The sequence below is a fragment of the Molossus molossus genome, unplaced genomic scaffold, assembly GCF_014108415.1.
Source record: "Molossus molossus isolate mMolMol1 unplaced genomic scaffold, mMolMol1.p scaffold_m16_p_9, whole genome shotgun sequence".
Lineage (NCBI taxonomy): Eukaryota > Metazoa > Chordata > Mammalia > Chiroptera > Molossidae > Molossus > Molossus molossus.
In genome coordinates this window covers 35309655-35381743 of record NW_023425403.1, presented here as the reverse complement: position 1 = coordinate 35381743, position 72089 = coordinate 35309655, and positions in this window count along the sequence as shown.

Below are 72089 nucleotides of genomic sequence, written 5' to 3'. Positions count from 1 at the left end.
TATACAGTGGGTTCCCTTTTCATTGTGATGCTGGTTTCTTTTGCCGTGCAGAAGTTTTTAATTTGATGTAGTCCCATTTGTTTACTTTTTTTCCTCTGTTTCTCCAAATATGTGTATTTTTATTTGCAGAAATTTAGTTTAAAATAAGAAAAATTATCCCAAGAAATGTCTTAGCTAGGTAAGATACTAACTATTACAGTATCATAATTTGCACAATTTCAGTAAGTTACATAATGAGTGATGTAACAAAATCTACATTTGGACTATTTTACATGTAAATGTGTATCACATCAGCTCATTTTGGTATCTGATCTATGTTGGACATGGAAAAAGAGTTCTCTGTCCCTGGCCAGTTTGGCTCAGCGGTTAGAGCGTCCACCTGCGGTCCAGAGAGACCCGGGTTCGGTTCCCGCTAAGGGCATGTACCTCGGTTGCAGTTTGTCCCCGGCCCTGGTTGGTCGTGTGGGTGGCAGCCACTCGATGTGTCCCTTTCACGTTGATATTTCTCTCTCTCTCTGTCTCTCTCTCTGTCTCTCTCTCTCTCTCTCTCCCTCCCTCTCTCTCCATCCCACTCTATCTGAACAAAAAATGGAAAAATGTCCTTGGGTGAGGATAAAAAAAAAAAAAAAAAGTTCTCCCTTATAACTTCAGTAATAAATCTGGCCTTTATATATTAACTAATCAGCAGTTAGATTAACCATTTCTATTTGAAATATATAACAAATTCCTTTAAAAAATTCCCTTTGTGCTATGTCCACTGGCTTATTTGTATTCTAAAATGATACTTTGTTCCATAAATTGGCCTAATTTAGGACATTTTAGACATTTTTCCCCCCCTTGTTTTTTAATTGTATTATTTTTTTGGTTCCCATTCTCATATTTTTTATTTAATTTATTATGGCTCCATTGTTTGATAGAATGATACAGGTTTAAAGTGTACAATTCTATAATACGTCATGTGTATATTGTATTGTGTGTTCACCATTCAGAGTCTAGACATTACGGATGTTTTGATAAAGGAGACTTTGGTGCTGGCTACTTCCCTTTGGCACACCTAAATCCACACCATGTAGAGAAGGTTTGCAGGTATGTCCTCTCCATCTGCAGCATAAAGCAACAGGGAACATTCACTGATAAGTTTATTACTTTAGAACAGAAAGGGGTTGAAAAATATTTGTTTTATATATAAGATTGTTAGATTCTTCAAATTCAGCCTTGTATAAAATGCTGACACTGAATTTGTGCAAAATGCTAGTGCTGAAATATAAATGAGAAAATAATGATAAACTTACATTAGAAAAGATGACTTATTTTTGTATTTATTGTTTTATGAGGGATTCATTTCTTAAAGAAATTCTTTGCCATATTCTAAAAAATATTTTTATCATTTTCTTTGTAAAATGACATCTTACTTCCTTTAGGTTTCTTATTTTTATTTAAAATTTGACTTGTATGCTGAATATAAGAATCAGTAGTTATTTCTTGTGGGATAAACACTCCAGCAATTTCAGAATCATAGATAATACTAAGCGATGATTCTTTGTTATAATAATAAACAAACATGAATGAGAAAGAATTTGTATTGTCAAAGCAGATATTACATTTTTGCACATCGACTTCTCTTTATGTTTGTCACAATTACAGCTTTTTGGCTTACGATCCACAAACTGAAAATTGCTGAAATTGCCCTTGACAGGCCCAGTTAATTGGCTCCCAAGGAGCCGTTATGTTCTACCTGGCGAACAGTCCGTGAAGTACACAGCCACTTGTCCAAATCACGCACAAAGCTAATTATAAAGCTGCAGGAGATATCACATGGTAATAGACCATGCACTGTTATTAGTACCTAATAATTCCATACCCAAATCATCAATTATAGTACTCTTGCTACCTTGGAGAAAATAGTATCGTACAGGAATGATTACTTGGGGATGCTCTCTGTGTAGAAACCATGCTATTTTTATTGTCTTAAGTGACTAATTCTTCTGATTTTCCTTAAGAGATTTAGAAACCCTGTCTAGTCACCAAACACAAAACAAAATTAAGTCAAATAACTGAATAGAAACAAAGTGTCTCTTTATGCTCTGTAGTCAGAAAAAGAAATATGATTCAAATGATATTTATTTGAAAACTAGTGCTACTGCTTAATTTAATTCTTTATAATTTGTCACGTTCCAATATTTTATTTTATTATAAATAATTTCAGAAAATACTTAATGCATCGTTAATAATAAATTCATTTTAATAAATATTTATACACTTACTATATAATAATACACACGTATCAGAAATGCCATTGCTATCATTCTTTTGGATGATTAATTATATTCACACATAAGTGCTCTGCTTTAGCTTAGTAAGTATTTGAAAGTCATATAAAAACATATTTTTAAAAGCTTAATTTATTCCAGATTAAGCTTGAGAAGTTTCTCTGCTTACTTAAATATCTTCTTTTGACAATTTATTTTGTAATCAGGTTCACTTCTGTCCCAGACTTTTTTATTTTGGTTTGAGATCATTAACTCTGATCTTTTCTTGTCTTTAGATTAAAAAAAAATAAAAAAAAAACCAAATTCATATAATCAGGAACCCTTCTAAAGTGTTTCTTTCTCTTCTCACTGTTTTCTTAAAAATATATTTATATATATTTTTAATAATTTTACTTAATTATTATTTATACCACACATTTAAAGACATTATTTTTATGTCTGCCCATTAAAATGGAGTTTAATTCTTTAATTCTTAGCTATTTTATTGGTACCAGACTCTTTCCTTAGCTCAGTGCCTAGAGCTCAGTGGGGAATAGACATGAAGACAAAGTAAGAATTACTCTTCATAAAAAGGCCCAGCTCACAAATATTATTTATAATGAAATAGTCTATACTCAAAATGGAATTGAATCAGAACTTTCAGTCCTCTGTATCTCCTCAGAAAATTCAAAGTAAATAAAAAATTTAAGCAAGCCAGTCATATATCGGTTTGCTTTATGAATCATTTTACTGCGTAAGTGTAATTTTTGTTAAAAACATACCTTATTTTTTATTATTTATCTTAAATAATTTAGAATTTACCTATATAAAAAAATGAACCTATGACCTGAGATTTGAAGTTATATGTCTCCTTGTTAATCAAAAGACATTTAAAGAAAATTTAATTTTATGACATTATTTCTGATTGTTTTGTGTTCCTAAAATCCTTAGCACAGTTTCTATGACTTCTTAATTATTATGAATGTTTTATGACAGAAGACTATTCAACTTGAGACCACATTTCATAGACTTTAAATCATAATTTATAATTATTTATTATATTAGTATAAGTGGAGAGAAATTTCACCAGAGACTCAGGGAGATTTATGATTTAATGTTCAATCCCTCTTTCCATTTATTGAATGAATGGCAATTGGAAGTTTTCCAAACCCTCTAACTCTGAATCTCTTCAACTGTACCTAAGGATGGCATTTTAAATCAAAACCCAGCACCTAGTCCTTCATATAGATCTCATTTTGATAGAGGACTTTTGTATGGCCAGCTGACTACATCTAATTACTTTATCTCAAGCTGCTTGATTGCTACTACAGCTTATAAATAAAAATACAAACCATGAAATAGGAGAAAATGTTCGCAAAACATGTATCTGCTAAGGGGCTAATAAACAAAATAAAAAAAAACATTTAAAAAAATCTACAAAAGAGGGGAAAAACAGACATGGTTATAAAATGGGCAAAGAACTTGAGTAGATATTTCTCCAAAGACGACATACAGAAAGCCAACCAGCACATGAAAAGGTATACAACATCCTTCATCATCAGGGAAATGCACATCAAAACAATAATGAGATATCGCTTCACACCTGTTAGGATGGCTGGTCAAAGAAACAATGTCTACAGGTATTGGTGAGGATATGAACAATTTGTAATCACATATGCGTTGGGAATGACTAGTAGTGTAGCCACTGTGGAAAACAGTATGAAGGTGATTCACAATTTAAACATAGATTCAGCAATCCCACCTCTTAGCGTATATTCAAAAGGATTGAAGTCAGAATCTCTAAGAGATATCTGCACCCTCATATTCATTGTAGCATTGTTCACAATAGTCAAGATATGGAAACACCTCAAATATCCATCCGTAGATGACGGGGTAAAGGAAGAGTGGTCTATCGATACGACAGAGAATTATTCATCCTTAAAGAAAAAAAAGAAAATCCTGCCATTTGTGATGACATGAATAATCCTTGAGGATGATATACTACATGAAATAAGCCAGTCACAAGAAAGACAAATATTGTGATTCCACTTGAATTAGGTTACTAAAGTTGTTAAATTCATAGCACTGGAGAATAAAATACTGGTTGTTGGAGGATGGGGAAAAGGGAAACGATGAGTTTTTGCTTGGTGGGTATTAAATTCCAGTTATGCAAGATGAGCTAAGTTCTAGCGATCTGCTGTGAGCTCAGTGCCTTAGCTAACAATGCTGTGTCCTGCACCCTGAAATATTGTTAAGAGGGTAGAGCATATGTGTTCTTACAAAACAACCTCTGCCCACAAAAGAATCTCAAAGCAAAGTAAAACAAAAATAAAAAAGGACAAGAAAATGATTAAAAGTGATGGATATATCAATCCATGACCTTGATTATGGTGATGGTTTTATAGGCAGATACATATGTCCCAGCTCATCGATTGTATATATCAAACATGTGCAATTATTTGTATATCAATTTCACTTTATAAAAGATTTTTTGAAAGATTAAGTGACAAACATGGTTAACTAGTGGGCTAGCTAGAAATATGAAAAATCAGAATGTCTTTAGGCATTTTAATTTATGTAAAAATGTTTAATATGAAAATTTTAAAGCAACATTCATTTTTGCTTAAAATTTTAAGAATCCATTTGAGCCACATGCTTTTCGCTGATTTTATGTTCCCTTCCTGAATATTTGGATATTTGTTTGCTTTACAATGAATGGGATAAAATTGTCGTCATGCCATCATTTGCTTAAGAGTCTCAAATCTATACATGCACTTTAAATACTTATTATAATTGTGAGTCAGTAGATTCATTTTTAAAGCATATTTGAGGATCCCAGCCGGTGTGACTCCATAGTTGAGCGTCGACCCATGCACCAAGAGGTCACTAGTTTGATTCCCCATCAGGGCACATGCCCAGGTTGTAGGCCTGACCCCCAGTGGGAGGCATGCAAGAGGCGCCCAATCACTGTTCTTTCTCCTCGATGTTTCTATCTCTCCCTCTCCCTTCCTTTCTCTCTAAAAAGCAATAAAGAAAAAAAATTTTTTTAAAATTATATTTGAGAAGCCCAGCCAGTGTGGCTTGGTGCAGTGAGCATCATCCAATGGTCTGAGTGACCCCAATTTGATTCCCAGTCAGAGCACATGTTCAGGTTGAGGGCTCGATCCCTGGTGGGGTGCATGCAGGAGGCAGCCAGTTGATGTTTCTCTTACATCAATGTTTCTCTCTCTCCCTTCCTTTCTCTCTAAAAAATCAATAAAAAACCATATATTTTTAGAAAGCATATTTGAGGTTTCCTGAAGTAATTTAAATAATGCTTGAACTTTTATGTAATTACCTGAGGAATAGTAAAACAAATGTCATTTGGGTATAAATAGTAAAGACATTTTTTAAAGCTTCAGTTTCATGAAATCTAAGATCATACACCTGAAGGCACAGGAAAATTAAAAGTTACATTTTCTCCTCCAACTGGGATAGTGAGATAGTTTCTTTGATTTCTGGTTAATTTTCTTTCCAAATAAATAAAGACATCTAAATGACATTAATTTTTTAGTAATGCATTCCTGAGATGACATTTATGTACAGTAATGTCGATTTGAAAAGCGAGTTGAGAATTGCATAAGTCACAGAATAAATGATCATGAATGAGTATGTTATAATGTATTGTAGGAGAGGAGTATAGAAGGGGGGCAATACAGGAGAATTACACATATAATATTGTGAAAATAGGATACGTAAACTTTGATGCAAATTTTGCAGTTAAATTTTATTTTGAATTTCTGCATCACAGAAAATACTTTTTCAAGTTAATTTAAGTAAACATTTCTATATATTTAACATACATATTAAAAGTGCGTAGCATCGTTTGATGAAGATTTTCAATGAAAATGAATCCATGTAAAGATTAGCTAAAGAATGAAAGAGAAAAAGCCCACAAGAAACCTACTTTCTATTTCTTCCCACTCACTTATGTCCTTCTTCCCAGAGGTAACCACTATGTGAACTTTCATGATGAATAATTTCTACTATATAAGTAGTTAGCCTCTCTAATGTGATGTATGTGCAGATTATCTTCACTTCGTGATGATTAATTTATCCTGCAATAAATTTCTATGCATGACTGCAGAGCTATATCTGCATATGTACCAATTTCTCTTGAATATTTAACTTCAAGTGAAATACTTCAGAGTAGGATGAGGTATGCACATGTAAAGCTTTAGTAAAAAGTGTTAAACATTAGATCAAATCATTTGCATCAAATTAGATTCCAATCAGCAAGATATGAGTGTTCTAATTCATTTGTATCTTTGCTAACACTTGATATTGTGTGTGTGTGTGTGTGCATGTGCGCATGTCTTTTAAGCCATTCTGGGGAATATGTAGTGATATCTTATTTTAATTTTATTTATTTATTTTGTATTTTCTGATGACTAAGATAACGAACTAGTCACAAGAGTTCATTGCCTATTTGGACATTCACTTTTGTGAAGTGACTTGTACTAATTTTAATACGTGTTTCATCTTATTATAAATTATTTTTCCATATTATATGCATGTGCATGTACATACATGAATACATACATATGTGTGTGTCTATGTGTATGTATACATACATAAATATATCACTGATGCAGTTTTTTAATCAGTATTGATGCATCTTCTCCCACTCTGCCACTTGTCTTTTCATTTACTTGATAATATCTTGATAAACAGAAAATCTTAGTTTTAAAGTAATAGTTTATCTGTTTTCCTTCCTGTTCATCACTTTTTGTATCTTTTTAAAGAAATATTTGCCTACATCAGGGTCATGAAATTTTTAACAACGTTGTCTTCTAAAACGCTAATTTAACATTTACGTTCAGATCTGTATTCCACCTGCGATTTATTTTTGTAGATAGTATGAGGTAAGAGGTCAAAAAACCTTCTCATAGTCTATCTTATCGCCCCATCATTATTTATTGAAAATATCACACTTTTGCAATCGCTCTGCACTGTTATACATGCAATAATCCAAGTGACCATATAAATGAAGTTTTGTTCCAGTGGTGTATCTACCTGCCTGCCCGTTTACCATGTCACCCGCTCTCGTTTATTGTTGATCGTGATGTATAGAGCAAGACACAGGGCAGCACAGTTGGTCTTCCATATCTGAGGGCTCTACATTCATGGATTCAACCAGCCTCAGATAGAACATATTTGGGGGAAAGTGTTATATTGTTGTTGACTTGCATGTATTAAGCCTGTGGTGGTTGCATCTGTACTAAACATGTCCTCATTTTTTTCTTGTCATTCCTTAAATAATACAGTGTAACTGAGGAGATAGGGGCAGGCTAGGCAGTTAGGGATGAGACCATGGGAAGGGAAATAATCCGGAGGACCTTGTAAACACCTGCCTGCAGAGATTACCCTCTGAAAAACAAGATTTAGAGCTGAACGTAGCTCCATGGGAAAACACAAACCTTGAAATGTGTAGATGTTGCTGAGGCAAAATTCCTTGAAAGAACCAATCGGAGGCTAACATACACTCCTGGCCAACAAAACCCACAGGCAACCCACTGGGTCCCCTCCCCACTGCAGGGAGTCTGTCTGTCTTTCAAATAAACTTTACTTTTGCTTGCACTTTGTCCGTGAAATCATTCTTTGATTTTGCAAGACAACAAACCTGGACCCAAACACTGTCTCTTGGTTTCATATGAAGCGTGGAGGGGCTTGCCTGGGACCTATGTAACTGTGAGTGAAGCGGCTGTGTTGCTCTTGCTTCATTTACAAGAGAGAGAGAGAGAGAGAGAGAGAGAGAGAGAGAGAGAGAGAGAGAGAGAGAGAAAGCAGCAGGACCCTGTCATCCACTTAAAAGCGACTAGTGCAGCCGCGTTTCCAAAACCAGGACTTTGGGTCTCCCTCATGGGCCACCTTTTTTGGATACAGGTCAGCCATTTAAGAATCACAAGGGTGGCTGTCACTAGAAGACTCCTGTGACAGGATGACCCAGTCGAGGCAAAGGCAAGATTGTGTTAGGCAGCCTGCTGGTCTCAAGCAGACATCCCAGTGACACAGGCACAGTATGAAAGAGCAAACATCTGTCCCTCCCTGGTCCCAGTCACCCAGAGACATAGTCCTGTTTCTCCTCTCTATCACTTTCCTTTCCTGTCATTTTGCGTGAAACCCGGTGGAGGTTGAACCCCGAGTCCCTCGGGTCCTGACTCAGGTGGGTCAGTTGACTTGCTGGCTTCAGGGCCCCCCTCCCGCAGGCTCCCCACTAGAGCGACTTTCCCTTATGGCCAATGACTCCTCACTCTGACCCCACAGAATCGGACTTCTTCACCTCCCTCTTCAGACAGTGTTCAGGGGAAGAAGGTGCCCGGCTTCTACGTGGGTTGGCAGGCAGACCCCAGCCCTCTGCCCATGGTGTCCCCTTTACACTGTAGGCAGCGGTCACTGGTCCCTCTGCCTCCCGTTCCCTGTGGCGGTGGCCCTGGTCTGACTCGGACCAGCAGGCCTTTAAGGGCCACTTCTTGTCCTGGGGACCGGAGCCCTGGCACCTTGGACCCTCGCCACTAATAGATTTTCACTTCCCTCATGACCCCATGGACAGGCATAGTCCTTTCATGGATAATGTGGGCAGAGACAGCCACGGAGTTGGGGGATTTGTCCTTCCCTCCCAGCCCTTCGCCTGCAGACTCTCCTCATTCTCATCCTGAGAGGCCCTATGGCCCTGCAGAAATATTTGAACCGTCTAGGCCACTCTAGAACTCAAACAAGGGTTTGTTTCTGTCCTAGCAGGGGAGACCCACACAGACAGACACCCCCACCCCAGGTTGGATAGCGCAGGAGGTCCTGAGGGTAAGCGTGAATAGTCTGAGGGACGCGCACATATGGTCACGCACGTGTGAGCCCAGACACCAGGGGGCGGCACAGAAGAGACCGCACCGGTCAGCGCCATCCCCCAGCGCGTCAGTCCTGTTCGAGGACGTGCACTAGCGGCACCTTTTCTCCGCCCACACAGGGGATGCGCTGTACGGTCCAGGTCAGAAGGCGCTGGTCGCCTTCATTTTCTCTTTGTCTTTTTCAGATGGGGAACCTCTCAGGGGCCGTCAAGATTAACACCCCACCCCCCACCCCTAAATTGTATACTGAGGAACTGGGAATCGTTTGATCCACAAACCCTGAAGAAAAAACGTCTGATCTTCTTTTGTTTTCAATCTTGGCCTCTACATAAACTTGCAGATGGAGAGGTCTGGCCCCAGAGGGAAATATTAGCTATAATACTCTTCCCTTTCAGGGAAGCCCCAGGGCACGGGGGAATAAGAGATCGGGTTCCATTTAAGATGCACAATTTATTAAGCATAAAGGACAGGCTGAGAAGTTTTAGAGATGACCCTGGAGAATTTATCCAAGAAGGGAGGAAGCTCATTATCACCCAGATCCTAACAAGTTGTCCTAAGGCAAGTAATAAACAGGAAGCCTGTTGAAGGAGTTATTGGGGTATATGCTCCTTTTTCTATGTCTGACCTAGCTAGCCCTTTATACTTTCTGTTAAGGGCCCAGCACTTTGGGATACATTTTATCCAACAGACAGCCCCACACATAAGGGAAAAATTACAAAAACTAGCCTTAGGCCCGCAGACCCCCCACTGAGCAACTGGTAGAAATAACTTTAAGTGTTTTTAGCAACTGAGACAGGGCAGAGAAAGAGTGAGAAAGCCAGCCCTTAGAAACAAATGGCTCAGTTTTAAGCCATAGGTCACTTAACTCCCTGAACACAAAGAAGATCAAAGGGACAACGTTCTGTCTGCTGACAAGAGGGACACTGGAGAAAGAAGCGCACTGGGAAGGGCCATGCACACTCTCGAAAGTTCAGCCACTAGAAGAGAGACTGTCCAAGGGCTGGAAGGTCCCTGGACCAAAACCTACCCACACAATAGCCTTGAACTGACAGTGGCCAAACGCTCCAGTTGCCACTCCCCCCAAGAACATCATCATTGAAGGGACGGAGCCAAGGGTGACCCTTGACGTGGCAGAAACATTTTTACTGGACACAGGAGCTCTTTGCTCTGCTCTGAGTCCCTCACCAGGGCCTCTTCCTCCCCAAACCTGGTTGGTCCCTGAGGTGAGTGGGCATCCTTGACGCTACCATCTCGCTCCACCCCTAGGCTGCCGCCTCGGGAGTCGCACTTCTGGTCCTGCCTTGCCTACAAATCCGAGATGCCCCACTCCCTTTGAGGGAGGGACACCTTGCCTAGTCCACACTTCTGGGTAATTGAAAATGTAAACAAGGCTACGGCAATTAAGGAAAACAAATAGAAATGAATCTTTTAAATACTCCAAATTCTCCTCCTGGAGGGCAGGGAGCTACAGCAGTGTCCTTGCTCCAGCCGCACAAGCTGCAGGAGGGGGCACTGCCCCCTGGGAAGGAAAGAACGTGGCACTTTCAAAATCTCAGCGGCTGGAGGCCTGGGGGCTCCTGTAGTCCCGGGAACAGGCCACTTTAGGGGTTAACAAAGATGGGAAATAAAGCGGCCCTTACCCAGACAACAAATCCTCCCCTTGTAACAATAACAACAACAAAAAAGAGGTACTTTTAAACTGAAGCTGCTAAAATGCCCAAGCCAAATAGTTTACTGTACTAGATTTTAAAATTGTCCCCCAGTACTTACTTGCATTCTGAGGCATCTTTTAAAATGCAAGTTTCTGGGAGGTAGTCCTTGTAGAAAGGGAAAACCTTAGCTCTCTGGGCAGGTCAATGAGCTTACTTCAGCTGTTAAACACTGATTGCTACACAAGTCTTAACTAAACTTATTTTGGGCCTTTTGTTACAAAAAGCTAGAAAATAGATTTGAAGGTGTTACTTTTTTGTTGTCACACAATTAAGAGTTAAAAATTTTAATTAGTTGGAAAGAAAACTGAATAATTTCAGTGGTAGAAGGCATACGATATGGAGGTGTTTTTTAAAGGAAGTAGGGTGTTCTGAGAGGAATACTCACATAGGGAAATGGAAGTGGAAAGAAAACAAGACAATGACAGAAAGGCCCAGAAACAGACCCTGAAGTGGAGTAGTCCAGGAAGCTCCATTTGACTTCTAGAAACCAATTGTAATGTCCCACTGAAAACAACTGACAGTGGGCACCAGATTAATTCATCTCCTATTCTAATAGACTTTTACTAAAGGGACCCTTCTACAATAGCTTCAGGACCTGTTCATTTCTAACACTAACAAAAAGCCCCGAATCACCTCCCAGCAGGTGAATACTACAGCCCTTACTCCAGCAGGGCCTTTAGCAGGAGAGAGTCAGCAACTGGTGGCTTTGTCCCCTAGATGGAATAGGAGTGCACCCGGGAGGCAGCAGGACTCCCCTGGCAACACAGGGAAAGAGGTTTTAAGTCAACCTACAATAGAGACACTGGGGTGGAGGCGGGTTATGCAGTAAGACAGTTAAGTCGAGTGACCCAGAACACAGGTTACACAGTAAGAACCTGCTTAGTCTGGAAAGCCAGGCAGAGGTTACACAGGAAGGATCGGTTAAGCCTGGAGGCCTGGGGATTATGCAGTAAGGACAGATTGAATCTGGAAATCGGGTTACGGGTTCCACAGTAAGATAGTTGAGCCCCCCACCTGAGAAGGGATGACTTCTCCAGACTGTTTCCTAGGAGATAGAATGAGGACACTCATTCTCTCCTAAGTACTCCTCTATTATCTATCAGATAGGAAACCAAAATTCAATACCACAAAATTCGCCTCCAGGATGCGTTTTAATATACTGGGAGAGACATGTGCCATGTTCAATAAAAGTTACTGCATGTGGATTAATATATCAGGGCAGGTAGAAGAAAATCTTAATATTATAAAGATAAACATAAATGAATTGATGATCTAAAGGTTCAAGTGGGAACAGGCCCTAGTTGGCTACATTCAATCTTGTTCAGAATAACGAATTCCATATGGTCCTGGCTTTTACCCTTTCTATCCCCTCTTAGTGTAATCCTGCTGGGCCCAGATGAGGAGCCATCAAGCTGCACATGGTCCTGGAAATGGAGCCCAAATGACAGCTCCGTCTCCCATGCTCCTTTAGGAGACACGGGTTCTCAACCTGTGGGTCGCCACCCCTTTGAGGGTCGCCTAAAACTATCGAAAACATATTTCCGATGGTCTTGGGAACCGAGACACCGCTCCTCTGTCTGTCTCCAGGCGGGTCCGCCCACATACAAATGAGGAAGTGTATTAAAGGGTCCGTTAGGAAGGTTGAGACCCACTGCCAGGTTGTCCACCTCCGATGGAGCCCTAACAGCCCCTACTTCACTGCCCCTCAGCTTGAAGCAGCCAGAGCAGTCATCGCCCGTGTTCCCAACAGCAGGTGGGGTCTCCAATCTGAGTGGGGAATGAGGAGATAGGGGCAGGCTAGGCAGTTAGAAACGAGACCATGGGAAGGGAAATAAACCAGAGGACCCTGTAAACACAGGGGCTGCAGCTGACCTGCGGAGATTACTTGCACTTTGTCCATGAACTCGTTCTTCAGCTTTGTGAGACAACAAACCTGGACCTGAACACCATCGCTAGGTTTCATAACTACTGCTACTACTAATGTAGCATTTACATTTTTTAGATATTTTAAGAAACCTAAGGTTGATTTAAAGAATACAGGAGCATGTGCATAGGTTATATGCAAATGCTACATCATTTTATGTGGGTGACTGGAGTATTCACAAATTCTGGCGTCCACCAATCTCTTGTGGATACCAGGAGACGACCATGCAAACAACTTCCACTTTCTCCTTTTTCAAGTTTGCCTTGGCTATTATTGGCTTTCTGTATTTCTGCATATTTTTTAAAATATTGGGATTTTTATTAAAATAACATTAAATCTATATGTTGCCTTAAAGAGAATTGACAACTTGAAATAATATGAACATGTTATATTATTACCTTTATTTAAAATATTTGATCCTTTGTTTGATATGGTTTTTAATGCTACCATTGTGGCCATTGTATAAAAATATAATTTATGTTTTTATATTGATACACAATGTAACAAACATACTGAATTAGGCCTTTGGTTCTAATTGTTAACCTGCAAATTTCGTATACAGTTTTCTGTGTACAAAAATCAAGATGCACAAAGACAGCTTTATCATCTCCTTTTCCACGTTTGTGTGTTTTATTACTTTTACTCATTTTTCCCACACTACCTCGGATCTGTAATAATGTGCTAAACAGAAGTGGGCATTACGAAGGGTTTGTGAATCAAGAGGATAGTTCTTTTGTTTCACTATTAAGTATGATATTTGTGGTAATTTTTTTTAAGATACCCTTTATAATTTAAAGGTGTTTTCTTCTATTTTATTTTTTGTGAAAAACAATAATGTGAGACAATAGCATGTTTTATCAAATGCTTTTCAGCATCATAGACTATTTCCATTTCACCCTTTTAACAGAGAAAATTAAAATAAGTTGTTTGCTGCAATAGCATTTTACTATAGTGCCTAGATTCAAAATTTTAATATTTGCTCTATATTGTTTCACCTATGCTCATGAGAGATATTAGCCAGTGACATTCCCCATTGTATTCTTGAAAAAGGGAATTATGGCCTCTTAAAACACATTTTCAATTGTTATTTATTTTATATATTTTGCAAAATAACTTTATGCTTTAAATTTTTATATCCATTCAAAAGTAAAAACTTCTCTTGGGGTTGTTTCCTGTTTTAGTAGGATTATATATTCTATTTTCTTTTGATTTCTAGTGACAGATATTTATAATGCTATTTCCTTTGCAATCTTTATATTGGTAATTGGTGCTTTCTTTCACATTAATTTTTCAGATTTGTCAGAGGTTGCTCAGTTTTTAGACTTCCAAATTTTTACCATTTGATTGTTGGTTTTTTTCTGTTGCCTAATTTCTTTGCCACATTTTTATTAGATTTATTGAGAGATGTGGATTTGTCTATTTTTCCTTTTACTTCACTCGATTTTTGCTTTATATATGTTGCAGTCATATTATAGAGTGCATGTAATTCTAATATTGTTAAACCTTTGTGTTGAAATAATCATTTATCATTTTGAAGTATCCTTCTTTGTCTCTATATGTTTTAAAACCTACTTTTTTTTTCTTTTTTGCATGAACATAACAGTCTGAGAAATAGGGTAGACCCAGAGACATGGAAGTAAGGTACAGACTGAACCCTCAGAAGAGGGAGTGGTGAGGGGTGGGAAGGGATAAACCACAGAACTTATATGCATGTATGCATAACCAACCGATGGACCGGACAACAAAGCCGGTTACGGGGTGGGGGGAATGAGGAGGAAGATGTCAATGGGGAAAAAAGGGAGAAACATCTGTAACAAAAATAAATTAATAAAAAATTTTTAAAAAATAAAAATAAAACTTACTTTCTTTAATATTAGAACAGCTCTACAATATTTCTTATTGTTAATGTTTCCATGATATAATTTTTTTCTTCTATATTCAGTCTTCTAATTTAAAGTGCTTCTTTTATGCAGCATATAGTTGGATTTTGTTTTCATCTAACCTGATAGTATTTTTAATTGCAGTGCATAATCGTTTCTTTTCCAATGTAATTAAACACATTTGAGGTTCATACCTACTATGCTACTTTTTTTTTCCTTTGTATTTGTTTTGATCTGGCCTTCTGTACTTTGTTTTTTGTGCTCTCATTTCTGACTCTTTAAATTAATAAAGTATGTTTAGCTATAATACATTCAATGCCCTGAATACTAACCTTATTAAAAAATAGAGGTTTATAAAATGCACTTACAGTTAAAATAAACTCTCCTGAATGTTATCTTTTGAAATACCTAAGCTTGAAAGATTAAACAATGAATCAACCAATTATTGATCAATTAAATTGACTAAGCTATATCCCAAAGCTAATAACATACTAACAGTAGAAATATAGATACCCTGGGAACATGTAGTATGTAAATATTTCTTATTAACTACACGGAGACCATCAGAGAAAACTTCAGAGACCTCGAAAAGAACCATCTCAGTAACTGAGTCATTCTCACTTAATTAGGCACCAATATTACATGTAAATATAATATGTACAGTATTATAGATAATATGTGTGCATAATAAATATATGCATATAATATATATGCATTTTGTATGTCTGTTGGTACGTATTGTATGCACATGGGAATAATAGCAATAATAATAAATATCACAAAGCACCAGCATTTATATCTCCCTTATTATAGACCAGGCAGTGTTCTAAGCAACTTTTATTAATGCACTTTAATATAGTTAGTATATCCTCTAATTCTCATATCAACCCTAAGAAGCAGTCAGTTCTTATTATCACCCTTTTACACATGAAGGAACTCAATCACACAGTTCTAACAGCTGCCCATAGCGACAAAGCCAGAACTCAGAACCTGCAGTGAAACTCCAGAACAGTGCTCTTGACCATGACACAACACTGTCTCTCATATGCCTCAGACTGTTCCTGCTCAGGTAAAATTCGGAAAAAGCCAAAGAGACCAGTTGGTAAAACCCTGTGTGTATATCCTTTTGCTGATTTACAATTGCCCACCTATGAATTGATCTTAATGTTGCTTACTGATATTTTAACAAATAAGTTAGCAACCCATGCATAAAATACATTTTTTAAAAAATTTTCCATTGGCTTCAGGTAAATTTTCCCAAAGTTGAACAACCAAAGGCATCTTTTATTTGCATTCTGCTCATGGTGTTGCCTTTTCCTGAATAATTTGAGTCCAAAAATCCACTCATTCTTAAAGTCTAGGAATTCACCATATTACAGAACATCTTCAAACTGGGGCACAGATATCCCAAGTGTATCAACATGGGCACTGTGCTCAGGAAACTCCCAGCCCCCATTTATAAGAAATGCAAAGCTCCTGGAGGATGCACAGGTTTATTACACAACAAAAATAAGAAACCAGAAAGGCTGGTTTCAAGCAAGGCAGTAGCATTGCTGAATGAATTCTGCAAAACTAGAGAGTGTGTTCCTGCTGCAGAGAGCCAGGTCACCTTAAAAAGGATTATAGAAAACCAAAATTGGATTTAGAAAAGAAACCAAAAGCAAGCATAGGGTTGCTCCAAGAGCGTTTCCCTTTCTCCTCACTAATAATCTGGGTGAAGTTGAAATAATTGTGAAAAAGGAAGACACTAAGGCCCCTAGAGATGACCTAGGGCTGAACCCAGTCAGTTGGAAAACACAAACTTTAAAATGTATGGATGTTGCTAAGGCATAATTCCTTGAAAGGCCCAATCAGAGGCTAGCAAGGCATATATCTACCCCTAGACAAAGGAGCCCCACAGGCAACCTACTTGGGTTCCCTCCCTGCTGTGAGGACTCTATCTTTCAAATAAACTTTCCTTTTGCTTACCGTTGATCCGTGAACCCATTCTTCGATAGTATGAACCCAGTCACTACCACTTGGTTTCAGTAATATTAAAAGATGTGATTTTCTCTTCAAGCAAAAATGTGAACATAGCTATGGGTTGGGAAAGGGTCAAACATATAAGCAATCTATAACCCTCATCTTCTATAATAAAAGCCAAATGATAATGTATAACATGGTAAATATCCACCACATATGAGCAGTTAAAACAATGGAAGTTACCTTCTCTAAAACGTTGGATGGTTTTCAGAGAAGAGGCCAGGGAACATTCACTATTTTTTTTTAAACAAGCTCATAACACTCTGTGACTTTAAAACCATGTACATTTACTTCTAAGATACAAAACAAAGCAAAAACAACAACAAAAAACTACTTTAAAAATACAACTTAGAAAAAGGCCCTCAAATATCAAATAAATAAGAGTAGAAAAGATACAGTGAAAAAAACTTCACATATAAATGTAGTGAAAACACAAACCTGTGTATATGCCCATCTGTAGTGAAAGCATCCATGCATATACAGGAAAGCAATTTTGATGGCAATTCTGATGTTTCACAGTTCACATGAAAAACCTAACAAAGAAGAATGGATTTTGTAATAGAAATTATTATAACACTTCTCTCATTGAAATCTTCAAAAACTTACAGATCCAATGCATTCTTATCAAAGGAGATATAAAAGTAAGTGTTTTAATTGGTCATCATTTCAAAATTATTTTTATGAGCATAATTTGATCCACTTTTTGAAATAATACAGCATCCAGTTAAAATTGTGATGAAAGGGACTAAATGAGTTCTGCTTCCTCTCCCCCAAGCTACTGTGGAAGATTATGACTACTTTTTTGGAAGCGATTATGAAAGCAAAATGAGTCACAAATGCTGGAAGTTAAACAGAGCTGAAATGGTAAATTATTTCAGAGCAGATGTTTAAAGGAAATGAAATCAACATTTGAGAAGAAAGAATGGATATTAGAAAACTGGATACTCTTTTCAGTGACCTTCCTCATAGTCCATTTTTGACAGACATGACTTGTCAAATCACTGGCTATATCAAAACAATTGCTTTTAGTGGAGATATTTTAACAGTCCTAATTATTATAGCTCTAACTTTTGAAAAAAATTCTGCAGGCAGGTATTCTGTAATGATAGCTCCAAAAATATCAACAACTACTAATAGTACTTATTGACACCTGCCCTCAGCAAAATATTTCTCATAAATAGGATTGAAGTATTAAAAATAATATTGCTATTTTGTATATCAAGAAATAGAAATAGAAAGGTTACATGAGTTGGCCATGATTTTCTTTAATGTTGAATTTACTGGGATGACATTATAAAATGTCATAAAATTATGTTAATAATGATATTAATAAATTAAACAGATTTTAAGTATATACTTCTACAATACATCTTCTATATATTGTATTGTGTGTTCACCACCCTAAGTCAAATCTCTTTCCATCATCATTTATCCACCGTTTCCCTTCTTCTACCCCTCCTCACCCACCCCGTTCCCTCTGGCGATCACCACACTGTTGTCTGGCATGTTGGCCATGATTTCACCAAAACTTGAATAATTTCTGGAGACAAAATTTAATTTCAGCTTTGTTCCCCCCCACACCCAAACTTGTCCACAACAATATGCTGTTTTATATAGTTATGGTAATTGTTTTGATTTGTTGTTGTTAGCTTGTTTGTTTGAGAAAGAATATTGTCAGTAAAGAATGCATAACTTACAAATAAAAATCATTTTTATTAATTCTGAATATATGCTTAGGAGTAGTACAATGTCACCTAACTCCCCTACCCAAACATTTTTAGTAGTTAAAAGGCAGGTATTTAAAGGAAAGTTTATAATGTGTTCACTCATTGAAAAACAAAGCACAGCGATGAATTTATGACTACCTACTATAGTAGGTAGAATAATGGGCCCCAGATATATTCAGGTCTTACTTGTCAATACATGTGAATTTGTAAACTTACATGGCAAAGGAGAATTAAGGTTATAGGTAAAATTAAGTTTGGTAATTTGTTGACCTTAAAATGGGATCACCCAGCTGAGACTAATATAAACATAAGAGTCCTTAAACGTGGAAAGAGAGGCAAAAGAGAAGGGACCAGAACGAAGGCTTGTGATGAACATTCAATTCAACATTGTTGGCTCTGTAAAAGGCGAAGTGGGCCGTGAGCCAAGGCATGTGGGCAGCCTCTAGCAGCTCTAAAAGTCCAGTAAATGGATGCTCCCTTGGGCCCCCAGAAGAAATGCGGCTTTGTCTGCTGACACTTAGTTTTACCTTTTAGAGCCATTTAGGACATTGGACCTCCAAAATTATAAGGTAATACATGTATTTTATCTTAAGCCACTAAAGTTGAGGGATTTTGCTTTTTTACATCAGATGTAAGAAATTTTTACACCAGCTAGGGGGGAAGCAAAACTCCACCTCTACCCATCTTATGTTTTCAGCTGCTACTCTGACGGACAGACAGATTAACAGGGCAAAACTGTGTATCAACACTTTCAGTCTCCATCACGCAGAGAAACCCAAGCAAACATAACTTAAAATGGGGGCTCAGGACTCTAGCTTATATAACATCTTCAACAAAGAACAGTAACTATGTAGACAAATTATAGACTTTATAGAAACTACTATGAAAACCATCACAAGATTTCAGAGGAGTGACATCAGATGTAAACATTTTGAAATGATTTGCTACAGATGCGCATTGCTGGATAGAACAAGACTAGAAGTAGTTTTGGAGAAAAATATGGTGGCTTTAATTAGTTTAATTGCTGAACAATGGAGAGGGTTAAATAAAGATGAGACAGGACAAGAAGAATTGCTAATGGAATGGAAGGGGAGGTGAAAAATGAAAAATTATGAGTGAGTATTAAGTTTTTAATTTAATGAACTAGATATATGCCAAAGCAATTTAATAAAATGGGAAAGATTTGCTAAAGAACAGTGTTGAGAACAAAATATGGAGTTCTATTTTAATAGGTTTACCTTTTTAGGACTAGTGGAAATCTAAATGAAAATATTGTTATTTAATACGTAGCTATATACACACATATCTAGGTATATGCACATTCACGTAAATACACACATGAAGCACACAGCCATTTTGCACTTTTTCAAATAGATTATAAATATATAGTTTAGATGTCAAAAGAGACCAAAACATTAATTCAAATTAAGTCATATGGTAACTGGTATGTAAATATTCATTAATATGCTTCCGTTTCTACCCAAACAAACACCAATTATTAAGCGCTTTGAATTCTCAAAAGTATTTGTGTCCTGTCAAGTTTTCTGCCATTGGCATGTGGCATATCGTGTTAATCAAATTGTATCAAGGAAATGAAAGATATTTACAGTTTATGATGATAATTTTACAAGTGTGAAGCATCAGCTGAAAACCTGGGAGAGGATCAGCACAGAATTTATATGAAAAAACCTAAGGCATGGATGGGATGACTCAGAAAATATAAAGGGGGAAAAAAAAAAGAAAAACTCAGTTCTGGATCCTGGGGAGCTTCAGGGCAAGGTGTTGGGTAAAATACAAGTGACAAATGAGGTGGGAGGACAATCCCAAGAATCTAGGGTGATTTAATCGAAATAAAATCATGAGAGTCATCCTCAGTTTTAAGTGAGAGGTTGAGTAAAAGGAGAACAAAGTCTCCAGAAAACACAGTGGAAGCCAGCATTTCAGTCCCTGAGAAGGAAAGCTGATGGAACTCCTCAGCGGTGGCTGAGTGGCGATGGGAAAAAGCCACACTGCAGACTGAACCCAGAGCCTACATTCCTCCCATTTTACAGCAAAAGGTGAAAAAAGAAAAGAAATCAGCTCTTTGCCTTTGCTGGAGGGAGGAAGCGGAGACACTGGTGCAAAGGAAAACCAGGCCTGATAATTGACTTAAAAATCATTAATTTATCAATGTCATTTCTGAATTATTTAACCATCTTCTCTAGGAGAGAATAATTAATGGTTTCAGGTAATATTCTTAACATAGCAAAATGGAATAACAATTTCAATAGGGCTTTATGTGTAGGCTAAAATTTATACCCCTAATTAAAAATTCAGTATTCTTCACAATCCCATACCAGTTTTCACTGAAAACATATTGTATTATCCTTTACATGGATTTTGTAGTGATCAACTAATTACAACACCATGTGTATTCTTAATCAAGCTTAACACCTTCCTTTTCTTTGCTAATTACCTGAACACTAGTCATTTTAATAAGTCTTTTAAATTGAAGTGTAACTTTTAGACAGAAAAATCACACTAATGATAAATGAGCTCAATAAATTATCTCAAAGTGAACATATCATTATAAATGCCACCCAGGTCAAGCATAGAACGTAGCTGCACCCAAAGCCTCCTTATTCTCGTCCCCTTCACTGGGCCATGTCTTCTCTGTTAGACACAATATTAACTTCTTGCGCTTTAACCAGTTTTGAGCTTTATATAAATCAAAATAAAGAATATATATTATAAAAATGATAAAATAAAAAGAATATGTATTATTTTGTGTCTGCCTTCCTTCAATCAATACATTTGTGAGTTTTATCCATGTTTTGTTTATAGCAGTGTTTTTATTTATTTTTATTATGGTACATTTTTTTATCTTATGGGTGTACCACGTTTTATCTACTTAAATTTGGGCAGTTGCAAGTAATGCTGCTATAAATATGTGTGTACATCATGAGAGTGCATGTTTCCACTTAAACTAAAATACAACCTATCTGAATGATCAGGTATTAAAAAACTCAGTAGAAGGTATCCCTGGCTGGAAAACCATAAAATCAACAAAGTCTGAATACGAGGAAGAGTTTGGCATCATCAAAAAAAAAAACGGAATTTCAAAACACACACAGGTACAGACACGTATTCACAATGTGAACAGTGGTACAAAATAAAGTCATGAAAGAAGACGGCACAGATGTCGTAGGCTTTGTTTGTGATTATTAAGTTGAATTTTAAGAAGAAATGTTGAAAGAGTTTTTTTAAAACCACTTTATTGAGGTATGATTGCCATGCGAAAAAAAATGTAGTTGTATGAGATGTTATAGTCTAGCCTGGCCGGTATGGTTCAGTGGATTGAGCGCTATCCCGTGGACTGAGAGGTCCCGGTTTGATTCCGGGTCAGGGAACATGCTGGGGTTTCAGGCTCCATCCCCTTTGGGAGGACATGCAGGAGGCAGCTAGCTAATGGATGTTTCTCTCACATTGTTGTTTCTATCACTCTTTTCCTTCCTCTTGCTCTGAAAAAAAAAAAAAAAAAAAAAAGATGTTATCGTCTAGGCAAAAGATGTTCACTATCGGTTCTGTGTAGTTACAGGGGAGATGAAGAATAAAGTGAATTGATTTATGAGGTATGGTATTGGTAAATTAGATGGTAGGGGGAATAGTTGATGAAGGAAAGAAAAATCAGAGATAATTCTAAAGTTTTTTAAAAATATGTTTTTATTAAATTTTTTTTTAGAGAGAGAGGAAGGGAGAGAGAGAAACATCAATGTGAGAGAGATCCATCTTTCTGCTGCTTCTTGCACACTCCCTACTGGTGATAGAGCCCAAACCCAGGCATGTGCCCTGACCAGGAATTGAACCAAGACCTCCATGTCCATGGGACAATCAATGCTCCATCCACTGAGCCACACCAGCTGAGCATCCAGGCAGATGTGGCCCCTACTTCCCCAAACACTGAAGAAAGTTCAGAAATGATGACAGGCAAAGTAGGGAAATCAAAAAATAAACCAAAGTTCATTTTAATGTAAGGAATAATGTCAAATTATGAGCAAGCGCTCATAAATATTAATTTCTCTTTTTTGTCTTTTGGACCTTTAGTAATAATACTTTCTCATTCTAAGCTACCATTATCCATTTAGGATACAACCTGTTACCTGAATCAGTAGAAGACAATGAATAAGAAAGAAAGCTATATATAGTACTCACCTATTAAATATTAGTTATTATTAGACATTTTCTAAGTCTATTTAATTTTAAAACAATTCTGGATTACACATAATAATAAAGGCCAATAATATGCTGCTGTTAAATGAGCTGAAATAATTCTCAATGACATTCGCCCCATAAAATGTAATGAGTCAGTATCACATATAGGCTTTTGGAATGTAAACTATGTGACTTCTTCTCTCCCCAAGCTTCTTTCTCTAGGATATGATGATACTCTTCCATAGTCATGTTGCAGTGTGATTACTCTGACAAAGTGACATCACTGTAACTGCAAATGAGCCATGGAGAAGACTCTAGTGCTAAGACAATCATGAATATTGCATTGAGGGTGGAGTACGCTCTTTGCAGAAGTACAGTATCTCTTATGTTCTGTTTTATATCAAACAAAGGTAGAATCTCAGTTCAAATATTCTGATTTTTTTCCCCTTGGAAATGAGTCAGCTGCCAGAATGTAAGTTAAAGGAGCAGATGTCTAGTCTAGGACATTTTCCAATTCTCATTAAATTTATGAGGCATTTTACAAAAACTTTATATAGAGATTTTTAAATGGTCAGCATAATGTAAAAATTTGGTTGACCTAAATATACATCCAAAGTATAATGAAATGCTAAATTTGTGGCATTCCCCACATTGAGATATGAGGCTATAGTGTCATAAAGGAGACACTTCGAGTTGAAATTAAAATGAGATGGCATTGAATGTAATTATTTTGGTTTTGTATTTCCTTGCACTGCTTCACATGAGTATAATATTTTCATTATTGACTTAATATGTTTACATATTTTGTTTCCTTTTACATTTTTTTAGGGTCAATCACATCTCTTCATTTGACAGTTTATACATTGTTACTAAATATTACTAGCAATAATAAAGAATGCAGTGATTTGTAAACCTTGTCTTTGTTCTTTGAAATAGCATATTAATATCATTCGATTGCTCTAATTTTGTATCTGTGCTTAGAGTGTAATTAATTATGGAGATACAATAACAAATTTAATACATTTTATATCATGGCATTTTTCAACAATTGGGTTTTATCTGAATTAAAAAATTAGAATTTTACAAACATGATTTTAACTCTAAGACTACTGAGCAGCATTCCCAATAATTAGACTTTTTAATAATTAAAAAAACCATATAATTCCATTAACAGGAAAAATATATTTGTATGTGGATCATCTGTAAATGTGTTGTTTGTGTGCAAATAGATTTTTGGGTTTACAAATCACTCTGGCATATTGGTAGAATAGCATTTTGATCTAATAACTAGCTCTATAATGAGATTTTCATTCTCATTAATTGTTTTTACTCCAATCAGTAGACTTTCTACACATTGATTTTCATGGTTTAGGAAAGTAACTTGAGTATAACAGAAGTGAGTTCTTGACCTTTAATATTCCACAGTTAAGAATGTGGAGAGTATATATATATATATCAGACAGTTTTCCGCAAACCTGCTCTCTCTGAGAGATTTTAAAAAGAGAAAAATTATTATCTTAATGAATAAAGAAGTCAAAGAGGATATCAGAGAAGGTTGATGCTGAAGTAGGTCTTGAAAGGAGGCATGCTTTCTGCTTCCCTATCTTAGAACTAAGCTCCTAAAGTTCAGGAGATACAAACCAAAGACACTTATTTGGAAATCTGGTCAATGAGTTTTTTGTATTAATAATTTTTTTAAATTTTCAATTAAAGTTGACCACAATATTACATCTGTTTCAGGTGTATAACATGATGATTAGATATTCATATAACTTACAGAGTGATCCCCCAATCAATCGACTCCCCACCCGGCACCATGCATAGCTATTACATTACTGATATAGTCCCTATGCACTCCTTTACATCCCCATGACTACTGTAAAACTACCTATTTGTACTTCTTAATCCCTTCACCTTTTTAAAAATACGTTTTATTGATTTTTATAGAGAGAGACAAAGGATGAGAGAGAGAAAAACATCCATGTGAGAGAGAAACATTGATAGGCTGCCTCCTGTATGCTCCCTGATGGGGATCGAGCCTACAACCCGGGCATGTGCCCTGACTGGGAATCTAAACAGGACCTCTCAGTCCATGGAGCAATGTTCAATCCACCGAGCCACACTGGCCAGGCAATCCCTTCACTTTTTTTTTTTTTTTACCTATTCCCCCAACCCCCTTTGTCTGGCAACCATTAAAATGGTCTCTATCTATGAGGTTGTTTCTGCTTTGTTGTTTCTTTGTTTTGTTTTTATTCCATATATGAGTAAAATCATATGGCATCTCTCTTTCTCTGTCTGAGTTATTTCAATCTGCACAATACCCTCTAGGTCCATCCATGTGGTTGCAGATGGCAAGATTTCATTCTTTTTTATGGCTGAGTCATATTCTATTGTATATATGCACCATTCCTTTATTCATTTATCTATTAATGAAAACTTAGGTTGCTTCCATATCTTGGCTATTGTAAATAATGCTGCAATGAACATATGGATGCATACTGTGTGTGTCTGTGTGTGCGTGTGTGTGTTTTAATTACTATTTTCGGTTTCTTTGAATAAATATCCAGAAGTGGAATTACTGAGTTCTTCTTTGTCTCTTATTATAACTTTTATTTTAAAATCTATTTTGTCTGATATAAGTATTGCTACCCCAGTTTTTATTTGTTTGTTTGTTTGTTTCCCTTTATATAAAATCTCTTTTTCCATCCCTTTATTTTCATTCTATGTTGTCTGTCAATCTGAAGTGAGTCTCTTGCAGAGAGCATATTGTGTCTTGCTCTGTTATCCATTCAGCCACTAGATATCTTTTGATTGAATTGTTTAATCCGTTTACATTTAAAGTAATTGTTGATAAATATGTAGTTATTGCCATTTTATTTTTTATATTTTTTATAATTTTTTCTTTTTCTTAAAAAAGTTCCTTTAACATTTCTCATAATACTTGTTTGGTGGTGATTGACTTTTTCTGGTCTTGGAAGCTCTGCATCTCTTTTTCAATTCTAAATGATAGCTTTGTGGGGTAGAGTAATTTTGGTAGTAGGTATTTGCTTTTTACCACTTTGAATTTCCCACTGGCTTGCACAGTTTCTGTTGAGAAATAAGCTGACAGTCTTATGGGCACTCCCTTGAAAGCAACTACGTTTCTCTTGCTGCTTTTAAGAATTTCTCTTTGTCTTTAAACTCCAGCATTTTAATTATGAAGTATCTTTGTGTGGGTCTCTTGGGTTCATCTTGATTGGGACTTGCTGGGCTTCCCAAACTTGTGTGACTTTTCCTTTCACCTGGTTAGAGAAGTTTTCTGTCATTATTTCAAATAGGTTTCAATTTCTTGTTCTCTCTCTTCTCTTTTTGGTACCCCTATGATGCGAATGTTGGTATAGTTGATGTTTTCCCAGAGAACACTTAAACTATCATCATTTTTTTTTGTATTTTTTTTTCTTTTTGTTGTTCTGTTTGCTTATTTTCTGCTACCTTATCTTCCAAATTGCTGATTCAGTCATGAGCATTATCTAATGTATTGTTGATATCCTCTAATGTATTCTTCATTTTAGTTATTGTATTCTTCATTTCTGACTAATTCTTTTATGGTCTCTATGTCTTTCCTATTCATTGAAGTTATTATTAAGTTCCTTGAACATCCTTTTAACCATTGTTTTGAACTATTAATCAGGTAGATTACTTGTCTCTATTTCATTTACTGTAGTTCTTTTTCTGGAGATTTCTCCTGTTCTTTAATTTGGGGCATCTTTCTTTGTCTTCCCATTTTGACTGCTTCCCTGTATTTGTTTCTATATGTTAGTGGTTGTGTTTCCTAATCTTGGTATTGTGGCCTTATGTAGTAGGTGTTCTGTAGGGCTCATTGTCTCTCTGGTCACCTGAACTAGGTGCTACAAGATGTGTCCCTAGTTTGGGTCATGTGTGCCCTCCTGTTGTAGTTGAGCCTTGATTGCTGTTTAGAGGTATTTACCTTTAGGTTGATTGATTGTGAGGACTGCCTGTGGCTACAGTTGAGGAGTTGTTGTGATGGAGCTGACCTTCCAAAGCAGGATTTACTTTAGCATGGCTCTGACTCTTACTAAGTCTGCCCTTTGAGTGTGTCATTTATGGTTGATTAGTGCTCTGGTATGGCATGTAGCTGGCCATAGGTTTCGTTGGTTCTGGTGCCTATTGGGAAATGCAGGACAAGGTCAGCTGCTGCCTGTGCCCTGCATGGAGCCATATGGTATGAGTTACAAAGTTATCTGCAGATAGTTGCCATTTGTTGTGGGCTTGGAGGTTCCTTTATTATGGCATTTCAGCAACAATTATAGGTGCTTCTTCTTAGATAAATTCGGGGAGACAAAAAGGAAAAAGAAGAAGAAGAAAAACATTGACTATCATTACTTTACCGTGAATTGTATAAGTCTTATTTTATTCTATAATCAAGCAGACACAATTACAGTTTGTGATTAAAATGAAGTTTTTTTTTTCTCCCTACAAATCTGACTCGGTTATCAGGAGGATGTGATCCTCTGATTTACATTAAGCATTTAACTGAGGAATAGAGAGATTAAGTTTCTTTCAATAGTTGCAACCTTAGACATTAACAAAGGTGATGTTTAAACCAAAATATTTACAAGGGGTGAATATGAAGAAGTAAGAATCATTGGTAGCCATTTCAGAAGGCTGACTAATATATATAGTATATCTTACCTCCTAACACTTATAACTTTTATAATCTCTCCTTGAATAGGGACTTTTCCTAGTGATTTTCTTCTAATGAATAAAATATGACAAAGGTGAGACGTCACTTTTGAGATTACATTATAAAAGACTTAGACTTTTTTTCTTGCTAACATTTTCTCTTTAGCTATTATGACAGAATTCCCTGATGAATAAGATCGCTTGGCGAAGAAGTGAGGGTGACCTCTTAACAACCAGCCAGTGAGGAGTAAAGACTTTAAGTCCAACAGCTCTTGAGTAAATTGCATTCTTCCAACAACTACTTAAGTGAGTTTGAAAGCAGATCCTTCCCCAGTTGAACTCTTAGATGACAACAAGCTCAAGGTCAATACCTTGATTGCAGTCTATAAGAAACTATGAATTAGAGTACCCAATTAAGCCAGGACTTGATTTCTGACCAATAGAAACTGTGAAATAATAAATATTGTTATAATTGAGCCAGGCCAGAGAAAGAAGCAGAACCAACACCTGGAAGGAGGGCAGACATATGGCTATGGTGCAGGGGTTAGAATAGGGGTGTATCTAAACCTGAAGGGACAGGGATGAGGAAAGGTTTTGAGTCAGGATTCAGGTGGCAAAGCAGGGGTTTAAAACAAAACAAAACAGGTCTAGTGCAAGGTACACTAGTGCAGTGAATTATCCCCATGATGGAGATAAACAATGACTGAATGAACAAGGACAATATAGAAAGACATTGTTTCTCTAAGCTTTTGCAATTTCTGTTGTTCAAGGAAGGCTGAATGCTTGGGTTTATTGAGTTTTCTTATGCTGACGGTGACATGTATATCTAGTAATTTTTATTATTTTCCATTCAGATACTATGAACTGTTAACTAATATATATATATATACTGTTTTAGGTAAAATGATTAAGACAATTTAAAAAAAAAAGTAGATCCAGCTTCTAGTTATTTTTAATGTTATTGAGTCTTAGTTCTTTCAATCACTACAAATTTAAGGAGGAATAAACATTAAGAGCTGACACTTTCCTCTTTTGACTATATAAACATTAATATTTTATTTAGACTGCATTTATTAAAGCATAGAGAAAAGAATTTCAGTGTCATGAAATTGTTTTAGTTACTTGTACTCTGAAAAGAAATCTGGACTACACAAGCCAAATATTAACCAGCAAAAAAAGAAAGAAAGAAAAAGACAAAAAAAGAGCATGTAAATATCTATATGATAATTGAATTTTATGTCCCCATATTACATAACTTTACATAAGACAAGTGGATTTTACCCAGAGACTATTTCCAAATAAAGCAGAGAACTTATTAAAGGCTTGTGGCTCCTCTATACAGAGGAGTGATTGTTCTTTGACTTTCAGCACAATCCATCCACCTCCAAGGGACTTTGGATAGAATATGGCATTTCATAAATTTTAATGAGAAAAAAATTACGTCTGTACCTTTATCATCCTCTTATTGAAATTTAATATTTATTTAATTTTTATATAATATTTATTTAATTTATTGAATTTTTATCATAAACTACATTAGTAAGAGCAATATGTACGACATTTTTAGAATCAATGTCACAAACGTTCTTGTTGTATATTTCATTAAAATCATTTGTACTCATCACTACTTTGAAATTAGTATTTTATTAACATGACACTATATGATATTATTAACTGTATTAATGTAGAAGCATAATGTACATATGTTTCCATAGTACAAATTTTTTATTGACTACATGTTTACAGAATTAGTTTTCATTAAAATCTCATGTATTTTTGTTTTTAGAAGCATTATTAAAGAGGCCCATAAGTTTCACCGTACTACCAAAAAGTTCCACAGCAAAACAAAAAGCTAGAACTCTTATTACAGGGGAAAGGATAGGGGAGGAACTAAGGGGAAGAGGGAAAAAGATGAAGAAGGGAAAAAGAGAGGAGGAAGGAGGGAATGGGGGGAGGAGACAGCAGTGACAATAGAGAGGGGGATGGGACTACCCGTCCTTGGGGTTTACTTTCCCTTACCTCACTGAAGCCTAGCAGAAGAAATGTCCATGGAGAATAGAATGGACCCAGAATTTCTTGTAAGTAGATAATAAAAAACTTCTTCACTTTTGAACCTCACATGAACTCTTTCCAAGCAGCTACTCTACAAAGAGAAGCTCACTGAAAATTTCTTTATTGAGTGTGTTGCTGACATGGGTGAGATCATTGAAAATCTGAAATATTTATTTCAGCTCTCAAATTCTATGCCCAAGGAGAGAATCCTAATATACTCATCAGTATTTATGGATAATGTATTCATCCACTCTCTGCACCAGGTGCTCTGCCCTGAGAATTGTTTTTATTTGTCCTTTGTACTTTCTTCTCTTTTCCTCCTTCTCTCTCTCCCAGGGTTTCTCTCTCTCCTCCTCCTTCTTCTCTTATCTCCAGTTTGAGCACCGTCACTCCATCTCTCTCTCTTTCTCCTTCTCTGTTCCCACCCTCCCACTCTCTCTTCTTCCCTCCCTCCCTCCCTCCATCCCTCCCTCTCCCCTGCCTTCTTTCCATTTTCTTTTATTCTTTCCTCAACCCTTCCTCTGCCCTGAATATTATAGTCAATTTATTCTTAACCTACTCTGAGCTAAATACGTAACTGGAGAAACATTTTTACAAATTAACATTTTTTAAACTTTGTACTTTATAAACTTTATGCTTTAGAATTCTATCAAGATTGTTTTTATCTGAAGAGGATTATTATAAATAAGTGTGGATATTAAAAGCAAGGCCTCCAAATGTGATATGTTTTTTTTCTGAAAACCATCTCCAGAACAAATGTGTTATATGCATACTACAAATAACTCACACACATAGTTGAAGGCTTCAGTTTTTCATATAGATTCTTTACATATTTTCTGAGTATGGTGCTTGCAATGAAATCTAAGGTTATTTTTCCTAATTATATACATTTAAAGGAACTTATATTTATCTGTCTAGGTAATTATCTGTATATTCAAAAAGTATTTTCATCATAATTATCTTCATAGTACATATTGTTCACTGATGTTCCATATTAGTATCTTAAATCATGTGTCAGCAAGGAATTTCCATTGCTTATGATAAAAAGTGCAATAACTACAATTGAAATATTAGCAAACGATGATTCAGGTATTTACTATATTCATGAGTCTCCTGTGAAAAAAATCTCCAGTCTCTTAATTGTCTTTCTTTTAAAAATTTTTTTCTATTGATTTTAGAGAGAGAGGAAGGGAGAGAGATAGAAACATTGATGAGACAGAACATCAATTGGCTGCCTCCTGCATGCCCGCCACTGGGGATCAGACCCACAACCTGGGCATGTGCCCTGACTGGGAATTGAACCAGCAACCTCTTGGTGCATGGGTTGATGCTCAACCACTGAGCCACTCCAACCAGGCAAGTCTCCTAATTTTCAAATACAGGCTTTATTAGCATATTGTTTAATACGTAAAGAACTTTCCACTATTATATTGAGATTATGGATTTTTTTAATAAACATTTTGTGGAAATTCTACTCATTGTAAAGTTTGAAACACTTCCACATATTGTGTTATGTGATAATAATAAATATTATGTATTAATAAGAAGTATTTGATTTTTTCTTGATCTCCTACTACATTTAAAGAATAATTTCAGCCCTATTAATCAAAATATTTTATATCATGGGGATTTTTTTTAAATATAGTTATTTCATGAACATATCAAGTTAGAAATCCTACACATTTGTATAACTGTGTATTTTGAATGTGAATCAAAGAGATATGATGTCTTTAAGTACTATCCATTTTGTCCCTCCATCAACAAACTATGAAGCTCATCAACAGCTGAAGCTACTTTGTGTGTGTCTTTTTCTCTGGTTGAAAATTATTGTTTTTTTTTTTCTTCTATTTCTTTCATCTCCCTAATATTTACCATTTACCATATTTCTCTTAAGTCCTTATTTTCCTTGAGGGGTGAGTGAGCATAATACTTTCTTTGTGACTCTTTCTTCTCTACCAAAAAATAATTTCAACTATTGAACTTGATCATTCTGTGAATAAAGACTTTCTTGGATACCACTCAATGGATGTTACTTGGTTACTTACTAGGTTCCAGACCCTGTATTTGACACAAGTATATTAAAAAATTAAAAATTTTATATTAATGTATCCTCTAAAAGCTTTACATATCAGGCATCTGAAGGGAGAGCAGTACATGAAGGCAGAAATATACCTTATCTGAACAGTAAATTTACTGAGGGATGTACATGAAAGCCAACTTGGGGATAACAAATCTTACTGATACCTAATGACAAAAACTTTGTAAGTAAACTAAAATAAGGAACAGAAGTTAAATGCCTATAATGAAAAATATATTTTTTAACATTATTGTGAATAGTTGAATTAAAATGTTATTGTAAAAAAACCTATTGAATATATCCTTCATTTAATAATATAGTTTATATTCATAGGTGTGAATTTGCATCAAAGCCCAAATCCAGTCTGATTATGTTTGAATTTTTTTAACATACAATGTAATACCATGTTATCAAGTCCTACATTTGATTTTTTTCATCAAAATCATAAAGGGAATTATTACTTTCTTCAAAGACAATCAAGAGATACATCAGTTGTCTAAATAAACTTTTTTTAATCTTTTTTTCTTGCACATACGTGTCATTTTTATCAACATTTTTTCCACTGTGATTTTTAGGGCTTCTTTAGGATCATTTTCATATTCTTGATGATACTGTATTTTTTGTCTGTATTTGCAATTTTACTTTGAAACTGATTTATACTGCATATTTGTTGCAAGTTCCACAATCAGCAAGAAACTGATTCACAAGCAGATTGATGTTCTAGGTAAGGAATAGAATCCAGACATGAAAAAAAGAAAGATTTTTTAGAACAGACAAATTTAATAAGTTGTCATTAAAAATATTTGCTTGTCATGATTTGTCTTGCCTCAGTACACTGCAGTAACTCAAGTGAGAAATCCTTGAATAATTGGGATGCTTGCAACTGCAGAGAATAAGCAAGCAGTAGGTGAGTCCAGGGCAGGACAGAAGACTGCAGACAAGTGAGGCAACATTTCTTAAAAGGCACAGACAGTATAAAGTGCTTGTAAAGCAAATTATGTAAGTGCTATTACATAATGGGTATGTATATAGTAGCAGAGATGAACATTTTTGTGCCAAACCCCCAGGCAGTCAAAAACCCACATATAACATTTTTAAAGTTTAATTTATTGGGGTGACATTGATTGATACAGAGATGTACTTATGAGGTGTTAGCGATATAAGTAGAGGGAAGTCTAACATGCTAAAAGGAATGTATTTTATCTCAAAGGGAATAAAAAAAGCCATTGAAGTTTCCAGCTGGGAATGACTTGATCAGATTCTGTTTAAGGCAGAGACTTTGTTATCAGCGAGATCAATTGACCTAGTGAGGAAAAACTGGGGGAAAGGAGGTAAGTTAGGAAGTTACAGCAATTATTAAGGAGAGGTGATGTATTAGGTTGTCCCTACACATGAAATTATCCCTCACAGGTGGTCAGTCAGGATGAAAACAAAATTATCAGCCTACTATGTAATAAGATGACCTATCTACTATATAACAAAGAAGCAAAATAAGCAAGACGTATTAATGGACTCTATGTCAAAGTTTTATAAAAGGAAGAATTTAAGGCAAATATATTTCTGACCTGGGAGAGTGAAAGATGATAAAGTGATTTTAAAAAGTGTGTTGAATTGCATACATGTACAAACAATGAAAATAAAGTAGAAGTAATACATTAGTAAAAGATGATGAGACCCTGATTTATATGGGACATCCGGATGGAGATGACCTGAAAAGATGGTGATGATAATCTCAAACTTGTGCTGCAAAGTATGTCAGTCTAAGCTAAACCTAGAGATTAGTTAACATTTGAAATATAAGTAACAGTTGGAGGAATGAGAATAAATAAATTTCTTAAAAGTTTAAAAAAATTGTATAGAAAAAAAATGAAGGGTAGAATTTTAGAAAAATAATGAAAGGAATGACAAAGAATAGTGCTAAATAAGATTATAAAAGGGATATAGAAGGAAGATGAAAAAGGCGTATATAGGACCAGCAGAGTGTGTTTGGAATGAATCCAAAGAAAAAAAGAATTCAGCACAGGGGCTGTGATTGACCATCTAAAACACATTCTAGATTTTTCTACAAGGAAAAGGGTATGTGATGGAATGACAAATCATGAGATCAATGATGACTTCATTGTGAAAATCTTCTGGGAGAGATGAGAAAAGAGATCAGATTGAAGTATGTTAAGCTGTTAGAGTAGATAATAAAATGGTGCCTTCTGTTTCCTGGGAAGTCATAATAGGGTGCAGAGATGTAGGAGGGCTGTTGTTCCTGGGAAAGGGCTGAACTTCCTTCTAGATTAACTTAAACAGTAAAACAGCAATAGATATAGAGTATTTAAAAATGTTTTATAAGTGCTAGGTGTGGACTGAAGCACAGAAACCAGTGGAGGAACGAGAGAGAGCCCTCCGAGAAGAGTGAATGTGCATGTGTGTGTGTGTGTATGTGTGTGTGTTTATAGAACACATTTTTGGTGTGAAAATATTGAAACTGATGTAGTTCCTACCCAATGGATTAAATTTGCTTGAAGGAAGTAGGAGATGGCTACATAGGAAAGTGCTCATATCAGCAGAAGGATGAAGAGGCACACACATTGCAATACATGAAAGGACAAAAGGATTAAAGAGTAGTGCCCATTTCCCGGCACATGTCAGAAATCATTTACCTGAAGTCATCCAGCAATCCTGGAGTCACTGATCATTATTAGCTTATTGGGCTGAGAGCTGAAAGGTAGAATGCAAGATTGATTAAACCTTAGGATTTTTCCAGGACAATTTCCTCTTGTTTTGTTAACCAAACATCTGACATATGCCAATTTGGTATATACCAATTGCAAATAAATGAATCCAGTAAAGGTTATCTCCATCGAGAGCTGCCCTAAATGGTAAATCAATACTTGGCTTCATTTTTCTTAGACTTGCCCTGTCTTCAGAGTGGGGGCAGGCACTACACCACCGCAAGGGCCAGGAAACAGAAGTAAATCTGGGATGACAGGTCAAACTGCATTTGCTAAGCTTTCCGCAGGTCCCTGTCTATGAGAAAGGCCGCTTCAAACTTGCTGCCTAAAATCAGTGAAACCATAGGGTGCAGGAATCATCCTGAAGGGGAAATTCCTGCTGTGTTGTTTCCCCCCCAGAAATCAAACTAGAAACATAGAAGAGTCCAGAAGCACTTTTCCAAAAGAGTGCTGCCTCCGGAGAGCTTGACTTCTATAGTGAATGTTATCTTCTGTACAGAATGTCATTGTCTGACCAGAAGGCTCTCATAGTTGATTCCAAGAGTGAAAATGAAAGGTATAAGAATACAGAATCAATGTGGCTAAACAAAAAAGCTTAAGACAGGAACATGCAACTCATGGCCCCAGTATTGCTCTCTCTCCTCTCTCTCTCTCTCTCTCTCTCTCTCTCTCTCTCTCTCTCTCTCTCTCTCTCTCACACACACACACACACACACACACACACACACGAGAGGTACCGTTGGAGAGAATATCCAATTCTTTTTTCAGATGAGATAATCTCCCATCTATTTTGACCACACATCAGCTCCGCGTCCCCATACTGTAATACATAGGACTTTGAAAATTTCCTTTCTGTGACCATTGGATATAGCTTTCCCAGAAGATTTCTGGTTGGTTTTATTTAAAAGTACTGTCAGGTGCTTCTCAAGAGTAAATAACCATTTGTCTCCAATGTGTTTGCACGCTGCTGACAGAAATGGCAATGATCATTTTGGTTATGGACACCACATGGTGGCAGTGAATACAAATGTCATTGCCCCCATCTATGTGTTTCTCTTCTCTACTATACCATCTGTCCCTGGCACCCCTTTTTATTTATGACACCCTTCAGTTTATGCTTTCTATCATCTCTAGGACGGAACTCCGACACTGATGCTCAGCTGCTAAAAGTGAGTGTGTCTCTATGAGTTATTTCCAGGGCACATCTATTCTGATTGTTTGATGCTTGTACCATACGGGTAGTTATGTATTTAGCTTAAATTGCCTATAGCATGATCTGTAAATTTAAATTTATTTAATAGCTCTTTGTCCTCCAAATGACCAACTTCTCTAGAATGTACTTTGAAACTTCAATATGGTCAATAAATGTTCCTCTGAATTTTACTTTTTATTTTTTATTAAGGTATTACTCTCACCTATGGTTTTAATTTTTTTATTGCTTAACAGTTTTATTTTTCTTTATTCTACATATAAGTCAGGGTAAGAAGGTGGTACTGGTATCACCCTTGCTTCCAAACACCACTTTCAAAATATTGCTTTCCTTAAATATTATGTGTTAAAAATTCTACTTCCTCAGAGAATCATGTTATGTGTGTATTGCTTTCCCATGACCTTCCAATAAGGATTATATATTTGCCTCAGCTAAGCCTCCATAATCCTTAAACAGCTTAAGCTTCTGCATTCCTTTCCTGTACTGTATTAAAACTGCTCTCATTAACACACTGTCTGAGCATCCATGTGAAGGGGCGCCGGCACAGTGCCCTCCTCCACTCCACTTTGATAACCCATGTGCCAGGATGTTTTATCATCTAAAAACGAGTCATCTCTTAAATCACAAACTCAAACAAGCTATTTTCCAGTTACAACTTTTAACGTGCAGCAGGCTTATTCAAGTACATTTTATTCAATTATTCTTTTATGTTAAAGTCATTTTTTAAATTCTCTACTACAGTTGACATACAATATTATATTGGTTTAGGTTTTGCTTAATCAGGTTTTCTATTCTCTAACATAGCTAGTTATATTCTATCTATCACCAACTGCATTTATTGTTATTTTCTGAACAATTTTCCTTATTGATATACTCTGAATACATCTCATTATCTCACAAAATATCATACTTTTATCATCTAACTTTATATCCACTCTGTTAAAAGGCAACCATCTGTCTTATCTATATGTAAGAAGTCAGGTACTTTTTAAGGAAACTAAATCTCATTAATTAGAATAAAACTGTGACTTAAATTGTTCGTTATCAGTCTCAACTGGGTCCTACATTTTCTGGAAATATCACTACAGTAATAGATTCAAGCAGTGTTCAGGCAGTGTAGATTAACATTTTGGATAGCATCTGGCATAAGAGTTTTGGTCAAAACAATGTCAGAAGCCCTGGCTGATTTGGCTCAGCAGCTGGAGCATCAGCCTTCAGTCCAGAGAGACTCGGGTTCAGTTCCCACTAAGGGTGCGTGTCTCAGTTGCAGTTTGTCCCCGGCCCTGGTTGGTCGTGCGGGTGGCAGCCACTCGATGTGTCCCTTTCACGTTGATGTTTCTCTCTCTCTCTCTCTTCCTCTCTCTCCCTCCCACTCTGTCTAAACAAAAAATGGAAAAATGTCCTCAGGTGAAGATAAAAAACAAAACAAAACAATGTCAGAAGCTCTAGTAAAAGTCTTCGCCTTCACATATTGGGAGAGTCCAAGAGACCAAATGCACTCCTGTACCGTGAGAAAAGCCAAAGATCTAAAAACACTACTTGCACTACAGTGGGGCATTTTATGATTGGTTTTCCTTTATATAGTCACTCATTATATCACTTTAATTGACCACATGTGTGGCGGGTAGAATAAAGTTCCCCAAAGATCTCCACATCCTAATCTGTGAACTCTGAAGGATTTGCAGATGAAATTAAGTTATGAACATTGGAGAGGGGTATTATCTGAAGGGGTTAAATATAATTATATGGGCCATTTGTATTGGAGGATATTTTCTGTCTGAGTCCACAGTCACTCTGTAGGAATGGTCAGAGTGATACATCTGAGATATAATGAAGATACATCCGAGAAACAGCTATTATTCTCTGGAAAAGGCTAATTGAAGTTAAACATCTCCTGATTCCTCACAAGTTTTAGATGATTGAATTAACATATACTTCAAATACATAAAATATTAAAAAATCATTATAAAATATATTATTAAAATAACTGCAAAATAATATAAATTATCATAAAAATATTATTTTTAAATATTAACAATTAGCAAATTAAAAATTTTCCATAGAAATAAAAATGCAATTGCAAAATATTAAAGTAACATAAATTTAGAGATGAAAGAATTGAAGGAATGAAGACAGATTCTTGATATCTAGCTTTTATCTGTGTTCTCTACTGAATATGCATACACGACTTTCCAGAGAAAAAAATGATCTTGCAGTTAATGAGAACTTTTTCCAAGGAATGCCCTAGCTAAGCATCTGGAACCTGAAATACTTGGACTTTTACTAGGTCACATGAGCCCATGAAATATGAATGCTAGGGATGTTGTGTGTGTGTGTGTGTGTGTGTGTGTGTGTGTGTGTGTTTAAACCTGAAGATTCGTTGCTCTCTTGCACTTCTCAAAGATGTATAACTAAAGACATCCAATGTCTGATAGAAACTTCCTAGAATTTTTAAAAATTAAAATGTTATTTAGCTTATAGAATTTTAAGTTGTAATTTTAAACTTCAGTTTAAATGCTTACAACCATGGCAATAAATATGAAAAAATTGTAAAACTTTTCCCAAACAGAACACATAATCTATACATCTAAAACCAATACTCACATTTGAAGATATAATTTTTTTAAAGTTAGAGAATCTCAGCTGCAGATTTGGGTACTTAACTGTTCTCAAGTCTGAGGAAATTGACCATTTTATCTATCTTACTGAGTGAAATGTGAATCAATCACAGTCCTACTGAAAAAGAAGCATTCTGAATAAATCTTCAAAATGTTCAGCAGACACTTTCAAGAAATTAATTCAAACTACAAAAAGATGAGGTAAAGGGTAGCCCTCTGAGGTCTCCATGAGCGCCTGAGATGCCAGATGCCGGGTGAGATCTCCCTGTCTGGCTAGGTGGGGACTCCCAGGACTGGAGTATTGCATAACTGCTTGCCCTTCAGTTCTGGTCTCTGGAGGAAGCAATCCTTCAGCTGTGTGTGAGCATACAATTTCATCTTTTCTTTTTGAATTCACCTTTAACAGATTTGATCCTTTGGATTATGATTTTCTATTTTTGTTTGTTTGTTTTTGATGTTTACTGCACAGACACTTGTAAATGATTTGAGAGCACAGAAGGTTTCAATGGCTTTTCTATGGACACAGCCAAACATCTTAGTTTATGATAGAATATGATTTCATATATGCTGGTGTTTATTTTGAGACAGAGAAGGGAAGAGAGGATAAGGTTCACAGGGAAAGAAAGAAAAAATCAATGACACCTTCTTTTTTCTTTTTTTTGTAAATGTTTTTATTTCTTTATTTGTTTATTTTGTTGAGAGAGAGAAAAAGGAAGGGAGGGAGAGTTAGAAACATCGAGATGAGAGAGGAACCTCCATCAGCTGCCTCCTGCAGGCCCTCTCCCGGGGATGGAGCCTGCAACCCCAGGCATGTGCCCTGATGGGGAATCAAACTGACTGCACAGTCCATGGGATGACACTCAATCCACTGAGCACACCGGCTGGACTCATGACACTTTCTAAAGGAGTAAAGAAACTACTACAATTTACTCTAGAGAACAAGGGCTTTGTTTTTTTGTTTGTTTGTTTTTAATAACACTATATATATATATTTTTTTTCTTTATTAATTTTACAGAGAATGGAAATGAGAGGGAGAGAGAGATAGAAATATCAGTGAGAGAGAACACTGATGGGCTTCCTCCTGCATGCCGCCACTGGGGATCTGGCCCACAACCTGGGCATGTGTCCTAACCAGGAATTGAACTGGCGACCTCTTGGTGCATGGGTCGATACTCAACCACTAAGCCACACTGGCCAGGCTATTTTTAAAAATTTTAATCACTGGTACTTTAATCCTGATTATGTAATCCATAAAAGCAAATCTAATAAATTTATAAATAGATTGCATCTCAATTTGTACTAAAATTCCAATATTCTTGGCAGACAGTAAAATTTTCATGGAACTTTTAAATTAAAATCTAATGTGTGAATTCTATCACTCAGTTACACATTTTAAATAGAATCACCAAACTAAAATTTCAGAGTCTCTAATATAGCTAATTATCTTAATCATTACATTTTAATTTCAAATACAGAAATTATTCCTAACCACAAAAATATTATTCATGTGTGCATAATATACTCCTTCATCTCTATATTTTAATCTAACCCTCTCTGAGGTTAAAAGACTCTTAACCTTAAGGATATAATCATAAGATTCCAAGTAAATTGGACTTATCTCAAGTGAATTGAGGTTAATAGCTCAGGTTACCAAGTTTTCTTATTTGACAGAAAATTTTTGGTGGGATGAGATTATGTTCAGAGCCATAATTTTAACACACACACATACATACATTCACAGAGATCAATGTTTCATAGTTATCAGTTAACTAGGACAATTGTGTTCTTACTCTTCAAAACCCTGTTCCTGAGTTATGGAGAGAAGCATGTCTAAATCTCTTCCCCACACATGCACACATACACTAAAATAAGTTAATAATCTTCATAATCAAGAAAAACATAATATTTTTCAGCGTTAGAATATAAAGTTTTCTACTTGGTTCTAATAATAGTTTGACACCATTCCATCAGATTTTATATCCTTCACAGTCTGCGCTAGCCTATTTCTGGGGTTTGAGCACACTTCCTCTCTTCCTTTACTTCCTGTCGGAATCGGCCACAGCTACTGCTATTACAGTCAACTGTGAATGATTTCTGGATATTTACCAGGGATTTGTCTGGATCTAAAGTTATACATTTGTATCACTAAAATAAAATATTTTAGGAAACCCTTCTTTAATATAAACACAGTTGCTTATTTTGACAGAACTTATCAACCTATTTTTCATTTCATCTATACTAAATCAAGGAGGAAAAAAATTGATAAAATTAATGAAATTATGTCTGCATAAATATATGCTCATATATCCCATTATTCAGTCTAAAAAAAATTTTAAGGTTAAAAGTTAAAGGAACAAAACTATAGGACTTAAAGCATACATTAAAAATTCTAACACAGCACTCTTTTTATAAGTTTCTTTTTTCCCCTTTATTTTTATAGTTGACACTATTACAGATTCCCCATTCCCCTCCCCTTTGCCCCTTTTCACCTATAAGTTTCCCAGAAGTAATTTATATGAATACACCAAAAAATACTGTATTCTAGAGATTCAATGGCTAACCACCCTTCCTTCCCTATCCTAGTTGTAAACAACTAGAGGGAGAGCAAGTGGGGTAAATAGACATGTATATGACTACTTTGTACCAATAAGTGTAGGAGAGGTGAAGTTTTACTTCTGCCCTCTTTGGATCTTTGGCTGGGCTTGAGAATTAAATGGACATCAGACATTCACAGGAGAAAAGCATAGAAATTTAAGTTTCCTGTGACCGAGCACCCTCATCAGGAAATGATGACACAAGAAATGACAAAGCCTAAATGCTTGTATACTAGGTTGAACAAAGAACGCCATTTGCGGGCAAGCAAGCAAACTTTGCAGACGCTAAAGGAACATAATTATTTTAAGGAGGTCTGTTTGTACAGAATTTTCTCTTGGCTCTCACTCCCTGATGAAGACTGTTTCTTTTCTCCTGGTGCAGGAAGTGCATTACTCACACGGGAGTTTTATCTCCTGTTTTCAGGAAGAAAAGAGATTAGAATGCTTTCCTTGCATCTGCCATTTCTCAAGTGCCTTTAGCACAATCATCTTTATGCCAAAGTGGCATATTTTGGAGTGGCAGATTGTGTCATCTTCAAGGACTAATTGGAGAAAAGCGGTTCTAGATTTGAAAATCCAAGTATCACCTTGATCCGAAGCTTGGGACAGCCCTTCCAAGGAAATGAGGGGCATAGGACTGGGTACGTGCATGTGGCTTTGATGTCTCTCCGCACTGTGGAGCAGAAAGAGAAAAGTATCTCCAATGTTTGTGGCTGTTTAATAAGTTGGTTCCCCACTGAGAAACATGACACAACACATACCACACACCAGACAGGTCGCACAGTGGGCAAGGCTGAACAGAGAGTGCAAACCTCAAGGGACTGACTCACAAAACCTCTTCACACGGAAACCTGAGGCCGGGCAGCAGAAAGGTCCCCATAGTGCAACGCAGGGTAACACACAGCAGTTTGCTTGAAAGGTTTATGACACAGATATCTTAGAAATTTTAATGGAATGAGTCTGTATAATGCTGATTGTATGTAAGATTCTTGATAAGCAGCAGAAAGAGATATTGCTATGTCATTTTAAATGTTATATTCACATTAGATGTGTCAGAATGCTCAAGTTTTAGTAGGAAATCAGGCACTTCAAATAAATCCCACACCCATTTTGCCTATATTTTAAAAATGTTCAAAAATGTATATGTGTTGCCATGCTATAGCCTGAGATTTGCTACTTTAGAATTTGGCAAAACAAGCCCAATTTTTTTTTTTTTTGGTATCTTTGGTGTTTTTGTTTTTTGCTTTTTGACATTTGTAAGCACCGAACATTCATGTTTTTTTCCAAAGCGCCAGCCAATTGCCTTAAGCAGTACTGACTTGAGCCACTGTGGAAGTTTGTCCCACAGCAGTAAACACTTTCCATGACCACCTCTGCTCTCCAGCACAGCACCCGCCTCTCCCCAAGGCACACACATCCCCCCGGCCAACAATAAATGACATTTGTGCTCTCTAGAATATGCCCTAACTTCTTGAGTTTCCAAATGAACTCTGGAGCTTGCTAAAAACATTAAGTGGCCTGCCTTTATTATATTTCCATGAAATATGCTGCTCACTTTGCAACATAGATTGGTCTGTTTTCTGCTTATGTCCTACATAACGTAAGTTTGGTGCAGACTTTATTTTATTCACTTTTTTTTTTTATCCTCACCTGAGGATATTTTTCCATTCTTTGTACAGATAGAGTGGGAGGGAGAGAGAGGAAGGGAGAGAGAGAGAGAGAGAGAAACATCGACGTGAAAGGGACACATCGAGTGGCTGCCACCCGCACGACCAACCAGGGCCGGGGACAAACTGCAACCGAAGTACGTGCCCTTAGCGGGAACCGAACCCGGGTCTCTCCGGACCGCAGGCCGACGCTCTAACCGCTGAGCCAAACGGGCCAGGGCTATTTTATTCACTTTTATTTAGTGCCTATGTTTGTTGTTAAAGTCATAGTTCCCAATCGATAAATAATTAGTGACATAAAAGAAGAAAAGTAAAAAAGAGAGGGACCAGCCCTGGCTGGTTTGGCTCAGCGGTCAGAGTGTTGGCCCTTGGACCAAAGGGTCTTGGGTTCGATTCCCAGTCAAGGGCACATACCTGGATTGCAGGTTCTATCACTGACTCCACTCGGGGTAGAGTGGAAGGCAACTAATCGATGTGTCACTCTAACATCAATATTTATCTTTCTTCCCCTTCCTTACTCCCATTCTATCTCTATCAAAGGTCAATGAAAAAATATCCTTGGGTGAGGATTAACAAAAAAGAGACAGAGAGAGAGAGAGAGAGAGCGCGCGCATAACTGGATATTTGTTTAAAGTGATGTACTAATATTGGCTTATCAAGTGTAACCAATGTTTCACACATAATAAATTAAAAATAGGAGAATTTGGGAGGTGATTCAGGGATTGAGGGGGCACTACAAGAACTCTGAATTTTCTGCTCATATTTCTGTAAACCTAAAACTGTATGTATAAAGTTTAGTAATGACAAATGGGATAGAGGAAATAAAAAAGGTGGAAGAGAGGGGAAAGAAAGAAGGAGAGAAATAGGTAGATAACCAGTTTAGGGATGCTTGTAATCCATGAGTTATAGGAAAGCTATTTAGAAATACTGTAAAATAGTTTTTAGACATGAGAACTTTGATTTATTTCAGTATGGAAAATGTTTTCTTCTGGTTCCACTTCCTATGCTTCACCTGACATAAGTTTTAGTTATTAGGTACACTGGCAAGTTGATATCACCATTGGTGTTCAGTCTAGTCCTATTTTTGTCTTCACAGATATATGCTTTATACCTGTAGCTATTTATGACATTATTTCCGTTATTATTTTTTAAGTTCTCATAGATACCTGTAAAAACTTCTCCTAGCGACCTTATTGTAGGTTGTGTTTTAATCATTCCCTGAATCCTGTTCCCTTTTGACATTCTTCTAGGCTGCTCTTACTAACTCTCCAAGGCTCCACTGACAGCCATTGCTGATTCTGTTTTGTTTCCTTCTTTTTTTTTTTTTTTTTATGACTATCACCATCACTGAAATAAGCAATCCTTTTGTGCTTTCTGGAAATGAGCTCTTCCAAAAGGGCTTTGCTCTGTCCCTCTTCTGTTTCCCCTCGTTTGTGGAAGAAGTTTTTCTCAGGGAATCAGTGGCACTGTTTTGAACCAAAGTTAGATTTTAACTCACTGAAATTTTAAGTCATTGGTAAATAGTTTGACTCCAGATGTACTACAGAATAACTTTGTTACTTCTCATTCTTTTCATGATATCTCATGTATCCTAGTATTGCTCTGACCAATAGCCTCACGATCTCATTCTGCTTGAGTTAACCTCTTTCCTTTCAGAAAGTCATATTTTATCACAGTAGTTATCTACTTGCAAAGCCTATAACTTGGTATTGATTATCAAAGGTAGTATGGACTTCTGCTAATCATTTGGTTGTTGTTGTTTTTTTTGATTGGGGAAGTGAAAATAAATAAATAAATAAATAAATAAATAAATAAATAAATAAATAAAATCAGCCCAGCCGGTGTGGCTCAGCATTGTCCTACGGACTGAGAGGTCCCAGTTCTATTCCTGGTCAGGGCATATGCCCAGGTTGTGGGCTCAGTCCCCAAGAAGGCAGCCGATGTCTCTCTCTCTCCCTTCCTCTCTTGCTAGAAAATCAAGAAAAACATATTTTAAATGAATAAATAAAAAATATCAACTATTTTTCATGTCAAAAATGAATCACTAACATACAATTATTTCCAAAGATACAATGATGGGAACATTAAGTTTGTTTTAATGAAGTGTAGTTCAAACATACAATATTAGGGCATCCCTGGTTTATTAATGAGTGCAGGTGTGCAGCCGCATCCAGCATGTTGATAGTGGAGAAAATAAAATAGTACAAGTATTGTTAAGAGGGTCACTTAAAATGCAGTCAGGAAACCATTGAGGAAATGAGGCCCATATATGCCTCATGGCTCAGTTTTGGAAACTATGGTTAAGTTGCTGACCTGTTGCTAAACTCAGCTCAAGGCTGGACAATAAACATCCTGGATCCATGATTGCTACATGGACTTATATGGGCTTTAATACCTCCTCATCATGGTGACCATACCATCTGCATTTTTCCCCTTAAAGGAAGCAAATCATTTCAAAGACCAGCATCCTTATTTACCTAATGGGCCTAACCAACCTCAATGGACCCAGCCAACAACCTTCATTTACATGGATAATGAAATAAGAACAGATCTTATGGTTTTGCTTTTTATGAATCCTACCTTTCTTTGTTCCCTGGGGAGCACAAATTAGGTTGCTACCTAAATCTGTGACAGAGTGCCATCTCTCTATGCTCAAATAAATGCTTTTTATTCTTTATGACAGCCTAAACCTAAATTTTTGTTAACAATGTACAAAGCACTAAAGTGGCCACAGAAGGGCAGAACTGAAGGGGAAACTACTATTTGCCATGAGCTGCTGATGCTGTTCAGGTGACCCAAAGTTTTCTGCAAGCCTAGATGATTGTTGGAGGGCTAGATACCCCTTCTTGGTCATCTAGGGACAAGAGGAGGCTGGTTATGGTGGGGGGAAAGGGGTGTGGCTATAACACTCAGGAATTTGAAACTGAGTGGAAATGGCCAGTCATGAAATCTCTGACAGTACTGAGGATCACTGATCCTTAGCAATTAGCACCCAGTAAAATAAGCAGATAATTCACACCAAAGCATATTTTGGAGATGATGAGAGGTTATATGGTGGATTTAGGCAATCAATCTTCCCATTTTCCTACACTACCCTCTCGTATTCATCTGAACTTCAATTTCATACCATTATTCAGCCTGGATAGGAGCAGGGAGAGATAATAGGTCTCTGCAGAAACAAGTTTTAGCTCCTTTACACGAGCAGAGAAGAAGTAATGTAGAGACTGCTGCTGCATTATGGGATCAGCAAACTTTTCCTTATTAGACTAATTCTTCTTCCTACTACACAGTGGACTTGGACTTACTGGGGGGAGGAGAGTGAATACAGATAAATATAGTTACTTGATCGCTGGTGGAGTAATTTTTTAAATTAATCGTTCAATATTTTGAAAACTTTTGTTTAAATTTGCAATAAAATGTCACACCTAAAATAATAAAAGGTTTTAACCTCCCATATAGGTTTTTGTTTTAAGCTTTAGACTAAGCATTCTTTCATTTACATGTTGATATTGTAAAACAGTACTTTTAGGAAACTTTAGTTTCATTATTATATTTTGTAATTCATATTTTTAAATATGAGTAAGGCTGAAGATGATTATATTACATGGAAGTTCATCTTCATAGCTTGTAAAAAGATATATGCTTTTTGACATTTTCATTCATCACTAGACAAAATATTTTGTTTAATGAAATATTTTGTGTATAAATACATTTTTATTAACTAAATGGTCTAGATTATTTTTATTAGTTTTCCTTATTAGATTTCTTTCTTTTGAATTTTTTTCTCTTTATTGATTTGAGAGAGAGAGTAAGGGAGAGGGAGAGAGAGATAGAAACATCAATGAGAGAGAACATTGATTGGCTGCCTCCTGCATGTCCCCCACTGGGGATTTGGTCCACAACCTGGGCATGTGCCTTGACTGGGAATCAAACCAGTGACCTCTTGGTGCATGGGTCAATGCTCAACCACCAAGCCACACTGGTTGGGTCTTACATTTATTTCTTACTATGTCGTTTGATATCAACTTGATTAAGTTACTCCCAAATTGCATATGAGAAAAATATTTTCAGTAGCAAAATATGTTAACCATGTACTTAAGTCTCTAAATACTAAAATAAAACAAACATTAATAATAAATATATAGTAAATAGAAAATATATTTATAAATCTGTATAAATATAAGTACATTATAGTAAGTATAATAAAAAATGATAATTTTACCTGAAATTAAGCTTTTATTTATTTATTATTATTTTTTTAATTTATATTTTCTTTATTGATTTTTAGAGAGAGAGGACAGGAGAGGGAGAGAGACACAGAAACATTGATGAGAGAAAACATCAATTGACCACACCTTCTCATGTCCCCACTGGGGATTGGCCCACAACCTGGGCATGTGCCTTGACTAGGAATCGAACCAGTCAAGGCACCTCTTGGTACATGGATCTACGCTCAACCACTGAGTGACACAGGCCAGGCTGAAATTACTCCTTTAACTCTCAACATGTCTATATTATACCTTATGTGATCAGTGATGCCCTATTTTCTCTTTTCTCTGCTTTCCCAAACTGTATTTTAAGTCTCCTGGAGTCTGAGGCTGGAAAGCATACATTATCTTGGATATGTTAATTTATTTCTCTAGGCCTCAGTTTTTACCTGTAAAATGGGAAGACTAATATCTGCTACTTTATAACATTGAATTTATAAGAACTGAGGTAAATTATTTAGAGACCTTGCAAAATGCATGGAACAAGGTAAGAATGCATGCAATACATTATAGCTATTACTATTATCGTTTTCTGGTTTAGTTTAAACTTCCAACTAAAATAATTAAATATTCTCTGTGTTGAATTCTAACCGAATAAAATCAATAAACATGACTCAAATTTTTTTTTTAATTGAAAATGTTTTTCAACAAAAGCATAAGTATTCAAAGTGTTTCAGAGCAAGAAAATGATTACCAATGAAACGTCATTGCAAATTTTCACCAATATCTACCTAAAACTGATTTCTATATTTTAAAGTACAGGTACCACTAGAAGTAATAAAACTAATTCAACTTCTTAGTTGAGTTATGGGAGAAACAAAATATATGAGCCCCTGCTATAATATATTACACCTCCCTGCTCTAAATAAGAAACTATTGCAAATTTGACAACATACTAAAAGTAATCTTTCTGGAAGTATAGAAAGCATTAATAAGCTTCACTTGCAAATAAGTTAAAACACGGAAATGTATTCAACAATAAACTCAGTCTGTGGCACATTACAGATATTCTGGCAGTATTATAAACAAAGTAGATAGGTTATATTTTCTGTGTATGCTACTTCTTTAATATACCATGCTGCCAATATTGTCATAATTATCTCAGAATTAATTTTTAAACTATCTGGTTGCATAAAAATTAAATAACATTAAAGCAAGAGAAACACTTTTAGAAAGTGTGATACCAATGTGCAAATGATCTATGGCCTCCCTTCACTGCCTTTTCCTAGGGTCCTTTCATATCATCTCTAGCCTCTAGGATTCATTTGGTGTCTTCTTTCTCTCCAGACTAGCCGTTCTGTGTTTTCATATGACTGCCTAATATCTCTTTTGTGGCTCAAGAATTAAAAATCTTTCTGTATGTAATAAATACATCAGCTGTGTATAATTGTAGTAGCTACTACTATTGCCCATTCACCATTTTCAGGTATGTTGCTAATACTATTTATATATTTTTGTATGTAATTATTAAAACAAATTGCAAAGTGTTATTTTTAACCATATACAATTGCCATTTCCTAAGTAAAAATTATTTAATATTGACAATTCATGTGATTCACTGAATATTCTTGATAGTTTCAAAAATATGGAAGCAGATGCTTATGGCTAAGTTATTCACTCATGGTCACTCATTTAGGGTGATAGTTTTCTTTCATCCTGAAAATAGATTAATACTCATGGTCTCATCATCATTATAGACAATGCTCAACTATTTCCAGTTTAATGACATAAAATATTTTATTGCCCAAAATATTAAGTATTTAGTAAACATTTATAGGAATATTTAATGAAGTAAAGTCTTTAAGGTAGACAGAATAATGACCTCTGTAAAATGTCCAAATCCTAATTCTCAGAACCTGTGAACATGTTATCTTACATGGACAGGAGGATTTTGTAGATGTGATTAAGTTAAGATGTTTAAGAGAAATTGAGGAGACAGAGGCAGTAAGGGATGAGACCATGGGAAGAGAAGGCTGAGATATGTGGGGAGGTTTGTGAGGACTTACTTGTAGTGCACTTTAACCCAGTACACAGCATATCTGGAGGTTTATTCTGACTCTACAGATCTCAAAATAAAACTAAAGTCAATATGGGAAATTGTGCCCCCAAGGCCAGAAACTCCAAGCCCCATTTATAGAAATGCAAATTAGGAGCTGCAGGAAGAAGCACAGCTCAATTACATAACAACAACAACAAAACCAGAAAGGCTGGTTTCAGGAAAGAGGGGAACAGCAATTGTATTCATTCCTTTCTCTGGGACCCTGATGGGTTTACAAATGAATTTTATTTACTGTTAAAGGATATAGTACTGGTGATTCTGACCTATTCCAAATAATACACCTACTGGTTTCTGGGAGCAAGGCAACAGGATTGCTGAATGAGTTCTGCTATAAAACTATAAATTGTGTTTCTATTGCAGAAAATCAGGTTACCTCATAAAGAATTATAGGAAACCAAAATTTGATTTAGAAAACAAATCAAAAGCAGGCATAGGTTACTTCAAGGGCATTTCCCCTCCTTCTCACTAATATTCTGGAAGAAATTGAAATTATCATAGAAAGGGAAGCCACTAAATCCCCTTTAGATACCTGGGGCTACTTTATTTATTCTTAACCACACCCAATTTAGTCATCTCTTCCCTGGGAGCAAAGCTTCTATACAACTGTCAGGGATAGCTAATCAATGTCTGTTTTTAAATCAAAACCTATCCACTTCCAACTAGGAAATGTTATGGGACAATATATATCTTTGCTGATCAAATCTGCCCCAATTCACCTGATAGTGTGAGCCTTTTTAAATCAGTAATGCCCACATATAATCTGTCCAGAGGGTAATATGAATTTAGAGCTAGATGATCTAGGGCTAAATCCAGTCAGACGGGAAACACAAGCTTTAAAATGTATGGATGTTGTTACGGCAGAATTCCTTGAAAGGACCAATCGGAGGCTAGCAAGGCGTATATCTACCCCTAGACAAAAGGGCCTCACTGGCAACTCACTTGGGTCTCCTCCCTCCTGCAGGGAGTCTGTCTATTTTCCAAATAAACTTTTCTTTGGCTTGCCCCTTTGTCCCTGAATTCATTCTTTGATTTTTCGAGACAAATAACCCAGACTCCAACACCACCGCTTCACTTCAAAATTACCCTGGATTCTGGGTGGGGCCAATGTAATCTTAAGGGTACTTATAAGAGGGTGTCAAGAATGTAAAAGTCAGATAAAAGGTGATTTGACAGTGGAAGCAGATAAAATGAGAGATGGAAAGATGTTATACTGCTGGTTTAAAGGTGGAGGGTGAAGCCACAAGTCAAAAAATGCAGGTGGCTCCTAGAAGCTACAATCAATATGGAAACTGATTCTCAGAGTCTCTAAAAGGAATAATTTCAAACTCTAAAATTATAAGAGAATAAATTTGTATTGTATCAAATATTAAATTTGTGGAAATTTGTTACAGATTCAATAAGAAATTTATATAGTCTTCTTATTATAAATTTATATAGTAATTCATAGGCATATTGAGATATTAAATTTTATCACTTGATTTTAATACCTGACTATGGTATTATGACACAGGTTTCTGCAAAGTATAGAAGTACAATAAAACGAGATTAGGCTATAAGTACAAATTGTTTTAGTTTAATCTATCTTCCTGATAGAATTACAGCTAAAGGAAGCAAACAAAACATTAAAACTAAAGCCACCATATCTAGACTTCAGTGCAGACCTACTTGAATTAAAGTAAACAAGAGAATGTCTGAGTAATAAATGTATTGATATACTTCTTGTCTTTCTATTTTGAAGACTTGTACTGCAAGGTGTGAAATATCTGGATCTGATAAAACAGTTTAAATAAATAGTGGAAACAAGTTATGTAGAGAAAGAAGTAATCTCCCACTGACTGACATAAACTTCGATAGCAGTGATATTTATATGCAAATTAGCTATTCCACCTGTGTTTTTAAAATTTCTTAGATGTCTAATTAGAATTTTTTATGCTATCTGGTGGCATCTGAATCAGATAAGAAAAGCATACTTTATTTATTCATTTTACTATTGATCAATATTTACACGCTAATACCGAAATTTTCTTAGGAGCAAAGATTTAATGTTTAACAAGCTTCTCAATTTCTTCTTCAAGATCTCAAAGTCAAGTCGAGGCATTTTATCAGTCAACTTACCTTAGTCTCCCATTAATATTCTCTGTAATGTCAAATGTATTTCCCTGTGTAGTGTATTTCTCACTTTAATGGCCTCACCACAGGGTGAAATCGTGAGCTGTACACCTTCTCATACAAGCATTCACCTTTCTTAGACTTTTCTGAATAAAAACATGTCTTTGCATTCGGTGCTCAAGTGAACATACAAAATCACTAAATAGCCATCAGGAAATAACATTAGAAACACTGCAAATATTCTTGAGAAAAATTAATGGATCACAAATAACAGGAATCTAATAAAAACACAATTCAAAACCTTGTTGATGAGAAGGTTTAGAAGCATAAATTATTTAAAAATTCATAAATCCCTACTTGGGGTTTTAATTCAGTATAAACCATTGGCATACAAAAGAAAACTAGAAGGATGCCCAATGGGAATCATGGAATCTATGTTGTTGCACTTGAAAGACTTTACTTTGATCCATAGATATGTATATATATATTTAAAAGAAAATGATTTTACCCACATTCTCTTCAGCACGTTCAGAAAAGTCAATACTCAAATAATTTCCATGAATCATATCCGTGAAGTGTTATTTTTTCTTTACAACTGGAAGATGCTGCAAGTGAAAAAAAAGAAGCTTTAATTCCAGGTGCATCTTTATATTCATGACACATTTTTCCTCTGGCCCAGTTTAAATATAAAAATACATTTATGTGCACATAAACTTGAAAACTGTGCATATTAATGTTTGTATCACTTTTTCTGTGAACTTCATCTGAGATTTTTGCTGATTCATTTTCTCACCAATTATAGTCTAGAACTCTGCTTTTAATACTTAATCAGTTTTCTCCAGATTTCCACTTATAACATAAATTCCTTTAAAAATTAGAGAAGTACACTTAGTTTTCCTTTTTCAGAACTCAGTTCCAAAACAACTTTAAAAGATATATTTATTGTAAAATAAAACACAAGAAAATAAGATCACAGAATTCAAAGTTATAGCTTAATCAACTATTATAAAGCAACTATTTCTAGGTGAGGGAAAAGAACTTTGGCAGCCACTTAGAGACCCTTGCCTATGAGCCACACCAATCACAGACTACCCCCTTCTAGTAGATAACCATTATCTGGACTTCATAGTTCTCAGTTCTTTGCATTGTATATAACATTATCACACAAATGTGCTTCTCTTGAGCCTATAGTGCAGTCTTAACTCATTTTTGAAAAATTAATATAACTTTACGTCTCTTTTGAAATAGAGGCTTTTCTTTTAAACTCCTTGTTTTTCTTTAAAATTTATTTTTTGGAGAGACTCAGACATTTTATTTGAGCTGTACAGTTTTTCAAACTCTGGATTTTACTGATCGAATAATCTTGGTGAAATTCTAATGTATTTCTGAGCTCTGGGTTTTCTGCAATTTGGTAGCTGTATGGAAAGACCAATCAGACTCTGGTTTGATCCCTTTGGCAAGACTATCAGTGGTGTTGGCAAATACGTATATAAGACAAATAATGTCTGGTTGTCTCTTTTGTTTTGACTTTAGCAGTCTTTGATGCTTAATGCCTATAAGCTATTCTTTCCTGAGGTTTTCAAAAATGATGATATTCTAATTATTTTTCATTTATCGTTTGAAATCTTTTTATAAAAGGACACTTTTCTCATCTACTATTTGGTAATTCAGGGTTAGACTAAAACTAGAAAAATCTTTTGTTATATTTACCACATTATGAATGATTTCCTATCATTCTCTGAAAATGACATTATTCTATTTTATCATTAGGAACTCATAAATATAACCATTTTTATTGGATTCATTGTAATAAAAATTAGGTTTTTGAAGCTCAAATCATGTTATGTTATACCAATGGAAGTCTGTTCAAATTGAATCCTTAGTCCACGACCCTAGCAGTCTTAGTTTTATGCTGTCTAGAATAAAAGTTATTCCAGGCTCATTTTACATATTTTGTGTCTCATATATACAGTCAGTCATTCCTTCAGGAATCTCTGGTTTCTGAAAACAATAAATAGTTTTTCAAGACTACAATCTGAGTGTTAGCAATGATCATTATTACTGGGTTGATCATTATTTCTAGATCATTTTTCATAATGTGTACATATAAGTCAATTTTATATATATACATGAAGAGAAAAACTAAAAACTAAAAATATATATGTAAAGATAATATTAATACCAGTAGCAATATATAATTTAAAATACTATATTTTAGTTATAGTTTCTATGTTAAATCTGTTCTACCAATTACCCCCTCTGTTTATATAGTTTTATTATATCTCCAGTTGCAAAATGCACAGCCATAACAGGCTAGTCTATCTCCCTCTTAATATATTATTCTGGTTCTATAGAAAATTAAACTTAATGGTCACCATCAATCCTTATTTAGGTGTCTCCTGGATTATTTTGGTTATTTGAACTCATTCTCTAGTAAATTCTTCAGAAATGAGACATGGGAAAATATCTGCAGGTAACATTTATATTTGATAATCAGTTTTTCTGAATATAAAATACTTGGTTCACATCTATTTTCAGTAAGTATGTAAAATACATTATACCACTTAATTCTGAAATAAAGCATTGCTGCAAAAATATCTGATATTCTAATATTCTCCTCAAAAACAAGATTTTTTTTGTTGGCTATGTAAGTAATCAATTTTTTGGTTTTGTATTGTTTTGCTTTTTAAATAAAGTAATTCACTAGGTGATGTCCAATGTTGATCATTCAGGGTGATATACTTTGGAACACAGTATGGACTTTTATAATTACAAATATATTTGTTTTTCTAAATTTACGTTAGCAAAATGTTCTTAAATTGTAGACATTGGTTTTTGTTTGTTTTGTTTTGTTTTATCCTTCTTTTACTCCATTTCTTTTTCCTTGGTTTTCCTTAGGGACTCTGTTATTCATGTGTTTAATTTTATCTGCCTCTGATCTATATTAGAGCCTCTTTATTCATCATTTTTACCTATTTCTTTTTTTCCCTTAGTGTTTATTTTTAATTCTCTTCTTTTCATCTCCTATGTTTAAAGTAATCTCTTTAGGGCTTTATTATATTTTTTCATACTACTTCCACTCTAGATTTATTTTATTGTTATATTTTGCCTCAAATCACATACATATATTTTTATTACTCCATTTAACTAACTTCTGCGCTTTTTCTAAATCTTATCAATATTGTTTACTTTTTTTTTTTACTTTAACGCATTATGAATTATTGGTTATAATTTGATCTGTTTGGTGGCAATGCTTTTCTAGAATGATTTTATTGTCTATAAAAATATTATCATCTTTATTCTCATTTTTAAAACAATACATTCATATTAGAACAGACTTTGCTCTTCATGTCCTAACTTTTTTTAAATTTCATAATAATTACATAAAATGAAATGTTTTATTTATTTTTCTATTGGAGTTATGTGAAATCAGCACTATTGAACTTTCAGTAGAGACAGAATTCAGATTTTTAAAAATTTTAGTTTCCTCACTGTGAAGTATATAAGACAGCGGTTCTCAACCTGTGGGTCGCGACCCCTTTGGAGGTCAAACAACCCTTTCACAGGGGTCACCTAAGACATAAAAGTAGCAAAATTACAGTTATGAAGTAGCAACAAAAATAATTTTATGGTTGGGGGTCACCACAATGTGAGGAACTGTATTAACGGGTCGCAGCATTAGGAAGGTTGAGAACCAATGAAAAGCAATAATATAATTAAATGTAAAGAATAAATAAAAATATGAAATATTTTGAAAACTCTGATATATTAAATTTGTAAAATTACAGTATTACCAAAATACATATATCATGAAAAAAGAGGCTTATTTATTTTTTCACTACTTTATAGCAAGTATCTAAATTTAATTTACTTTTTAATGGATTAACTTTTTCACAGAAAAGATTGTAAACCAAGGGGGAAACATAGTCTTTATTGATTGCTGATCACATTATGCCTATTAATATGTAAACGATATCTGACAAATGTATAAATGAGTAAAAAATAAGCAATTCAATGTTATTTATAATAATGATGGGTAAATTTTAGAATATATATTTAAGCTTAATACCTTTCTATTTTTGGGCAATAAATTTAAAAAATATTACCTGGATACTTCAAGCAGTGGTTGATCGTGGGTTAACTATTTGTAAAGCATTTGTAAGAATAGAATTATAACATTTGAAAAGTCATATAAAAATAAACTATGCCTACATTTTACTAAATTATTTGGAAAAATATTCACATATAAAATAATTTAAACTGTCTTGACCAGATGAATTTTTCAATGTGTTATTAGGTTTGCTTTTTTTTTAATTAATTTATTTTTTTATTAATTAATTTTTGTTACAGATGTTTCTCCTTTTCCCCCACTGATTCCCCCTCCCCCTCCCTCCCTGCCCTGTCCCCAGTTTGTTGTCCATGTCCACTGTTCATGCATACATGCATATAAGTTCTGTGGTTTATCTCTCCCCCAACACCCCCTCTTCTGGGGATTGTCAGTCTGTACCCTACTTCCACATCTCTGGGACTACCCCATTCCTCAGACAGTTAAGTTCATTATGTTCCACAAATAAGTGAGATCATATAATACTTGTCTTTCTCTTTTTGGCTTGTTTCACTTAGGATGATACTTTTCAGGTCCCTCCATGTAGTCTCAAAGGATAAGAGATCTTTCTTTCTTACAGCTGCGTAGTACTCCATTGTGTATATGTACCACTGCTTTTTTATCCATTCGTCTACTGATGGACACTTGGGCTGTTTCCAGATCTTAGCTATTGCAAATAGTGCTTCTACAAACATGGGGGTACATATATTCTTTCTGATTGGTGTTTCAGGCTTCTTAGGGTATATTCCTAGAAGTGGGATCACTGGGTCAAATGGAAGTTCAATTTTTAATTTTTTGAGGTAACAATAACACCATATTGTTTTCCATCGTGGCTGCACCAGTCTGCATTCCCACCAGCAGTGTACTAGAGTCCCCTTTTCTCGACACCCTCGCCAACACTTGTTGTTTGATGTTTTGTTGATGGCAGCCATTCTAACACGTGTGACGTGATACCTCATTGTTGTTTTAATTTGCATCTCTCTGATGATTAATGATGATGAGCATTTCTTCATATGTCTCTTAGCCATTTGTATGTCCTGTTTGGAGAGGTGTCTCTTTAGCTCCTCTGCCCATTTTTTAATTGGGTTCTTTGTCTTCCTTTCGTGGATTTGTATGAGCACTCTATATATATTGGAAATTAACCCCTTATCTGATATATCATTGGCAATTATGGTCTTCCATACAATGGGTAGCCTTTCCGTTTTGATGATTGTATCTTTCGCTGTGCAGAAGCTTTTGAGTTTGATGTAGTCTCATGTGTTCATTTTCTCCTTTGTTTCTATTGCCTTAGGTGATGTATCAGTGAAAATTCTGCTGCTTATAATGTCTGAAATTTTGTTGCCTACAGTTTCTTCTAGGATTAGCTTTGCTTTTAAAACCTGTCTCCTCTGTACTTAATATTCCCTTATAATCACATCTATTTCATTGGCACTCTATTCTTTAATGTTTTCATGTGTTTAGAAATGTGTCAAAATCTCCTCAGCTACATAGAATGAAATAGAAAAAGAAACATATATAACCTTTAAACGGGGGCCAAATACACCCTGTAACAGCAACAGATATGTCTGAAAGGCCAAAGTAAAAGAGGACTATAGGAGGAAAACCGGATAAGCTTCTTTACCAAATGTCAATGGGGATGTGGTTCTTTAAGGGGATGGATCAATGAAGTCTCCTGTCTCTCTCTTTCTCACCCCCTCCCTCTGATTAATCAGCTGTACCCATCTATATTGCGATGTAATTGACACATACCTAAAGTGTACGCAAGTGTACTTTAAAGTGTAAATTTGATACAGTATGACCTTGACATATATGAAATCTTCAACACAATCCCCGTAACAAACTTATTCCTCACTCACAGAAATGTATTGTCTTTTTGTTCTTTCTCCTTCCCTCTCCTCCCTGTGGCCTGGGGATAGTGACTTACTTCTAATCAACAGAACACAGAAAAAGTAATTAGAATAAAACTTTTGAATATTTATTCTGAATAGTTGCATTCCCCAAATGTAAGTTAATTCATATTTACCTATTAAGATATTCTATATTTACTACCAGTATATTTTCTATGATCACTCATTTCATCTCCTCTTTGGCTACAACCCTCTTTGGTTATAAAATGTTTCCCGTAGGTTGGAAGTGACATTTCTTTGAAATAGAAGAATAGATGCCCTTCTCAGTATATAATTTTACTGAAGCAATAATTTAAGATCTGTAATTTCAGGAGGATATTTGAGGCCATTACTCAAGCTTGTATTTAACTCATGATTCTATAAAAGATATTAAGTGAATACAGGAAATAAAGAATTTCTTTCACATGATAAGCTTGAGATAAAAAATTATGTCAGTCTAAATTTTATTATTGATATTTCTCTAATAAAATCAGATTAATCCATGCGTACATATATATCTTTAATGAATGTTAGGTAAAAAAAAAATTGGTATATATTTTTCACTTATTATAAACTTCTTTAAATTAAAATAAACTAAATATAGTTTTAAAAATGTTACTGTTGCCCTGGCCGGTTTGGCTCAACGGTTAGAGCGATGGCCTGCGGTCCAGAGAGACCAGGGTTCGGTTCCCGCTAAGGGCATGTACCTTGGTTGCAGTTTGTCCCCGGCCCTGGTTGGTCGTGTGGGTGGCAGCCACTCGATGTGTCCCTTTCACATCAATATTTCTCTGTCTCTCTCTTCCTCTCTCTCCCTCCCATTCTATCTGTACAAAAAATGGAAAAATGTCCTCGAGTGAGGATAAAAACAAAAATAAATAAATAAATAAAAATGTTACTCTTATGTTCTGGCTGGTTTGGCTTGGCGGTTAGAGCATCAGCTCATGGACTGAAGAGTTGTGGATTCGACTTCTGATCAAGGGCATGTACTTGATCCTAGCCCTGCTCTGTGTCATGTGGAAGGCAACCAATGAATGTGTTTCTCTCACATCAGATGTTTCTCTCTGTCTCTCTCTTCCTCCTCTGAAAAATTCTATCTAAGAAATCAATGGAAAAATATCCTTGGGTTAGAATAAGAAAATAATACCTGGTTTAGATTGCATTTTCCTCATGTTTTAAAAAAATAATTCCTTGATTCTATTAAAGGAAGAGGGGAAGTTTATTTAGTAAGACATAAATATTGACAAAGATGTTATTAGTGTTCTCAATATTAGAGTTACATAATTTATATCTTTATCTAAGGCTGAAAATTTTGTTTCCATATCAATCCTATATATGTTTTAATGAATATGAAAGATATAATAAAATTAGTCAAATATTTTAAATGTGCTTCCTATGGTTATCTTAGGAAAATATTTATTTCATGATTTGGATTTTTGATGAATAAGAATTTTGAGGCAAAATCTTAATATAGACTTCAGTATTTGATACACTTTTGACAGATAAAGCAAGCACAGAAATCACACTTTTTGTTGTAATTTCCAATATTTATCATAAAAATAGATTATTTTTGTAAATTTAAAAAATGTACTATAGAACACATTAACATTTTCTTTATTAAAGAAAGGTAAAGCCCTGGCTGGTTTGGCTCAGTGGTTGGAGAATCGTCCTGCAGACCAGAGAGTCCTGGGTTCGGTTCCCGCTAGGGGCATATACAAAAAAAAAAAAAAGGTAAAGAACATAGAGTTGCCATTCTGTCATTTTAGATAATTATTCCTTAACAATGAATTTGACAAAGAATATTTATATTGTATATTTCAAGTTATTTAAAAATATTTTTTTCTCTTTATTTATTTTGAGAGAGAGAAGAAAGGAGAGGGAGAGAAAAAGAGAAACATCGATGAGAGAGAACATTGGCTGCCTGCCTCCTGCATGCCCCTCACTGGGGATCAGACCCACAACCTGGGCATGTGCCCTGACTGGGAATCGAACCAACAACCTCTTGGTGCATGGGTCAATGCTCAACCACTGAGTCACACCAGCCGGGGTTAAGTTATTTTTCAATACATTTTTATTTATTTATTGGGGTTACACTTAGTTAAAAAAATTATATAGATTTCAAGCATACAATTTTATAATATATCATCTGTTTACTATACTCTGTTCACCACCCAAACTCTAGTCTCTTTCCGTCACCATTTATCCCTCCTTTACCTCTTCGACCTCCTCCAACCCCCTTTCCATTTGTAATCACCATATTGGTCTGTGTCTATGAGTTGTTTTTTTCATTTTTTGCTTAATCCCTTAACCTATTTACTCAGTCCCCAACCCCCTCCTCTCTGACAGCTGTCAGTCTGTTCTTTATATCTATTTGTTTATCTCACTCCTGTCAGAATCGCTAGCACCAATAGTTCAACAAGTAAGTTTGGCAAGGTGTGGAGAAAATGGAATGGGAATGTGGACTGGTGCAGCCACTGTAAAAGACAGAATGGAGTTTTCTCAAAAAATTAAAAATGTAACTGCCTTATGACCCAGCAATTTCACTCCAGGGAATATATCAGAAGAAACCCAAAAACACTAAATCAAAAGAATATATGTCCCTTTATTTTCATTGCAGTGCTATTTACAAAAGATCTGGAAGCAGCCCAAGTGTCCATCAGTAGATGAGTGGATATAAAAGCTGTGGTATATCTACACAATAATATACTACTCAGCTATAAAAAAGAAGGAAACCCTGCCTTTTTTGACAGCCTGGCAGTAATTTCCACCTTATGGCAGTAATTTCCACCTTTTTCGCTCCTGATGGCACACATAAGCTAATTACTAAAATTCAGTGGCATATCACAAATATATTTTTTGACGATCTGACCAAAAAAAAAAAAAAAAAATTAGGTAAAATTTTTATCCATTCTCATTGAACTGCTATAGGTGTGTTGGCTGTTGTCATTTCTTTATTTGACAGTTGGGATTGTCAGTGTCCCTGACTAAATAATCAATATTGCATGTTTTAAATTGCTTGCTGCCTGCCATTGTGCCCCTTGCAGCACACCAGTTGAAAGTTGCTGACCGGGAGGGTAATATGCTAAGTGAAATAAGCCAGTGAGAGAAAGTCAGATGCCATATGATTTCACTCATATGTGGAATCTAATGAATGAAATAAACAGCTAAGCAAAATAGAAACAGACTCATAGATGTTCCAGTAAGTTGATAGATTTCAAAAGACAGAGCTGCTTAATTACTAACTGAATGACCTACACCTAGGGTGGGGATCTGATAAAAAGGAAGACTTATTTTGGTTTATTCAGGACTCTTTCCTTTGTACAGTTCAATATTCTTACAGTAAATTTTGATCTTAAATCTAAAAAAAAACTATGCATATTAATACTTACATAATAACGGAGAGAATTAATGAATACTTTAACTGATAGAACTGGAATACACAATATTTGTTGCCAGAAACAAATAATACAAATTAAATAACAACATAGCAACATTTATGTAGATCTGTAGTCAAGACTTCAAAAAAATAAAAATAAAATAATAATAATAACTACAACAACTATAAAAAAGAGAAGAAGCAAGAATTGTCATAGAAGGAGGAAAGAAGTTGGGAAAGTAAAGTTTTCATTCCTAAGAGGTAGCTGGGCTTTTCATGGTGACTTGAGGCAAACAAGGACTTCAGTGTCAGTCTGATTAAGCCTCTAATAGGCATGGCTAAAAGTCACATGATCTCCATTTGAGTAGATACTTTTGTGGTTCCTTATAGAGTATGTACCACAACTGAATCACAAACTAAATTTTTAATAAGTATGATGGGAATCTCAAGTATCTGATTCAACACTTGTGCTCCAGACTTGCCCAGTATGATCATGAAAAGAGTAGATAAACCGTTTTTTAAATTTATACTTATTGTTGAAAGTATTACAGATGTCCCTCCTTTTATCCCCCATTGACCCCCTCCTCTTCACTTCCCACCACCACCTTCACCACACTATTGTCTGTGTTCGTTGGTTATGCAAACATGCATAAAAGTTATTTGGTTTATCTCTTTCCATCCCCCACCTTCTTCCCTCTTAAGTTCCTCAGTCTGTTCCCTGCTACCATGTCTCTGGATCTATTTTTTCACTAGATTCCACATATAAGTGAGATCACGTGATATTTGTTGACTCCAATAGCACTGACTATCAGCCTTGAGGACCCCATGACATAGATCTGGATTTCATCGAGAGTAAGGGGATAAAAGCCTATAATTTTTTACAAAAGTGGGATTTTTAAATAGGAAATCCATAATAAGCATGAAAGTATTTTGGAGTATATTCTTTCATTTATCCCTGGTTCCTTCATTTTGTTATAGAAAGACTGTATTTACTGTTGGTCATATCAGACCTAGCAGATAATGTATGTATAGACTATAGTTGTGTTTCCTATATTCATAATCATAAAACCACTGATTATTATTAGCTTACTGCAAGACTATGTGAAATAACTTTAAGTTTCTTAGTTTTTCTTAAAACCAGGTGATTTTCTTACTAAATTCTGGTTAATGGAATGTGAGTAGAGTGGCCAGATAAAATATAATAATTTCAGATAATTTTTTCATATCATATATACATATTACATAATTTTATATTACATTATATTATATTTATTATATTATGTTATTTACTTAATCTGACAACCCAAGATGTAACCAGAAATAATGTATCAGTTTCCATCAAAGTAACAGAATTCCTTTTCTCTCTCTCTCTTTTTACCAGGTTCCTAAAATGTGGTCTACATAGTCCCATTCTGCGAAATGCAGACGTAGCCATCATACTAAAAACAAAGCAACAATAAGACAGAAGGAGTCAGGGTACTCGATTACATTTTGGTTCAGAGATCTCTCACAAACCCTAAAAGGCTATACAGGTTAAATCCAGGATATTACATTGGAGAAAATAAACTTTAATTCTGTTTAAGTCGATGTCAAATGTGTTCTCTATTATGTACTGAAATTATATCATAATACAACACTATACTAACAAAAGTCACCCTGATTGTCATTAATTAGGCCTAGGTTATTTTCTTTTTCCATTTACGCCTCCATTTGATAATTTGACGTAAATTGCACTGTTTGCCACAATTGCTAATAGCCTAATTATGATTAATTGCTTTCCTTCTATGTTCATTAATTGGCCTTAATAAACTGAAAGCAATTTAAACTGTGTCTTGCCCTGAAGACCCAGATCGTAATTATGTGAGTTCAAAAATGACTGAATATTTAGTAATTTCAGAAGTGAATAATGAAATGGAGTTTTAAAATTAGACCACTTTTTAAAAATAACATTTTATTTTATTAAAGTTTTAGGTTCACAGCAAAATTCAGTGTAAAAATAGAGATTTCTCATACACCCCACCCCACATGTGCCTATTCTCCCCCGTTTGCTATATCCTCCACTAGAGTAGTATATTTACTACACCTGGTGAACATACATGGTCTCTTAATTATCTCCCAAAGAACATAGTTTGCATTTCACTTTGGGTGTTGTACATTCTATGGGTTTGGAAATGACACAGGGCCGTCATTGTGGTAGTGAGGAGACAGAGGCAGGCTCGACAGTGAAGGATGTGACCACAGGAAGGGACGGTAGAGACATGCGGGAAGTCTGAGATGACTTGGGGCTCAGCACACAGGCGGGCAACTCAGTACACAGCGCATCTGGCGGTTTATTCAGACTCTACAGATCTCAAAACAAAAACTGAAATCAACATGGGCATTGTGCCCCCAAGGCCAGAAACTCCCAGCCCCCATTTACAGAAATGCAAATTAGAAGCTCCAGGAAGGAGCACGGGGTCAAGTACATAACAACAACAACAACAAAAACCCAGAAAGATTGGTTTCAGGTAAGAGGGGAACAGTGATTGATGGTATCGTTCCTTTTTCTGGGTTTGCAAAGGAATTTTATTTACCGTTAAAGGAATACAGTGCTAGTGATTGTGACCTATTCCAATGAATATACCTACTGGTTTCTGGGAGCTAGGCAACAGGGTAACTGAATGATTGAATTTGGGGGAGAAACCAAAAACAAGCATAGTGTTGCTCCAAGCGCGTTTCCCCCTCCTCCTCACTAAGAGTCTGGGAGAAGTTGAAATGATCATAAAAAGGAAAGTCACTAAGGCCCCTATAGACGTTCTAGGGCTAAATCCAGTCAGGTGGGAAACAAGCTTTAAAATATATGGATGTTGCTAAGGCAGAATCCCTTGAAAGGGCCAATCAGAGGCTAGTAAAGTAGATATCTACCCCTATACAACAGAGCCCCACTGACAACTCACTTGGGTCCCCTTCCTACTCCTGGGAGTCTATCTTTCAAATAAACTTTCCTTTTGAACTCATTGTTAGATTTTTGGAGACAACTGAAAGAGATAGTTATGTTTTAATGGGTAAAGATAAGAGTTTGTAACAGGCGAAACTACAAAATTTGTGATGCTTGCATGACCTTTGCTCAGCTTTTTGTTGAGTATGGATAAGGGCTATTTGGATTGTCTGCAAGACAATGGATAACCCAGCAGGTGCCAGACGAGAGACCAAACCAGCCCAACTGCAAGGTGGACAATGGGCCATGCAGAGTACCTCAGCAAGAATTGCCAGAAGCTAGAATTAGGATATATAACCAACACCCCAACAATAATTTGAGGCTGACCCCTTCTCGGCTCAGCCCTCCTGCACCCAGGCGTATGCAATAAAGACATTTTGCTCTACACTGGCCTTGTGTTATGGATGTGATCTCCCACCAGCTCAGACCTTTTAACACGAACCCAAACACAGCCACTTGGTTTCAGTAACATACAAAAGCTATTTTCACTGATCTAAAAATTCTCTGTAGTCTGCCTACTCATCTCTCACTTATCCCTAATCCCTAGCCACCACTGATCTTTTTACTTTCTCCATTGTTTTGTCTTTTGAAGAATGTCAAGTATTTGGAATCATATAGGATGTAGCCTGATTTTCAGGTTCCAGTCTTTCGACTAGTATTAAGCATTTAAAGTTTATCTAACTTTATTCATAGCTCGATAGCTCATTTCTTTTTAGCACTGAATAACAATCTATTATCTGGATATAACCGAGTTTATTTACCTATTCACCCACTAAAGAACATAGTGGTTGCTTACAAGTTGGCCAATTATGAATAAAACTGTTACAAACATCCATGTGCAAGTTTTTGCATGGACACAAGTTTCAACTCCTTTATCACAGACTACAATTGCTGGATCATGTGGTTAACATATGTTAGCTTTATAAGAAACTGCCAATTATCTTACAGAGTGGCCGTATCACTTTGCAGTGCCATGAGCCATGAATGAAAGTTCCCATTGCTCCACATCCTTACCAGCATTTGGGGTTGTCTTTTTCCAAAATTTGGCCATTTTAATAGGTATAATTTTATCTCATTGTTTTAATTTGCATTTCCCTGAAATCACATGATGTTGAACATCTTTTCACATATGAATTTGTCATATGTATATATCTTTTTTGAAGTGTCTATTAAGGTATTTGTCTAAATTTTAATCAAATTATTTGGCCATTGCTGAGTTTTTAGAGTTCTTTGTATGTTTTTGAAAACTGTGTTTTTTCTTCTTTTTTCTTAATGAGATGTGTCTTTTGTAATATTTTCTCCCAGTGTGGCTAGTCTTCTAATTCTCTTGACATTGTCTTTTAAAGAGGATAAGTTTTTAATTTCAATGAAGTTCATTATACATTATTTCTTTTATGGATTAAAAAACATTATTTTGCCCAGCCAGTGTGGCTCAGTGGTTGAGCATCTACCCATGCACCAAGAGGTCGTTAGTTTAATTCCTAGTCAGGGCACATGTCCATGTTGTGGGCCCGATCCCCAGTGGGGGCCATGCAGGAGGTGGCCGATTGATGTTCTCTCTCATTGATGTTTCTATCTCTCACTCTCCCTCCCTCTCTCAAAATATTTTGTCTTTTAGATTTTTCAAAATATTTTGTGACATTTTCATAACCTTTTGTCATATATATATATAGATATAGATGATATAGATAGATTAGATATAGATATAGATATAGATATAGATATAGATATAGATATAGATATAGATATAGATATAGATATAGATATAGATATAGATATAGATATATCTCCTCACCCAAGGACATTTTTGCATTTATCTTCAGATAGAGCAGGACAGAGAGAGGGAAAAAGAAAGAGAGAGAAACATCGACATGAAAGAGACACATGGACTGGTTGCCACCCACACAACCCCAACAGGGGCTAGGGACAAACTGCAACCAAGGTACGTGCACTTAGCAGGAACCAAACCCGAGTCTCTCTGGTCTGCGGGCCGAATCTTCAACCGCTGAGCTAAACCGGCCAGAGCCCTTCTGTTGTATTTTGAACCAATAATTCAAGCAAATGTTTAACAACGTCTTAACATGAGCCTTTTAGGAGTTTTTCTATTGAGGCAGCACTTATAACATGTTTTATGTTATAACTCTTTTTCACAAAAAATAGATTTTCAACTTATAAGGATCAAGACTGATTTGATCATTATGTGATAATTAGATTGACCAGCCGTAAGAACCTCTATCAAAATTCTTTGGGGAGTGATACTTAAGAATACTAAAACAACATTTTGAATTGTTACTTAATCAACAATACTACCTATTATTTTATGGGAATGTAGTTTGATCTTAAAGACATTTGGATCCAATCAATGCCACCCATAATTTTCAAAATTAACATACTTCAAAAGATTGCCTTTTATCACATTTTAAATTAATTGATAATATGAAATAATGATCATTTTACAAAGTCAGCATACTAAATCATCCAAATTATCAGTCAGTCCAAATGAGATTATTATATTGCAACTGGGGGAAAATATATTGACCTTGTTGGCAAATAATGTTATCTCAGTAGCTACAAGTTAGTAATGAATAAGGTAGATAAGTAATCCAAGAAATAACACAGAATTTCAAAAACAATTACATGTCTATGAAACTTACTGTGTATGTGTGGTTGTTTAAAGACATGTATATATTTATGTATTTATTTATTCAACATTTTTTATTTATTTATCCTCACCTGAGGACATTTTTCCATTTTTTGTTCAGATAGAGTGGGAGGGACATATCGAGTGGTTGCCACCTGCACGACCAACCAGGGCCAGGGACAAACTGCAACCGAGGTACGCGCCCTTAGCGGGAACCGAACCCGGGTCTCTCTGGACCACAGGCTGATGCTCTAACCGCTGAGCCAAACCGACCAGGGCAAGATTTTTAATAAAATAATACACACAAAAACTTCTCAAAACTCCTGTGATTTCTTTTGAGCTTTGAAAATATTTAATCTTTTTGATATACAAGATATCTGGGTAGCCTCTGGTTACCTTGGTGTTATGCCAAGAAATAAGCATTTCACGGCAAGCATAGCCACCAGCCAATTATCAGGGTCATCTAATAAGTGCCCTGTGTTCCTGCAGGTCACAATAACTCGGGATCCAGCAGGAAGAGAACGTAGCCTATGTAAATTGTGTCCTTTCATGAAAAGAGTTAGTGGATTAAAAGGAAAAAGAAGTGAACTTCACTTGACTGATGATGCAAGTTTCCACTGTTACCTGTGTTAGGATATTTAATCTTCTTTAAGCTTCATTTTAATGTTGTCTGAATTTAGAAACAAGAATGTTCTATATTGCTTGAATGAACTATTCCAAATCCTTGAGTATTTCAGTCAAAACTCGTTCGTTGTTGAGTTCAAAATACTTAACATTTAACTTGTCACCAACATTAATATCAACATATGTAACACATAAATTGATCTTTGTGATTTTTCGAGTATGTAACATGATAAAACTCATATTAAAATACTAGACACCACCCTGGCCACTTTGTCTCAGAGGTTAGAGTGTCGGCCTGTGGTCCAGAGAGTCCCAGATTTAGTTCCTGCTAAGGGCATATAACTTTGTTGCAGTTTGTCCCCGGCCATCATTGGGTTGTGTGGATAACAGCCATTCGATGTTTCCCTTTCTCGTTGATGTTTCTCTCTCTCTCCCTCCCATTCTATTTGAACAAAAAATAAAAAAATGTCCTCGGGTGAGGATAAAAAATAAAATGGAATACTAGACACTAAGTGCATATAAACCTTATTTTAAACACTGGGTGACTCAAGATGTTTCATATGGTCTAACTATCCAGTGGGCTTAACACTTGAACAGAATCCCAAGAGTTACTATTGTAGCCTTGGTGTTTGTTAAAGTTACCATTATGCCAGATTTAGTGTTAAAATATTCTATGAATTTTGAAAAAAAAAAATACACACACATTTATTACAATAGCTGACTTAATTTAATTTAATTTAAATATTCCCCATTCCAAAACTCACAGGTGGTTAAGTTTGCTTTGTTAGCTTTTAAATATTTTTTAATGACTAGTACCTGTATTTCTTTCTTACAAATATTTCAATATATGGCCCTAATCTCCCATTATTCTGTTTTAGGTGACATCCTTTTGTCTTATTATTAGTACATTGTTATCTGACCATTTAGTTCATAGCCCTGGAAGGTCATGATCATTTTTTATATTTGTGGGATTAAAGTATTTGCACATAGGTAAAATTTGGTGTAACAATAGTCTTTCATACTTTTCTACATTTTGTACAGAGCTACAAATAACTAAAAGAACTTGAATTGAGTAACTTTTCATCCAAAATGTTTTGGGGAAGAAATCAGGAAGACAATGATCATGTAGAATTTTGCTTTGTATACAAAGAATTAATTTATCAGCTTCACTTTTGAAATAATTTCCCCATATGCCAGGTACTCAAAGTATCACAGCTATACACACTCTTAAACACTTAAACTTTCTCCATTGCCAGTTTCTTGTAAGAGGCTCTCATCATCTTTCACTAGAATAGCAGCATTATGTCCTCAGAAGTGGTTAAACAATTCCCTCCACTAGAAAACATCTCCTGATTATTTTAACTTCTTACTTAGATATTTTCCATATTTACTATATTTGATACACAGGCCCAAATACACTTTGATTTAGATGACAATGTTCACAAACATATATTGTGAATAATTGCCTAGATGGCCACTAGACTATGTCTATGTGATATCAACATTCAGTGTATGTATGATCAAATTCACACAATGCACACAAATTTGTCCCCTAATGATACATACAAAAAAATAGGAAAGAAAAATTATATATAATTAACTTGATTACATCAAGAAACTATTTTTAAAATCAATTAAAATAGAACTGATATGATATTTACTAGTGGAGCACAATGTATATCAATAAACAATTTATTTTGGTAGCATAAATAAATGACAGTTCAAATAACAGCATCAGATTTTCAACTATGCGTTTAACTCAATTCATTCTTATTTGAGATTAAAAAAACATAATCATGAATAGTATTAAATATTTTCAGGAACAATATAGATGAAGTTATTTCTGATAATCATTCACAGATAAAACATTTCGATGCCTTAAATTAAAAACATAATAAAATAGAAATATGCCAGTTTTTTAAAAGTTAAATAATTACAGCTGGGAAACATTTGAAAGCTATTTCCATAGCTTGTCAGTTTAACTTGCTGTGTAGGCTTTGTTTGTTCAAATGTTTTGTTTTTATAAATCAAATATTTAATGCATTTGACAAATGTACAAGGAAATACATCTGACAAATGTATGATAAATTGCATTTTATGAAGAAACAAAATAAGTTTATTTTATCTTCTTTGGTCAGCATAAATTTTTACACACTTCGTGAGTATTTAGCCAACAATAAATTCTCATAAAAAAATAAAAAATAAAAAAAAACTTTTAAAATTTCTTAGAATAAATTGTAAAATTACCTCTGGCTTGCATTTTATTAGATTTTATAATTTAACCATACACTATTGCTATCTGATGGAATTGTAGCAAAAGGTGATATGTGTTTAGTCAAATACATAAGTGACTATGGCTATGTAGAAGCACATGAATGATTTATAGCTTTGTTGATGTTATAAAGATGTCAATAAAGAGGCAAAAATTTTGGAAACTTCTGAGTCAGCCTCCTCTCTATGACTTTATAACAAAGATAATTTGTCCATTGGTGCGTGTTTGGCAAGGACTAATACATTCTATGCTGAGTGTTATAAAGGATAAAAACTTCAAACTTTTATTTTCTAACTGATACATCTCAATGTATCCTCAGGGATCCTTCTAAAATGTTATATCCATTCTTACTTTCCCTGATTCTCTTTCCACAGCAACACAGCTCTGCAGCAATACTTATTACATTGTATTATTACTTGCTTGTTTACGTGTCTGCATCCTCTGTGTTGTCTCCATAAAGGCAGAGTTTATATTTCTGTCTCAGCTTGTAGTCCAGCAGCTAATTCAGAGCCTGGCTTCAAGCCTGTGCTGAATACATATTTATTTGCTGTAGGCATATAATTAAATGATTATTAGATTTTCATTCTCAAAAACTTAGTTTTAGTTGGAAAGATAAGTATCAGTTCTTTGAAGCAATCCAAGGCAGTATAGATAATAGTACTCAATAAGTAGAACATAACAAAAAGAATTGAGTAGATAGAATGGTTTTATAAGATTTATAGATATAATTTTTTAATTTAAAAAAGACCATGTAATTATGTAAAACTGGAGTTTTAGCAGTGTTCCTGACAAGAGAAAAGTTTAAAGTGATTCACTAGAAAGATGAAAATAAACCAGTTGAAAAACAGGTCGGGCATGTGCTTCTGTTTCGCAGTGTAGCATAGCACTGTTCTATTTTCAATGCGACATTTATCTTTTAATGTGGGAGGGACTCCAATTGGCTAAAAATACTGCACCCCTTTTTCTTAGTTCAAGGTTTGAGGTTTAAAATAATTGTTTATTTTAAATATTGGGTTGTGTCTGAGTTTAAATCCTATTATTTGTAACCTGTGAATATGTTTCTTTAATAGCATAGCCTATATTCTCTTCTGTTGATAATCTGGACTAAATTTAAAAGTAGGGTTGATTTGCTCCAGTTAACTGTATCTGAATATATCCATATGTGTTCTTAAATTGGGAATTACTATGCTTAAAATGTTTAGAAATGTAAACTGGGTAAATATTTTTCTGCATTAATTTACACAATGTTATACAATAAGATTTTCTAATGTCTGGGTCCTGCTCAACAAAATGGTTGAAACAATACTTGTCCTTCCTCTTAGCCACTTCGGATTCATCTTCCCCTTGTTTGAATACTGGCATAACAATCACTCTAAGGTGCTCATATATCATTTCTAAGATCGATGGTCCTATTAACTTTAGTGTCTGTGCATACAAAAAAGGCCTGAAACTATTTGTGGTGGACAGTTTTATCTGGCTGATTTTAATCAAGATTTGTCTTTCTTCTGATGAGCCTGGTGACTGCTGACTGCTTGCTTATGCAAAGATCTAGAAAACTGTTCACTCTCTTTGGAAAATGTGGGCTCATTCTGGGTTCAGTAACTCTGTCCCAGTTAATGTTCCTCAAAAAGGTAGCTTTACCTGTCTTTGCAATTGTTAAAAACTTAGCTAAGCTACTGTATGGTATTGCTAGTGCTGTCTAGGTAGCCAATTCATTTGGCCAAGCTGACTGCGGGACCTTAAACTGATACTAGCCTCCTGAGAACACATGCTTTAAGTAGCAGCCCACAGTGTCACAAGCAAATATAAGTTCCTAATAGGACTAGCCCTTGTGATCAACAGTGGCCCCTGCCTTCTAGAGTATTCCCCTTGTGCACCCCTTAGGTAAGACCCCGGTGGAGCTCACTTAAACACTGCTCTTTGGGTTTGAATTGACCAAAGCACAACATCCATGAACTTGAATAAAGACATGGCTCAGGTCTCTGCCCTTCTCCCTGCCGGCACCTGCCTTGACTTCCCTGTGCAGACCGTCCAGGCATGCATGCCATAGACTTCCTCCGGGACGGGTGAGTGGTAATCGTCTCTATTTCAATTTCTCTTGTGGTCTTTTGTGAACCTCTACTCACATTCTGGCAACACATACTTAGCTTGAAGAAATTTGTTTATATAAAGTCATAACACCACTATGTTGAGGATATAACAACCCCCACCAAGGAAAAGATGTAAAAAGCACCTTGATTAGAGAACAAAATGGCAATTTTAATTTATATTATCTTCCATAATGAATGATATCTATAATAATTTTAGTAAATACTTTTGTTGATCACGGAAAGATGTTATAATTGTACGTATATTAATGTAGGAAATTTTAAAATTATTGCATGAAAGTGTTTATTATGTAAGTTGGCTTTAAACTTTTTTGTTAACAAGTTTGAAAACAAAGGCTCTCTTCCTTATCAAAATATAAAGGTACCATCATCTCAGCTCTTGCTGGGATATTGAGACTGTGAAGTAGTATGTCTACAGAACTGTTTCAATATTTTTCCTGAAAATTGGAGCAGATAAATTGTATGGTTGCTGTTTAAGGACATAGCTTCAAGATAAATGTTTGTGTCTTTTTCTTTTAATGTGATATATTAGGGCTCACTTTTAAGCTTAAAGGGAATAATAATCCAGTAAAGTGAAAAACAACTTCCTGATAAAGAACAGGGAGTGAAATGCTGCAGTAAACCCCGGGAGTTGTGCACTGAGACAGATTTCACTGATGAAAGGATTAGACATAGTTGGGTTAAACAGTTTATATGATCAGCAATATAGGAGACACATGATAAGTGCAGAAGCAAATAGTATGTATAAATTGTATAGATTTCATAATGTGAGTTTTTCTTCACATGATTACATCTATTTTCTTTGAGAAGAGCAACAAGTAATTAGTTGAATTGAGAAAAAGTAGCAAATATTGCAGAATAAAAAAATGAGTAGAATGTAGAAAAGGAGAGTGAATTTATTAAGGCAATGTATTATTAAAAAAAATTACAGATTATAGAGTGTCCACTTTGGAATGGAAATTGATTGTGTTTTTATCTTGGCTTTTCTATTCACTATTATCTGAAATGTGTTGCTTAATAGTTCTGTATCTCATTTTCCTCTCTATAAATGAACATTAATAAAAGTAACTACATTATAATGCTTTTGTGATGATTAAGTTCGTGTATATATTTAAAGTGCTTAGAAAGGTATCTATTTTATAGTTTTATTCATTAGCAAGCACTTGAAATGTGTGGCTCAGTGGATTGAGTGTCTTCCCATGGACTGAGAGGTCCCGGTTCGATTCCCAGTCAGGGCACATACCCAGGTTGCAGGGTCCATCCCCAGTGTGGGGAGTGCAGGAGGCAGCCAATTGGTGTTTCTCTTTCACATCAAAGTTTCTATTTCTCTCTCCCTCTAAAAAAAAAAATCAATAAAAACATATTTTTAAAAATGTTGTAGTACAAAAAAAAAAAAGAGTTACAATCAAGATTTTGGAGGTGATACAACTATAAGTGACACAGAAGGTAGTGG